A 60,948-nucleotide genomic window follows, 5' to 3' on the forward strand; every position below is an offset into this window, starting at 1 on the left:
AATCATGGATTAGTATTTTATGGTTAGTATTTATATGGTAATATATATATATATGTGCATGGTGGTTTCATTCAAGTGTTTCGGTAATTATGTGGTTGAAGTAAGTAAGTTTGTTATATTCATTAAGATAAATAATGTTAAGTTAAGTGTCTAGGTTACGTATTATATATGAAATATATATGATTTGGTTGGATTTAGTAGTTAAGTGAATATAGGAGATGATTTATAAATTGAAGTATGCTTGTACATGTTGGTGATTAATTACGTTTGGCTTATTGATAGAGTAAACGAATGTATATATATTCAAATGTGTATTGATTAGGATTTATGGCTTAGTATATATATAATGGATTAATTTATTTATAAAAAAAATTGAGTCGGGTTTTGATCGGTAATGCCTCGTAACACTAATCCGGCGACGGACACGAGTCTGGGTGTTACATTTGATTGGTATCAGAGCTACGGTTTAGTCGGTTCTAGGACTAACGTAGTGTGTGTGAGTTTAGCTATACATGCCATATTTAACCTGCGATAGTGTGATATCTCCCGACTCTGACGAAAATTGTTTTGATGAGACAGATATGTTTTCCAACCGAGCTAATTTTGATAGTACAGAAGTAAATACTCAAATGTTTGAGTGAAAATGTGTTGATGATGAGTTGAGACTCATGAAGGTATGAATAAGGATATAAGATATTTTGTTGTTGATAAATGTTGTAATGATATGAGTATATGAGTTGTGATATGTGGCCTACGATTGCTATATGAATGCTTTGATTGTGAATTTGTGATTTGAGTTGGCATATGGACTATGTGTTGAGGAAAAATGTGATTATAAGCAAATGTTTATTAAATGTTTCGAGAATGTGAAATTATTAATAAATTGGCTATTTGTAATAGTATGTGTTATGTGCATTTATGTCCGAGTTAAATTTGAGGTTTTACTACCCTCACCCCTTATCAGTAAAATGTTACAATGAAATCTGTAAGATTTGGATCGAATAAGCTCACAAGTGTGGAGTTACAGAGGTTTGTGTTTGAAAGATTACTAATGTGGTCGAATAAAAGAATGGGTCAGCAAATTGAGATAGTGCTATAAGAGATATTGAATCGTTTTAATGGCCATTCGTATTATGCAAAGTCACTGTTAACTAAGAAGTTGAATTTGATGAAATAAAAGTATTCAGGTATGATATATATAGAAAGGTATTAATTGAAAGTTCTTTTGAATTGATTTTTGTTATTGATGGGATAATATGGACTTAATGATGATAGAATTAAACAGTTGAATAATGTTTGAATTGTATTGATGGCTGAGCGCAGTGGTTATAGTCGGACAGTTACTATGATTTCTTCTTAGCATTCTATGTGTACATTTATCCCCAGAAGTATATGTTACTGTTTAATTTAAGAAGGAATTCTTATCGTATAAGAACATTAGTTAAACATACTAATAGACGAAAGTATCGTAGGTCTGTTTGGGTTATGTTCGACATTGCTCTGTCTTTCTCTGGTATTTATTCCATTGTGTGGATATGAAAGTCGACGATAAAATCTGTATGAGGCTAATATTCTGTTTCTACTAGATAATGTTCTGTTGAATATACGTGAAGATTATATTGCTTCTGATACTGTAGATCTCAGTACTTATGTGTGACGTTGTTCTTTCTGGAAATTTTCTAGGATATCATCGGAATTGTTATCATTTTATATGGGTTGTAATTTTCAGATATCATGTGTAGCTTCATATGTTGAAATTCCGCTATCCCAGTTTTTTTTTATGAATCTATGTAATTATCTGTAAGAGATATCCATTTGATGAAAATGGTTATATCTATTATAATTATAATTTCTGTTTTGAAATATGGGAGTACTGCAGTACCATTATCAGAGTGATAGAAGTTGGGTTTCTGCATTGGTTACTGTTTAAACCATATTTGATTTTCTTCTGTGTTCAAATGCTTTATTAACAGCCGGGATAATATCTACTTATAGGGTTGAGACATCGTTTTCATTAAGGCCCAATGATTTCTATTTGATAAAGGTGACTTTTGTATAATTCAGAACTTCGATGATTAATATATGAGACAGCTTAAACTCTTTTCAAGTTCTCGTGAAAGGTTTGACATCGGCAAAAGTGAAAATGATAGAAGATCAAGATCAAATCTGTAAAATGATATGTTTGGGGCTATCATTTTAACGAGAAGAAAAGATTTCTTTGAAAAATTTGATTCAGCGGTTTAGTCTGATTTGAATTATTTGATTGAAAAGATAATTGGGTTATATGTGTTTGAATCTATCCACCGGACTAGAAATAAACTTTGAACGTATATATGTGAATTTAGGGATAGTCTGAAAGAAGAATTTGTATTCTTGAAGATTTGATACAAAATTATATCTATCGGAATGATTCTATCTGGGAAAATATTGTGGTAAATTAAAGTTAGTTCGATTGTTGAAGTTTTCCTTTTGCACAAAGATATTGTCAACCGAAACATCAATATTGGTTTAGCCTAGGTTGAATAAAAAGTTTACGATTCTCAGTCATATGTCAATGAATGGTTTGAAGTGTGTTCTAATAAAAGATTGTACAGAGATATCTTATGATTCCATATAGTTAAAGCTTCATGAAAAGAGTTATGTGACATATTTGATGACTTAGAAAGATCTGAATTTGAGACAACGTCGATGGTTAGAGTTGTTAAAAGACTACGACCTTGTAATTGACTATTATCCAGGAAAGGCTAATGTTGTTGCTGATGCTTTAAGTCAAAAATCGTTGTTTGCTTTGCGAGAAATGAATGTGCCTATGACTATGTCCAATGATGGTTTAATAATAGCTGAATTAAAAGCTAGACCGTTATTTGTTCAACAAATTTGTGATGCTCAGAAAGTTGATAATGATTTGTTAGCAAAACGAGCTCAATATGAATTGAATGGTGTAACAGAGTTTCGAGTTGATACCAATGATTGTTTGAGGTTCAAAAACCGAATATGTGTTCCGAGGAATTCAGAGTTGATTCAGATGATTTTGAACGAAGCTCATAACAGTCGATTATCTGTTCACCCGGGTAGTACAAAAAAATGTATAATGATCTGAAACAGCTTTATTTGTGGCATGGTATGAAACAAGACATTTCTGACTTTGTTTTGAAATGTTTAGTTTGTCAGCAAGTAAAAGCCGAGCATCAGGTACCTTCTGGATTACTTCAGCCGATCATGATATTGGAATGGAAATGAGACGGAGTCACGATGGATTTTGTATTAGGTTTACCATTGACACCGAGCAAGAAAGATGCAATCTGGGTTATTGTGGATAGATTGACCAAATCGGCACACTTTATTCCAGTCTGTACTGATTATTCACTTGATAAACTTGCTAAATTGTATATTTCTCAGATTGTGAGATTGCACGGGGTACCTATTTCTATTGTTTCTGATAGAGATCCAAGGTTTACATCGCGATTTTGGAAGAAACTGCAAGATGCGCTAGGTATTAAATTGTATTTTAGCATAGCTTTCCATCCGCAAACAGATGGTTAATCTGAACGAATCATTCAGATACTTGAGGACATGTTGATATGTTGCATTCTCGAGTTTGAAGGTACGTGGGAATGATACTTACCTTTGATTGAATTTGTATATAATAATAGCTTCCAATCTAGTATCAAAACGGCACCTTACGAGGCTTTGTACGGTCGTAAATGTTGTACACCATTTTATTGGATTGAACTCAGTAAAAATAAGATACATGGGGTCGATTTGATTAAAGAAACTGAACAGAAAGTGAAAGTGATTCGGAATAGTCTGAAATCAGCATCAGACCGTCAGAAATCTTATGCGGACTTGAAAAGAAAGGATATAGAATTTCAGATCGGGGACAAAGTGTTTCTGAAAGTTTCACCGTGGAAGAAAATATTCAGATTCGGTCGTAAAGGCAAATTGAGTCCGAGATTCATTAGACCGTATGAGATTATAGAGCGTGTCGGACCAGTTACTTATAGATTGATGTTATCACCTGAGCTAGAAAAGATTTACAATGTATTTCATGTTTCGATGCTTCCTAGATACTGATCTGATCCTACACATGTAATTAGTCCGTCAGAGATTGAGATTAGATCTGATATGTCATATAAAGAAGAACCGATTTACATTCTAGCTCGTGAGGTTAAAGAGTTACGAAATAAGAAAATTCCATTAGTCAAAGTACTGTGGCATAAACACGGAATTGAGGAAGCAACCTGGGAGCAAGAGGATACAATGAAAGAACGTTACCCATACCTATTCACCGGTAAGATTTTCGGGGACGAAAATCCCTAAAGGAGGGAGAGTTGTAACAACCCAATTTTGACCCTAATCGGACAGAGTGGTTTCGGGACCACAAATCTGAGTCAAAAAAATATTTTAATAGTATTTAGAGAGTTTATTATGTGTGAATTTGATTGTGTGAAATTTCCATGTTTAAATTTTATCGTTTGAATGACCGATTAAAGAAAATGACTTAATCGTGTAAAATTAAAAATTTAAGGGGGTCAATTTTAAAAGCACCTAATTGTTTTTGTCTTTTAAAAATGGGGGATTTAAATGACAATTGGGCCATTTAGATGATAGTGGGTGGCAATGGTCAATATTGCCCTTGTATTATATGTTTTATAATTAAATTAAATAAGGTTAAAATAGTAAACCAAAAATATATGTTATTATATGTTAAATAAAACAAAAAGAAAATAAATTCATCATCATCTTCCTACTGCCGAATTTGAAACAAGAGAAAAAAAAACTAGCTAGGTTCGGCCATTAATGAGCTCAAATTAAGGTTAGTTCTTTGTTCGGTTTTTGATAATTTTTACGTTTTTGAGATCGTTGCTTTGAATACTACCCGACCCATGCTTGAATTTCTGATTTTGATGAATATTTTAAGTTATGCCATTGATGAATATTTGTGTTTTGTGATGTTTGATGATGAATAATGAAGGATATGTTTTAGATTAACACGTTTTGTCTTGGAATTTTTGATGAATTTGAGTATTTAAGGCTAAATTGTGAAAATAAATTTTTGAGGGACTAAAATACGAAATAAATGAAATGCATGGACTTGTATGAGTATAATAAAGATTAGGCCTAAGCATGGTATAGTCAAATTTTGAATGTTTTGTGTAATTTGTGTTTTATCCAATAGGGATTAAATTGTAAAAAGTGTAAATGTTAGGGGCAAAATGGTAATTTACCCATTTATGTGTTTTTGGATTAAATTGAATATAATTATATTTAAACTACCTTATTTTGAATATAATTAGATCAAGAACCGAAGAAATCAGAGTTGGATTGGGGAAAAACTAAAGTTGTCGAGTAATCGTTTGGTTTCGACTTTTCACCGTACGAGGTAAGTCTAATAGCAATTTAAATGTTATTAAATTGGAATTTATATAAATATATCTATCATACATTTAGTAAGCTGGAACTAAAAGTATATAAATTGAATAAAACTTGGTGATTTTTCTATGTGATAGCCGAACATAGAAATTGATTTTGGGAGGTTGATATTAATGGTATAAATTACATGTATATTAGCTAAAGTATGCTTTAAGTTCAATGATATGAAACTAATAGTAGAATTTACATGGATATGTAGTTCGAATGTAAGATTTAATTTCTTGAGTTGAATTTAAAGTTATGAATTATATATATAAAGTTTGAATGTATGATACAAGTTCTTTGATTCTTTGAGTTGAACTTAATATTATGAATTATATATATATGCACATATGGTTCGAATATATATATTTAAAGTTCTTGAGCTGTATTTAATGTATGAATTTTATATACATATGTGGTTCAAATATAGGTTACAAAGTTCTTGAGCTGAATTTAATGTATGAATTTTACTTACATATGTGGTTCGAATATAGGTTACAAATTCTTTGAGCTGAATTTTAATGTTGTAAATTATACATATGTGGTTCGAATGTTTGTTTGCTATGAAGAATTGAATATAATTCAATTCTTACGGAGATACGGTTATTGAGTAAGACTTATGTAAACATAAAGAATTATACGAAAGATCATCTTTGTATATGAGATTTTCAGGCTTAATGCCTAGCAGGCTTGATGCCGGTGAATTATTTTAGACTTTATGTCTAGCAGGCTTGATGCCGGTGAATTAATTCAGACTTTATGTCTAGCAGGCTTTGTGCCGGTGAAATGAATCGGGCTTTGTGCCTAGCAGGCTTTATGCCGGTGTTTTATATAGGGCTCTATGTTTTATAAATTTTATATGAGCAATAATAAAAGCAAATAAATGTGTTAAGAAAGTTAAATTATTCAGGTATGTGTTAGCCATTTGCTTAATTGCTGATAAGGTAAGTTGATTATTTTAATTTGATAATAGTTTCAAATGAAATATAGAGTATGAGTTAACCATTTGAGTATAAGCATGTTTTAGCATAATGATTTATTGAATATTCGGCTTTGCTAAATATTTATGTGTATTTGGCCATATGGTTTGTTTATATGAAAATACAATGTGATTTTTATTAAAGTGTTATATGGTACAAAATATTATGATATTTGGTTTATTTTAACTTAATGATGGAATAAGTATTAATATATATAAATGAATTTTTGCTTATGACTTACTAAGCTTTAAATAGCTTACTGTGTGTATGTTGTTCTTCGTTTTATAGATTTTGGAAGTTGGTTACGAGCTCGGGGATCGTCAGAGAAGATTATCACACTATCGACTCCTCTCGGTATTTTGTAAATTTTGAATTCGATCTTATGACATGTATAGCGTAGATGAAATACTTGAATTTAGATTATGTAATATTAAGCCATGCGAAAATGGCTTAATTTTCTTGTTTGTGTTCGGTTTTGGGCTGAATTATGGTTTAAGCATACTTTAATCATGGATTAGTATTTTATGGTTAGTATTTATTTGGTAATATATATATATATATATGTGCATGGTGGTTTCATTCAAGTGTTTCGGTAATTATGTGGTTGAAGTAAGTAAGTTTGTTATATTCATTAAGATAAATAATGTTAAGTTAAGTGTCTAGGTTACGTATTATATATGAAATATATATGATTTGGTTGGATTTAGTAGTTAAGTGAATATAGGAGATGATTTATAAATTGAAGTATGCTTGTACATGTTGGTGATTAATTACGTTTGGCTTATTGATAGAGTAAACGAATGTATATATATTCAAATGTGTATTGATTAGGATTTATGGCTTAGTATATATATAATGGATTAATTTATTTATAAAAAAAATTGAGTCGGGTTTTGATCGGTAATGCCTCGTAACACTAATCCGGCGACGGACACGAGTCTGGGTGTTACAATGTCTATTTATAGGCTTGTAAAACCATATTCTAATAGGAGTGTAGTAAGATTGAAACACCTTAATCTAATCAATATCAAATAGATGAAGCTTAATAAGGTTTAAAAAACCTTATTCTAATATAAAATAAAAGAAGTGTAGTTCTATATGGATTTTACTTTTATTTTATTTTACCAATATATTTTATTTAAATAAGAGTCCCTTCAACCAAATGGCTTCTTTACAAGCCTCAGTAATCGCCATGTACTCAGCTTCAGTGGTAGACAAAGCAATTCTAGTTTGCAAAGTGGCTTTCCAACTGATTGCACAACCTCCGATTGTAAAGACATAACCTGTGAGAGATCTTCTTCTATCAAGGTCTTCAGTAGAATCAGCATCAACATACCCAATGACTCCATCTCTAGTTCTTCCAAACTGTAAGCAAACATTAGTAGTACCTCGTAAGTATCTTAAAATCCGCTGAATTGCTTTTCAATGTTCTTTACTGGGATTCACCATGTATCTGCTAACTGCGCTGACTGCATATGATAAATCTAGACATGAAAAAACCATAGCATACATGAGACATCCTGCTGCACTAGAGTATGGAACATGTGACATGTACTCAATCTCATTATCTTATTGTAGAGACAAAACCGATGAAAGTCTGAAATTGGCTGCTAAAGGAGTACTAACAGGTTTAGCATTCTGCATATTGAATCTGCAAAGAACTTTCTCAATGTACCCCTTCTTACTTAGGTACAATTTACTTGTTTTTCTATTTATGAGAATCTCCATACCAAGTATCTTCTTTGTTGGTCCCAAATCTTTTATCTCAAATTTTTCACTTAGTTAGGCTTTGACCTTTCTTATCTCTCATTTAACTTTTGCTGCTATCAACATGTCATCAACATAAAGGAGTAGATACACAAAAGAACCATCACTGTTTTTCTTAAAGTAAACACAACTGTCAAAGCTGCTTCTTTTGAAATCATGAGAAGTCATAAAGGAATCAAACCTCTTGTACCACTGTCTTGGTGACTGTTTCAAATCGTAAATGGACTTTTTCAGCAAGCAAACATAGTCCTCTTTTTCTGAGACTGTAAAACCCTCTAGTTGTTGTATGTAAATATCCTCATCAAGTTCTCCATTCAAAAATACAGTTTTTACATTTAACTGCTCAAGCTTCAAATCATGCATGTCCACAATACCAAGTAAAGCTTGAATCGAACTATGCTTCACAACTGGGGAGAACACATCTGTAAAGTCCACTCCTGGAATTTGACTGTAACCCATTACAACAAGCCTTGCTTTATATCTGGGTTCTTCAACTCCTAAAGTCATTTCTTTCTTTTTAAACACCCATTTACAACGAATAACCTTTTTTACCTTTAAGAAGTTTCACAAGATGCCATGTTCTATTTTTGTGGAGTGGTTCCATCTATTATTGCATAACAAATATCCACTTTTCTTAGTCTTGACAGCTAACCGCCTTAGAATAATTAGATGGCTTTTAGTTTGCATCTATATCTTCAGCCACATTTAAAGCATAAGTAACTAGATCAGCCTCGGCATACTTCTTTGGATGTTTAATTTCTCTTCTAGTTCTATTTTTGGTAATAGAGTATTGTGGTGAAGAAGCAACACTATTTTGAATTTTTGTACTAACTTGAGGAGTCGACTCTATTATAGATTCTGGATTAATCTGATGCTCCACCTACTTTTGATTTTCTTTATTGGAAGAGTCTTTAAGAGATAAGTTAGGTAGCATAGCAGTTTCATCAAAAACAACATCTCTGCTAATCACAACTTTTCTATTTTTAGGACACCATAACTTATACCCTTTTACACTAGCTTTATAACCAAGAAGAACACATTTAATGGATCTCGGTTCTAATTTTCCATTATTAACATGAGCATACGTAAGACATCTAAGGATCTTTAAATCAAAATAGTCAGCAGGATTACTAGACCATACCTCTTGTGAATTCTTTTTCTCAATGGCAACGGATGGAGATTGATTGATCAAAAAACATGCAGTAAAGGTTGCTTCAGCCCAAAACGACTTTGGTAAGCTAGCATTCGACAACATACGTCGAACTTTCTCCATAATCATTCTATTCATTCGTTCTACAACACCGTTTTGTTGTGGAGTATAACGAACTGTCAAGTGTCTCACGATCCCTTCTAATTTGTATAGTTCATTAAACTCATCAAAACAGAAATCTAAGCCATTGTTTGTCCGGAGGTGTTTTATTTTTTTTCCCTTCTATTTTTCAATCATAGTTTTCCAAGACTTAAATGCAGAAAACATATCACTTTTCTGCTTCAGAAAGAATGCCCAAACTTTTCTAGAAAAATCATCAATAAAAGTTAGCATATAATTAGTTCCACCTCTTGAAGGCACTCTGGATGGCCCCCACAGATCAGAATGAATATACTCCAATGTTTCTTTCATGTTGTGGATTCTTCTGGTGAATCAAACTCTCTTTTGCTTCCCAAAAATGCAGTGCTCACAGAACTTTAGTTTGCAAATTCCTCACCCATCAAGAAGTCCTCTTTTGCTCAATTCTGTCATGCCATTCTCACTCATATACCCTAGGTGCATATGTCAAAGTTTAGTAATATCATCATCTGACAAGGTAAAGGAAGCGACAGTTGCATTGCCAGTAACAATATAACCCTGCAGAATATATAACTTGGCAATCTTTCTCTGCCCTTTCATCACAACGAGGGAACCTTTGAAAATCTTCAAAACCCCACTTTCAGCTGTGTATTTGTACCATTTTGAATCAATAGTACTCAACGAAATTAAATTTCTCTTCAATTCTGGAACATGTCGTACGTCATTAAGTGTTCTGACAACTCCATGAAACATCTTAACTTTAATTGTTCCAAAACCTGTAATTCTACATGAAGTATTATTTCCCATAAAAACAACACCTTCAGACACTGTTTCGTAAGTTGTAAACCAATATCGATTGGGACTCATGTGGAAGGTGCAACCCGAATCAACGATCCACTCCTCGCTCACTTTAGAATTGTTGACAGAAGTGACTAGAAGTTCACCATCGTTTTAGTCTTCTACAACATCAGTTTTACCAAAATTTTCTGGTTGTTTTCTATTTTGATTCGCAGCCTTCTTTTTGATCTTGTTCTGTAGCTTATAGCACCCAGATTTAATGTGCCCTTTCTTCTTGCAGAAGTTACAAGTTTTACCTTTGTTTGAAGACTTCAATCTACCCTTAAATTTACCGAAAGGATTTCGTTCCTGTGTCATTCCACGATCATCATCAGCATTCCGATCTTGTCTTCCACGAACAATGAGACATTCTCCCTGAGAGTCGGTTTTAACAACAAGATGCTTCATCTTATCATACGAGGTTAAAGAATCATAAACCTCATCAACTGTGAGAGAATCGCGGCTACATAAAATCGTATCTCTAATGGTTGAATAAGACGGGGGCAACAAACAAAGTAGAATCAGCCCTAGATCTTCCTTATCATACTGAACCTCCATGGCCTCCAAGTTTGAGAGAATTTCTTTAAACACTGTTAAGTGTTCGTGCACAGACGTACCTTCCTCCAAACGATGAACATAAAGACGCTGCTTCATATGCAGCTTGCTAGTTAGAGTTTTCGACATACATATTTGTTCCAATCTCTTTCATAATCCAGCGGCGGTCTTCTCCTTCATCACATCCTGTAAAATTTCGTTAGACAAATGCAGATGTAACTGTGTTAACGCCTTTCGATCCTTGCGCTTCTTTTCTTCCTCCGTTAATGTTGAAGGCATCTTATCTACCCCTAACTGGGCTTCCTCTAAGTCTATCTGTGCAAAAACTGCTTGCATCTTTATCTGCCACAACGCGAATCTGGTGTTGCCATCCAACAGCAGAATTTCATACTTTAAAGACGCCATTATCATGATTGAGATGAACAACCCAGAAGCTCAGATACCAATTTTTAAAAAATAAAACGTCGGTAATGACAATTTATCGCAAAGAAAAAGAGAGAGAAAAATAAAGAACACACAAATTTTACGTGGAAACCCTTTCGAGAAAAAAACCGTGGGCAGAGGAGAAGATAATTCACTATGTCGAATTCGAATAATTACAAGAGGGGTAGACTATGTCTATTTATAGGCTTGTAAAACTATATTCTACTAGAGTGTAGTAAGATTGAAACACATTATTCTAATCAATATCAAATAGATGGAGCTTAATAAGATTTAAAAAATTTTATTCTAAAATAAATTAAAAGAAGTATAGTTCTATATGAATTTTACTTTTATTTTATTTTACCAATGTATTTTATTTAAATAATGATTCGAATCACTTCATTCTAACAAAATTAAATTTGATATTATGGAAAAAAATATATACGAGCATGACTCGAACCGATCATCATATAATACGTAAATCGATAGGAGGCAACACGTACCCATTGTTTTTGCATTGCCAAATGCCTAAATATGGCCAAAGCTTTAATGCTCTTCTCTACACGTTGTTGCCAAAATTTTTAGCCTTTGCTAACGTGTAAGTTTCGTACTTAAGTAAATGCTAAATATTGCAATACTTGCTATTAGGATTAAAAGAAGGGTATGAAATAGAGATATTATTTTTTTAATAGTTTAATATTATATTAATAGTTTTATTTTAAATTTTAGGATTTTTATTTAGATTTAATTTTTTTAGGATGAAAGTGTTAAAAATTAATATAAAAATATTAATGTGATATTAAACTATTGAAAAAAGAATACAGATGACGTGGCATCACTTTTTCATACTATCTATAACTTTAAATGACATAAGTGACTAAAAGCACTACTACTTTAACTAGTCAAATATTTAAAAATATTTCCTTGATAGATCAAGTGCTCTCACAAATCCAGTTAAAACTCAGTTTAAAGTAGAAAGATAAAATCCAAAAATAATTGAATATAGATACTCCAAATATAGTACTTCCATTGTTTGAGTGTTTGATACACTGCTCGCCCTCAACATAAACAGAACACTCACCAAACCTAATTGGTTTTGTTATTTCAAATCTCTGAAACTATTTATAATGGCTTGACAATGTCATTAAAACATATATAATTCGTGTCGGATGAGAAAGTGTCTAAAAATCCTTCACCTTTATCCACAGTTCGACGATTGTTAGTTCCTCACCAGGACCGATGATGTTTTTCCATAAAAACTGGCTATGAAAATTAAATACCAACCAAATCACCACCAACATGACCGAACATGCATGCATGTTCCATATGTTGTTTTAAACCTCAAACGACACCTGGTCCACAAAATAGTCCATGTGTTTGCTTCTTCACCGAACTATATATATTTATATAATATCAAAAACAAAACAAAACCCGACACCACGAAATCCATGCATGTCATTCACTAGTGTACCAAATATGTCTACAAGCGTTACTACCGGTACCACCTTTCTTCTTCTTTTTCTCTTAGTCATGGCTACTGCCACCACTGGCTCACATTTAGAACAAGTTACGGAGGTGGTTCAAATGGCTAGGACCATGGTGGTGCAGTCTAGGAACTTGGCTAAGGCTTCGATGAGCTTATATGGGTTGCACAATACTATGCATTATCATGGTATGGGTTTGGCTGATTGTATTAAGTTGTATGATGAAAGTGAGTCTAGGCTCTCGGTTTTGCTATCCTCTCGAGGGTATACTGTCGATGATGCTCGGACGTGGTTGAGCGGCGTGCTTGCGAACCATCGGAGTTGTTCGGAAGGGTTGGGACAGAAGGATTTTGGGATTCAAGAACATGGACAGGGTCGAAATTTGACGAGTTTGGTTAGTGCAGCTTTGGCATTGTATACAATGCATGGGAAGGAAGCTGTTGTTGAGCAAGGTAATTTCTTTTAACTAATTAAATATTTGATAAATAATAATCTTAATAATATTTATAAAATATACCTTAAGATTTTTGCCCTTTAGATAAAACTTTGATTCGATGAAAGATAATATTAATAATTCGAAAATTTCTTTAGGTATAATCCATCTCCCTCAAGAAACTCTCACTAACTTTTAAGTGGGTTGAAATAAATTCATTGGTAATAAAATAAAATGTAGATAAAGTTATGTACTTTGGGTTTCGTGATTCATGCATCATTATGGTGTTCATTTTTTTTGGTTAAATTGTGGTTTTAATCCCTTCACTATACTTAAAATTAAATTAATCAATAAACTAATACCGTTAATTACTCTAATTAAATAAAATACCAGCGTGGGTTTTTTTTCCTTAAAACACCCCTTTCAAAATACTAGCATTAGCTGGAAGGTATTTCTCGAATTAAATTATCTTTTCAAAAATAATTTAACATTTAACATTTAAATTTTCAATGAAAAGATTAATTTATTTTCATTGTTTCCTGTACTTTGGCATGAAGTATTAGTCTTTAAATCTGGTTAACTATTTGGATTAACTGAAGTTTAAATTTAAAAAATTTAAATTTAAGCAGAGTAGAAGGACTCGAAGAAGAATTTGACCTTTCTCTTTTATTGGACTGGTCCTTTTGCATAGAAACCTGCTACTTACTAAATTACCTATTTGTTTTGTTCTCGACAGAGCTAATGCATAGACCACGACTCGGTGGGAAACTTTTAACATCATGGAACCCAACAACTTCAAAGGCTGATTTTGTCGTGTCAAAAGATGGCTCCGGCACTCACAAAACGATCAATGATGCGGTGGCCGCGGTTGCTAGGATAGGTAACAACCGTCGTCCAAGGGTAATCATTTATGTGAAAGCAGGGGTGTATAATGAGAAAGTAGACATAGACAAGAACCTTAAAAACATAATGTTGGTCGGCGATGGAATGGACAAAACAATCGTAACTGGTAACCGAAATGTACCGGATGGTTCCACTACTTATGGCTCCGCAACATTCGGTAAGAAACTCGGGTTCAAATTTTAGATTTGATGATATTGATGGGTTTAATTCAGTTTTTTGTTTTTGTAGGTGTTTCCGGGGATGGTTTTTGGGCACGGGACGTGACATTTGTGAACACTGCCGGTCCGCATAAACATCAAGCTGTGGCATTAAGGGTAAGTTCGGACCATTCTGTGTTCTACCGCTGTAGCATCAAGGGTTACCAAGACAGTCTCTTCCTCCACTCGCTGCGACAATTTTACCGAGACTGTCACATACACGGCACAATCGATTACATATTTGGTGACGCCTCGGCCGTGTTGCAAAACTGCGACATCTTTGTCAAAAGACCGATGGACCATCAATCCAACATGGTAACGGCACAAGGGAGAGACGATCCCAACGAGAACACAGGGATTTCAATTATGGAATCCCGAGTGAGACCAGCACCCGATTTCGATTCGGTCAAGCATTTGTTCAAGAGTTACTTAGGTAGGCCATGGAAGAAGTATTCAAGGACGGTGTTCATGAAGACGGACCTTGACGGTTTGATCGACCCCAAGGGATGGAATGAATGGAGCGGCAGCTTTGCGTTGTCAACGTTGTATTATGCGGAGTATAGGAACACAGGGAATGGTGCTTCGATCGGGAATCGAGTGAAGTGGCCCGGTTTTCATGTCTTCAACCGGGCCGAAGAGGCTAACCCTTTTACGGTGAATAGGTTCATACAAGGAGAGTTATGGATTCCGGAGACTGGTGTGCCTTTTAATTCAAGGCTTTAATTTAATGGTTTCTTATTGTAATTGTTAATGTTTTTGTGATGTGATAATAATGGCTTTAATAGTTTTAATCTAAAAATTATAGCTAAAATATTTTATGGGTTAATTTGTATGTTATTTTAGTATTATTAATAAAAGTTTAAGAGATAATTGTGATTAATTAAGAGTTGAAGTTTAAATTAATTTTTATATATTTTATATAAAGTTAAAATATGTCGTAAATATGTGATATTAATTTAATCAATAATTTAAATATAGTATAAATATAAATAGATAGCAAGACCCAATAGCCTTGCCAGCAACCGTCAAAGTATAAATTTATGTAATTTTTTAAAATTTGAAGAATTTACAAGATAATTTTATTATTTTGGGGACAAGATTACCCCCTACCCCATGTTGCAGGATCAATATACTAGTCACCATACAGACCAATATGGATCAATATACTAGTCACTATACAGACCAATATAATTAGATGAGCAACCCTCTGAGTAAACTCTAATGCTCCTAAAATTTATTATATATCTTGTAGAATCGTCTAACCTCTAAACCCAATCTATCTTCCTATATAAGCCATCTTCAAATCCAATTCATCAAACACAATCAACACGTTGATTTTTTCTACAAAATAATTGAATGTAACTAAATTACTAGTAAGTTTACGTTTTAGTTATTTTAACTTTAAAAAATTACAAAATGGTCACTGAATCACTCAAAAGTTTTCATTAAGTCACTGTGCTGTTAAGTGTGTTTTTTTTTAAGTCTAACTTGTGAGTTTCAAGCGACGATTCAACGATCAATACGATGGATCAATGCTCATCGATGAATAGAAGAATATGGTTTAAATCCATGTCAATCTGATGATCAGAGAAAAAAGTTATTTGGATTTTGGTTTGCAAATTCGTGACGGTCAAAGTTGTTTCATGAAAAATAGTTGAACTATATAAAAGGAGAATAAGAGCTTTCTATTGTTGCAGACGGTGCAAATAGATAAGGTCATACAACAACAATTTTAACAATCCAATTACTTATATGAAAACTTTTAAATAATTTAGTGACTATTTTGTAACATTTTAAATTATGTGGCCAAAACATTAATGTACCCAAAAATAAAAGAGAAAGCAAAAATAGAAAAGCCGAAGATAAAAGATAAGCCCAAAAGCTATGAATTTTGAAAGCCCCAATTCCAAAAGCCCTAAAAGTCTAGAGCTTTATCTTCCTTGCGCCGGCAAGTAGGTATTTTTCAGACAAGATTGTACATTTTGGGCTGAAATTTCAATTTTTAAGTTAAACTCGATCGCTGGCAGATAAATAGATTGGGGAGAAATTTTATTAAGTTTTTAGGGATTTGTTTGTGGAACCCAGATTATTTATTACTATAAAAGTTTAACCCTAATTTTCTCAACAAAAAAATTTCCCCAATTTATTTTTTCAATCACAAACAATTCAGTAATAGTTTATTGGTTCTTTCCTTTTAATTTATTTTTGAATTGAACCGGGTGGTTCAATCTTATACATAAGGTCCAATGGCTGGTGGCTCTGATGCGGCGGAGACGCTTTCATGTGCTCGTTGTAGCAATCCTGCTAGCCTTCAGTATGTTATTGTTTTCGCTTTAAAATATTATCATTTTTAGAATATCAATTTTTTTGCTGTAATTAACATTGGGTAGTTTTCAAATTTGTGAGATATTTTGAATTAGCTTGTAATTGGTTTATAGTGATTTTTAAAAAAATATATTTTGAGCATAAAAAAATGTGAATTGAGCTGTGTTTGGTTAATAGTGATGAACTTTACAATTAAGCTGAATCCTTTTGTTAATGATATAGCTTATTATCTGTAGGTGTCCTAAGTGTGTGGAGTTAAAGCTTCCTCGTGAAGGTGCTGCCTTCTGGTATGTAAATCCTTTTCTTGTAGATTTTTAATTAGTCCCTGTACTTTTCAAAAATTAAAATTTCTGTCTGATAACTGTTAAATTTATTAAGTTATGCTATTTTCAAAAATTGATGCGGCAAACATATTATGGTATATTAAATATTGTGTTAGCTTACTATTTCCACATAGTACTCTTTAAAAATTCAGTTAATGAATTAACGATTATCATTTATGTTAGTATTACAATATCAAAATTCAAAATGTATAGGGACTTAAATGATCCAATTGGAGAATATGAACTAAATCTACAACCCTATGCATAGTACAGCACTAGCAATTGAATTTATCCAAATAGATTTAATTGTTACTGTTTGGGTAAGGACTAGACTAAAATTGACTAATTTGAACATCAAATTAAAGTAGGGACTAAATCCACAAATTTCACAAAGTATAGGGACTAATAGAAGAATGTAGCCCTTTTCTTCTTTAATGGTGTTGTTTTTATTGACAGCACTCAGGATTGTTTCAAGGCTTCTTGGAGCTCACACAAGTCAGTTCATTTGAAGGCAAAGCTGTCTTCACTTGGTACGGATGGTGCTGGTGGACAAAACTCTGATTTAGCTAGTGAGGGTTGGCTATATTGCTCGAGGAAAGGACAAAGTCGGACTCCGAAACTTCCTCCTTTTAATTGGACTGGGTACTTGTCTAAGATTGTAGTCCCTCTTTTACACTTTCTTTTTAAGCTTGGGTCCTTGTTATTTCTGATTTTTATTATTATCTTCGTTGTTCAGGTCACTTAGACCATATCCCATATCTGTCAAGCGTAATGTACCTGCTCACATTGATAAGCCTGATTGGGCTAATGATGTGAGTATTTCGAAATCAGTTCGTGTATATGGAATACTTATTAGCAATTGAGTGGGAAATTTGTTGATGAGCGACCTATTCATGAACAATTAACCTTATTTTCTCTCTTCTTTCGTGTTGGTTTTGCATTTCTAAGATATTTCTGTTCTCCTTTCAATGCAGGGAGTTCCAAAGGTTGAGCTGAACAGTGATTGGCAACATCGTGTTGAGGTAAGTTTATGCGAGTGAAATCTCTTCTTAAGCGTTAGAGAACTAATAATAAATACTTTATATGCTCCTTATGATTTTAGCTTCTTCTTTTTTTCTTATTAACTTTTGGTGTGTCTGTATGAAGATCAAGACTCCTGATCAAATTGAGAGAATGCGAGAAACATGTCGTGTAAGTTCCATCTTCCACTTGATTTTGTTTTTTGATTCACAGCCCTTTGTTCAATTTTTAGTTATATCCAGTTTTCTTTGGAATTGATTTTTAATTTTTCTCGAGTTATTTCAAGATCTCTTGGTGTTTAAATCTCTATTGCTAGATTGCAAGGGAGGTTTTGGATGCAGCTGCTCGAATGATCCGTCCTGGTGTAACAACAGATGAAATTGATCGAGTGGTTCATGAGGCTACTGTTGCTGCAGGTTTGAATGAACTTTCATTTTGCTGCATGTATTTGTGATTGTGCATCTACCTGGTTTCACCTACTTGGTTTCACTTTATATGTAATCTCTCATGCAGGAGCTTATCCATCACCTCTCAATTATCATTTTTTCCCAAAGTCTTGTTGCACGTAAGTACTTCTATACATATTTGTTGAGTTTCTAGAGATTATTCTATTGATGGTAGAAATACCATGGAGGCCCCTGTACTAGGAGTCGGATTGTATTGTGCCCCCTTTACTCAAAAAATGGGCAAATTAGTCTCTGTACTTTAGATCAAAAAGTAAATTGGTCCTTTTTATTAAAAATTTCATCCATTTGTACGGTTAAAAACTGGCTTGATTGACAGAATAACCAATCAGTGACATGTGGCATGCCACGTCTACCTCATGCTGACGTATAGGGACCAATTTTTAACAAAAAGACTTTAATCTAACGTACATGGACTAATATGCTCATTTTTTGAGTAGAGGGGGCAAAATGCAATCCAACTCCTAGTATAGGGGCCTGCATGGTACTTTTACCTTGTTGATTAATTAAAACATATTTCGTTTTCTTTTCCAGGTCAGTTAATGAAGTTATATGCCATGGGATTCCTGATGCAAGGTATTAGCTTTGTTCTAATTCTAGAAACTTTTACAGTGGTTACATTCATCGGTGGTATTTATCATTTACTAAGATGTGCTTGAACTGAAATCGTGTTGCCTTAGGAAACTGGAAGACGGTGATATTATAAATGTTGATGTGACTGTTTACTATAAAGGTGTTCATGGTAAGAATCTTCTCGTTTATATAATTCCAATGCCACATAGTGAAGCTCTGTACTTGATGAAGGATTGACTCATCGTGCAGGCGATTTAAACGAAACATATTTTGTGGGAAACGTAGATGAAGCATCTCGTAAGCTGGTACAGTGTACATACGAGTGCTTAGATAAAGCAATATCTATTGGTATGTGATTCATAGTCTTTTTTGTCGATGAGTTTTACATATTGTAATCTTTGCAATGGGATAGAGACTTGATTTCTGATAAATCTATTTTGGCACTCGAATTCCAGTTAAGCCTGGAGTGAGGTTTCGTGATGTTGGAGAAGTTATTAATCGCCATGCTTCAATGTCAGGGTTATCTGTGGTAATGTGTAAATTTGGTATATGCATATATATTCCGGTTCACATATCATCTCGATTACAGTTTTTGTTTACGTCGTGCTCTATCATCTTTTGTTACTATAGGTGAAATCATATTGTGGCCATGGTATTGGAGAGTTGTTCCACTGTGCCCCAAATATTCCCCATTATGGAAGTATCCTTATTAGATCAAGCTTCGCAGACCTGTTACATTTTATTTTTATGTTTAACTGTCCTAAATGCTTCATGGAAAAATCATGGTAAAAGTACCATGAGGGTCCTTGTACTAGGAGTTTTGCCCCCATTCACTTAAGCAAATTAGTCCTTGTACATTAGACCAATGAGCAAACTAATCTTACGTATAAGGACTAATTTGCCCATTTTTTGAGTAGAGGGGGTAAAATGCAATCCAGCTTCTAGTATAGGGGTTTCCATGGTACTTTTATCGAAAATTGTCAAGACATTTAATGATTCAACTGCTTATGTAAACTGTTTCTTTTATCTGTTGCTACTCTTAACCCGATCAGGAAATAAAGCCGTTGGGGTAATGAAAGCTGGACAGACTTTTACAATTGAACCAATGATTAATGCAGGTGACTCCCGAAGTTTAATACTTATTGACCACTTATAAATTCTTTTGTTTTACTCACTATGTCGATGGATTTTTGTCTATAGGCGTTTGGCGTGATCAAATGTGGCCTGATGGGTGGACTGCTGTTACAGCAGACGGCAAACGCAGCGCTCAGTTTGAGCATACTCTTTTGGTAACCTTCCATTTTTATTTCCATTTTGTTTGCTTAATGCAAGTAAAAGTACCTTAGAGGTCTCTATACTAGGAGTTAGATTGCATTTTGACCTTTCTACTAAAAAAAGGTAAATTAGTCTCTATATGCTAGATCAAAGAGCAAATTAGTTTTTTTTTGTTAAAAGTTCTATCCATTTGTATTGTTAAAAATTAGCATGGTTAACAGAGTAATTAGACAGTGACACGCATGTGTTGACATATAGAGACCGGTTTTTAACAACAAAAATGGATGAAATTTTTATCAGAAGGATCAGTTTGCTGTTTGATTTAATGTATAGGGATTAATTTACCCATTATTTTAGTAGAGGGGGGCAAAATGCAATCTATTCCTAGCACAGGGTCTCCATTGTACTAGGTAGAGCTGCTATTTTCAATAAACATTCGGATTATGATCGTGTTCCTAGGGAACATTCTTGGTTGTTTTGCAATAATCTAATGATCCATGATTCCATTGGTGCAATCTTCTTCAATGCAGGTAACAGAAACTGGGGTCGAAGTTCTTACGGCTCGGCTACCATCATCGCCGGACGTGTTTCCTTGGTTAAACAAGTAATCTAATCTCAATTGTCCCATAAAATAATAGAACCCCAAGTTAAGTTAAAATCTATACATTATACTTATGGGCAAGAGATTATGCAGTGTACCCAATTTGGGGTACTCTTCGACCCTTTTTTGTTGAATGAGAGAAGAACCATACCATTTTCAATTTAAGCTTTTAATGGCAAGTTTTTAGTGTGTGATCATGTGTAAAATGGATTCATTCCCCCCCCCCCCTAGTTTTCTGTTTGTAATAGAGGATGATCATAATTTGGATGATGATGATTTGACGTTTGTAGACCATTATAAATTTTTCAGTTCTTTTCTACATTAATCAAGTTAGTTCACCTCACATACATATATCTCTATATAGATATATACTTTTAAAATAAGTTTTTGATTGATGACATTAATTTAATTGAGTAATTACTAAAATATTTATTTATATACAAAATAAGTTACTTTATTATAAAGGTGTTTTTGTCTTTTTTATGTTCTTTCTATATAAAGTCAATAATAATTCAATTACTTTAAACATTTAATTTTATCATTTCAACTAAATATTTATTTGACTTTTTCATTAATTTTAATAAATATATTTACTATATAATTTTTTTTACTGTCCCATAATCTAGATTTCACTGCATATAAAATATATTCTTGAATTTAATAATTTTTTTCAAATTTTTTATCCATATCAGTGTTGAAATTTTGCAACTTTTTGGAATTTGGCTACTTTTTTAACTTAATCTTTGAATATTTTTTCCATTTCAGTTATTTTTCTCAATTTAGTTCTTTAATTTGAATTTAATAATATGATACTTTAGATTGTGTTTTATTATCATTAAAATGTTTAAAATTTTTATATAAACTTTAAAAATACAAAAAAAAATTTAAATTATTATAATAAAACTTAAAAACTAAAAAAAAAAATTGACGGTATAATATAACCTTAAATGTCTTGTAATAAAATTTAAATTTAAGGATCAAATTAGAAAAATTTATAAAGTTCCAAGCTAACATGGACACAAAATCTTTTATTTGGCATTGTAATGTTGGTCCAATTAAATTTAAATTATATACTTTATAATAGCATAATTTTTCTTGAGGCGGCTAAGGTTTAAATAATTTTGTACAATATATTGGTTGGAAAATCGAGTTTAGATAATAGAATGAAAAATAAATTTAGGGAAAAATTAAAGTTTTAAAATGAAATTTTAAAAAAAAAATTAGTTGTGATATCTAAAGTAATATATACTTAATCAAAATTGTACCTTCTCGATTTACCTAAGATGAACACTTCAACTGAGTAGTCTTCTTCGTTATCCCCAAGCTCACGTCTACCGACTAGTAGGGTAATTTTGTAATTTCTCTAAACTTTTGGACCAAGTTATAAATAAGAAAAATATCTCTTTATATTGACTCAAGGCTTTCTTTATAATGAGAGAGTTTAGATAATTCAACTATAATTAAACTTAATCAATTTAATATTAAATTTTATTAAATTAATAGAATATTTATCTATAAGATAAACATTAAATTTAACTTAATATTAAGATAATCACTTTAATATTAAATTAATAAAATTCTATTAAGATAAGTATTAAATTTAATTTAATATTAAATTTAATAAAATAATAATATTTCTTGAATAGTTAATCTGAAATCAAATTCTCTGGTTGAGTCCTAATAGGAGTGTAATTCTTTCACTGCTCAATCACCGACGACCCACACCGCCGCTGACCATTTTCTGGCCACAGGAATGCCACCTTCGTAGTCGCCGGCACCCCGAGCTAGTTCGGTTTCTACCAGTTCGATCTGGGCTAGTGACGACCCGACCAGTTCAATCTAGCCACCGGTTGGACCATCGACCTGGTTTCACATAACAAGCCCAGTTTGATCGATTTTTGGATCTTGGTCTCGATTTTGGGCTCCCGAACTCAATTTACGATCTCAAGTCCAATTTTCAAGTTCAATTACCTATTAAACCAATTGTCTGACTTAAAAAGTTAATTTTTAAAAATATTATATTAATTTTAATTATTTTGATTAATTTAATTGTACTTTATCAAAATTAATTTTCCCAAAAATCACTTAGATTTTTCAAATTAACTTTTCAAGAAATTTTTTTAATCAATTTCTCTAGTTGAACAATTCTTACGACTACCCAAGTTAATTCCACATCGAATAAATTGACTCAATTAAATTATTTCCAAAGTCGTAAAATTTACTTCTAATTCAAATGTAGTCTAGTCGAGCTTTTGTTGAACTAGCGGAGGAACCAATCGGACATATAACATTAGGCTCTAGTAATTACAATTATGTCCAGAAGCATCGTTTCGATTATTCGCAATTACTTAATCATGAAGTCAATTCACAAGAAGTAACATGATTGAAAATTCCTTAATGTATACTATAAACAAAAGCAATTCATCCAATTGCTTTGTCCAATTACCTCGTCATGTGTGTGTCACCCTTATATTTCCTTTGAGTTAAACACATTTACTAAATACAATTCTATTTTATCTCATTGTCACCATTGTGTCTTCTTAATAATTAATATGATCACTATCAATAAATGAATGTGATAATTTACTCGTTCAAGAACTAGCAACCCGTGACCAGGTTCCATATTTATCAATCCACACAATGCCAATGAGAGAATATTGTCAACTCTTTAATGAGAGGATATCGTTATTTTACACAAGTCATGTACCCAACATTCTGACTATCGGCTCGACCATCTTTAGAGCATAAGCCTCCACTTATATCAAAGCACATGAGTTATATACACATGTTCAACGACTAACTCAAAATTTAGGTAAATCACATCATGACTGTCACAAGTGAATTAATCCACAAACGAATTCAGAATTAATTAATTTTGGATTCAATTCAATGTATCATTTTGCCAATGAATACATCTATGTCTCTACCCGTAGAGTCAACTGCTCAGATATCCAAGACTAGCCATCTCTTAAATTGAAATTGTAGACGACATAATAATCCTTCTCAAATCAAATACTCACTTTGATTCTTTTACAAGATTACGAACTCGTATAAATTATCTATTAAAATAAGTTATCTTTCTTGTAATGTAAACATTCTTATAATGTCTTTTATCATCAGCTTGAACTTAGACAATCAATAAACTAACATATACTTGTTACAATTTTGCTATGCATGCAAAATATGAAAAAAAGAAGTATAAAAGACATAACATTAAAATGTAAAATTTATTCATCGTTTAAGTACATAAAAAAATTAATTACATGTTTATTATAATATAGACACGTTTCCCAACATATATATTAATAACGAATTTAGATGGATGCTTCAAAAATTATATCGTTGACTTTTAAATTGAGGGGTTTTGATTTGGTAATCTTTTCATAAACATAATTGCAAATTTTAGGGACTAAAAGTTATATTAACCCAAAAAAAGTTGGCGCCCATGTACTTTGCCTACTCTTCCTCGAATATATCAACTGAACTCATTTCGATCTCCCTTTCACCAAGCTCACTCAACTGAGTCGACTCGATCAAAAAACAACAATGGCCTCTACTTCATCTCTCACTCTGTCTCAAGCTCTCCTAGCTCGAACCATCTTTCCGATGGGTTCACCCAATCCTCCGACTACCGTGTTTCACTTCCCACCACCACTTTCTCCGGTCTCAAGCTCACTACCCCACGCTCCCGTCGAGTCCTCCCCACGCGCTTAAACCGGAGTCTCCGAGTCCGTTCCGCTGCCGTGGAGACAATCGGCACTCCCACCGAGACTTCCTTATTGGAAAAATCAGTCAACACGATCAGATTCTTAGCTATTGATGCTGTCGAAAAGGCTAATTCCGGTCACCCTGGGTTACCCATGGGTTGTGCTCCGATGGGTCACATTTTATACGATGAAATCATGAGGTATAATCCTAAGAACCCTTATTGGTTCAACCGTGATTGTTTCGTCTTGTCTGCTGGTCATGGTTGTATGTTGCAATATGCTCTGCTTCACCTTGCTGGTTATGATAGTGTTCAGGTAAAGCTTTTAAACTTTGTATCCATGTCCGATTCGGTGAAAAATTGGATTTGGGTTTATTTCCTTTCAATTCTTTTTAATGTTTTGCATTTAGTACATAAACTTTTATTTGTTACAATTATACATATCAAACTTGAATTAAATTATGTTTCATATATATAAAAATTTATTTATTTTCATATCGTATTAATAAAAAAATTATATAATATATCAATATAATTTCCTACTTCGATAATATTATTAGTAATTTGTGAAAATAGGATAAAATAAAAATTTTATTTATAAAATTGTTCCAAACTATAATTCATATATACATTAGTTTTGATGTTTATCTCTAAAAAAATTGAAAAAAAGAGTTGATTATTAGATTAAAGAACTAAACTTTACAGTTATTGGATTATGTTATAGGAAGATGATTTGAAGAATTTAGAACACCAAGACATCCTGAGAATTTTGAAACACCTGGAGTTGAAGTTACAACTGGTATGTTAGAGGTCAAATTATGTTTTGGTCTCTCTACTATTAAGAAGTTTGTGATTTAGTCCTTGGAATTTGGTTTTCTGCCTTTATAATATCATTTTGTTGGAAGTGGTGATTGTGTTTTTAAGAAAAATTCATATCAGTATTTTGTATAATTAATGATATTATAAACATAGAGGGACAAAATAGTACATGATTAAAATATAGGGGCTAATCACAAATTTGAGCATAGTAAAGAGATCAAAACCACAATTTGATACTATGTATCATATTGACATGGCATATATATATTGTTGGAAGTGTTGATTAGGTTTTTAAGAACAATTCATATGGTTAAAATGTATTTAACTATTTGGATTAACTAACGATATTATAAATATAGAGGGACAAAATTATACCAGATTAAAATATAGGGACTAAAGACTAAATATTAAATTTGAGCATAATAGAGGGATCAAAACCATAATTTGATAGTAGGTTATACTTAAAAGTTATTATATATATAGAATTTTGTCAAGAAACATGTCATTGTCATAGACTCATACTATAAATAAAGCAAATGCATGTACCTATGTCACGGGGTTAGAATTTTAGTCTCACAAACCGCGTGAGTTTAGGTGATTTCTTTATTTCGAATCTACCTAAGTCAGTGCAAATCTCACAAAAGTGAGAATTCTTGCAGAAGTTCTTTAAGACATCGAAATATAACGGAAGCAAACTCGAATCGAAAGAGCAACGAAGAACAAAAAAGTCAAAGGAAAATGATGCACACAAGATGTTTGAGTAGATGCTCTCAATATATTCTTTAACTTAAAAAGAATTAAGTAATTACAAATTAAGGGAGATGCCTTTATTTATAGTTGAGCTCCATTAGATCCAACGGTACAGATTAAATTACATTAATTGTTGAGATTAGTTCTCATCTACAATAAGAGAGTCCTAAGGGATTTAAATTCTATGCATGTTCATTTTTTAGGATTTAAAATAATTATCTTGGTAAAATACAATTTACTAGAGTGGTTCAATTCAATTAGGATTCAAGTAGATGAGTCTTGAGTCTTTTCCACGTGATGGGTTAGTCCTGACGAGCCGAATGACCCTAATGGAACATGAAGTGTCTAAAATATGCGCATTAGTTATGAGATCCTTTGCGCGACCCATGACATTCTCCCCTACCTGTTCTCGCAACTCCCTCATTGCATCATCGGAATGGAACTGACCCATCTTCTCTTGGAATTATCATAGAACCTCAACAGGTTCCCAACTAGCCTAACTGTCGGGAAGTCCCTTCCATTGTACGAGGTACTCATACCTCGACTTGTAGTACTTCCGTCAGATTACTCGGTCTGCCATGATGCACCCAACATCACAATTGTAGGAGATCTTTACTCCTATTGGTGCTCGTTCGGACTTGCTTTGATTTAGATCTTCTTGATCTTCATGGAAAGACTCAAGCATATTGACATGGAACACCGGATGGAACTTGAGTTTTGCTGGCAACTCTAGTTTTTAGGCTACCTTGCTTGCACTTTCAAAATTCTGAAAGGTCCCTCATACCGTCACACAAGCCCCTTGTGCAAGCTAATGTGGCACAAAATTAAGTGTTGTTTAGTAAGAACTGAGTTACCAACGTGATATTGATATTTCTGTGATTCTGATAAATCCATTTCTTGTTGTGCTTACTTGCCTTATGTAGGCAAGCTCAGGCTAAGTCATTATGCTTTTGCCAGTCTTTAGCAAATCAATAAGCTACTAGATTTGGTCATTCATAACGAGTCGCAACAACATTCTCCCCTACCTGTTCTCGCAACTCCCTCATTGCATCATCGGAATGAAACTGACCCATCTTCTCTTGGAATTATCATAGAACCTCAACAGGTTCCCAACTAGCCTAACTGTCGGGAAGTCCCTTCCATTGTACGAGGTACTCATGCCTCGACTTGTAGTACTTCCGTCAGATTACTCGGTCTGCCATGATGCACCCAACATCACAATTGTAGGAGATCTTTACTCCTATTGGTGCTCGTTCGGACTTGCTTTGATTTAGAGCTTCTTGATCCTCATGGAAAGGCTTAAGCATATTGACATGGAACACTGGATGGAATTTGAGTTTTGCTGGCAACTCTAGTTTTTAGGCTACCTTGCTTGCACTTTCAAAATTCTGAAAGGTCCCTCATACCGTAACACAAGCCCCTTGTGCAAGCTAATGTGGCACAAAATTAAGTGTTGTTTAGTAAGAACTGAGTTACCAACGTGATATTGTACATTTCTGTGATTCTGATAAATCCATTTCTTGTTGTGCTTACTTGCCTTATGTAGGCAAGCTCAGGCTAAGTCATTATGCTTTTGCCAGTCTTTAGCAAATCAATAAGCTACTAGATTTGGTCATTCGTAACGAGTCGCAACAACATTGGGTGTGAGTGGTTGTTGCCCCATCACTATCTCGAAAGGACTCTAATTCGTGGCCTTATTCTGCTGCAAGTTATAAAAAAAATTTGGGCCACATCAAACAACTTTGACTAGTCCTTCTATGTGGAATTCACATAGTACCGAAGATAAGTCTGCAATAAAGCATTTACTCTCTTAGTTTGCCCATCAGTTTGCAGATGCATGATAGTAGAAAAGTTCAAGTCTGACCCCATCAACTTGTACAACTCTATTTAGAATCGATCACTGACAATAGGCTGTGGCACCCTCAATATTTCACCACATATCTAAGGAACAAATGAGCTACCTCCTCAGTAGGGCACTCATTGGTTGCTAGAATGAAAGTTTCATACTTGGAAAATCTGTTAAACATAACAATACTTGCAAACCATCAGATTTAGGCAAACTAATAATAAAAACCATGGATACACTCTCTCATGGACGTTCCGGAATGGGCAAAGGCTGTAATAAATCGACTGACGTTTTTAACTCTATCTTGTCTTATTAGCACACTAGACAAGTTTTATATAAGTCTTAACATCATCACCCATATGAGGCCAATAATAACGGTCCTCAAAAGAGCTAGAGTGCAGTGTCTACTTAGATGGCTAGCTCGAGTCATAACACTACTTTATAACTTTCTTGTATAGTTTCCCATATTGAAGCACATAAAGATGATACCCCTGAGTGTACAACAAATCTCCCTTGAGCCAAAATCGTATTGTTTTCCCTTTTTTGGCAAGTTCTATCAATGTTTTGGCTGTGGGATCATTGAACAATCCCTCTTTAATGCGCTCTAATAAAAAGTTATCTGGTTGGTTGATTGCTGCAAACTCCATTTTTTAGCTTAATGCATTAGCCATTACATTGGATTTCCCCAGCTTATATTCTATGCCAAAATCAAATTCTGTCAAGAAAACCTGCCAACGAGTTTGTTTGGAGGATACCTTTTTCTAAGAAGAAAATAACTATTTTCCACATTGTTTGTAAAGACCATGAATTTGAAACCTAGCAAATAGTGTCTCCATGTGTGCAAACAATGCACCATTGTGGTCATCTCTTTCTCTTGAATCGTGTACCACCATTCAGTATCATTAATACTCCTCTAATAGAATAGTTTAATGCATCCGTATGCACCTTATACGATTTGGTATAATTCGACAATGCAAGCACAAGCTTTTTTATCATCACATTTTTCACTTGATCAAAGGTTTTACGAAATTGTTTGTTCCAATCCCATATCTTATTGTTCTTCAATAGGTCTGTCAAGGATGCGGTGATTTTGGAGTAGCCTTGGATGGAGCGTCAATAATAGTTTACCAACCAAGAAAAGATCACAACTCAGTTTCCTTGGTTGGTGGTTCACAACCAGCAATTGCCTGAATTTTCTCATTATCCATCCAGACTTTTCCACATTCCACAATGTGGCCTAAGAATGGCACCTCGCGCTGAGCGAACGAGCATTTATCCTCTTTGAAAAAAAGCTCATTCTCTCGCAAGGCTTGGAACACTTCCCTTAAATGCTCCACATGTTGCTTAAGTAACTTGATGTATACCACAATATTGTCAAGGTAAATAACCACAAAACAATCTAGAAAAGGTCGAAGTACCTTATTCATCAGGGTACAAAATTTTGTTAGAGCATTGGTTATTTTGAAGGGCATAACCAAGAACTCATACGAGCCATAACACATCACGCAAGCTATCTTTAGCTCGTCCCCTTCGGCTACCCTGACTTGGTGCTACCCAGATCTCAAATCTAACTTGGTAAACCATATTGCACTTCCCAATTGATCAAAGAAATCTATAATGAGATGAACCGGGTACCTATTTTTCATAATAATCTTGTTTAATGCTCATAAATCAATGCACAATCTTAATGACTCATCGAGCTTTTTCTGAAACAAAATCGGTGTACCAAACGGGGCTTTAAATGGTCTAATGAACCCACAATATTTTCGTAAATTTTCTAACTTTAGTGGAGAAATACAGTATGGGACCTTAGCTGACGAGCTCAGATTGGGCATCAACTCAATCTTGTGACCCACCTCCCTCTTAGGTGATACTGTTTTGGGCAACTCGGCAGTTAATACATCCTAAAAAAACTATATAATTGTACTATTTCCTTCGAAATTTCATTAATAGACTCGATAAAATCGTCGACTTTCAAGGTTTCTAAGTATGAAACTTCATCTCTGCATACCTATTTTACAAACTAGATTATCGATAATACATTGACTTCCACACCCTTCTCTCGTTTAATTGACACTACACATCAGTTGCATGGATCCAGAATGCACATGCAATCAACAAAAGGGACAAGAAGTGCATTAACTCGATCAAGGAATTTTAATCCAACCATAAAGTCATTATCATCAAGTGGTATTACCTTAATAGTTTCCTTTTCGGTCCAACTGCCAAGTTAAAGTTCAACTCATTTTGCAACATCCATTATTGGGACCCTTTTGGAACTCATTGTCTCAATCTACCTCAGTTTTCCCTCAAGCTTGGGGCCAAGATTCTAAGTAGACTCTTCAGACATGAATAGATATAAAGCGTTTGTGTCCACCAGTGCATTCAATCTTCTACCTGCCACCATGATATCTATAAACATCAGTTCCTTTTGTTTATAACCCTTCTTGCCTTCAACAAACTCAAGATTGAGTTAAACTTCAACTGTGTTTTTTTTTTACTCATTACCTTCTTTGATGGCAGAAACATAGATCGTTTCAGATAATCCCTTACCATATGTGAACCTTTATAAATGAAGCATTTCAATAGCCTATTCTTCTTTTCCCATTGCTTATCAAGTTTAGCTTTTTGAACCGTTTGGTTCTTACCGTCGTCATTCCTTGTTAGTCTATCTTTTTCTCCCTCACCATTGCTTTTTGGTTTGAATTTGGGCTTGGAAGACTCAAATCTTTCTGACTTCTTAGTACCTAGCTTAAGAAGCGACTCTGCAACGATCATGGTTTTGGTAAGTTCCTCGACTCCATGTCTTTTCAATTTCTGTTTAACCCACGGCTTTAACCCATCCATGAAAAAGAAGAATGTCTTCTCACTCAAATCTGTAATTTGAAGCATCAATTCACTAAACTTCATATATTCCCAAATTGTGCCATGTTACAAAAATCAACGCAACTTAACCTAAACCTCATTCTCGACATATTAGGGGGTAAAACTGCTTCTTGAACTCTTTTTGGAACTCCTCTCAAGCCTCAATTTCGGTCTCAACTTGCTTTTCGTCTGTTGACCTATGACACCACCGTAGAAGAGCGACATCAGTAAAATATATGAAAGTAGTATTTACCTTAGCATCATCTTTCTTGATACCCATGACACATAAGTATTACTACATTTCTCATAAGAAGTAGTCCACTTCCCTTGCGAACATTATCCTCTTAAACTTTTTCGATTTGGGGACATTAATCTTTTGGCTTAGTGTCGCATTCAACACCATTTTTCTTATAGCAACTCTTCACACTGTGAGCTCTCCCTTGAGCTCCTCGATCTTTGGGTTCAAAGTTGTCACTATGGCTTCAAGAGCATTATTCTTTTCAATCAGCTTATCCACAATAGTGTTAAAAAGTGCTTGCAATGTGTCAACATTGAAACTAATGCCCTCTGTAAATATTCATTGAACTACTATTTTATCGAGTCTAACTCCTCAGTGTGTGTCTCCATTACCTCGAAAGTTTCCTTCACTTCCTATGGATTCCTCGAGATGGACCACATGACTTTCCAAAGTCGACAGTATATCCCTTGATTTGCTTCGTTTCTTTCCCCTCTCATGGGTTTTTATTGGGACATTTTACTTATCTGCTCCTTTTGACATTTTAACGTTGCCTTCGTAACCTTAATTCGGATACCAACTATCATAGGACTAGAAACTTAATCTTGCAAATCATACAACCTTAGGCGATTTCTTTACTCTAAATTTGCCTACGTTAGCCTAGTTGTCAAAAAACTGAAAATTCTCATAAAAGTTCTTTAAGGCACTAAAATATAGCAAAAGCGAACACAAACCGAAAGAGCAACGAAAAATAAAAAAGCCAAAGGAAAGCGATGCACACAAGATGTTTGAATAAATGCTCTCAATATATTCTTTAGCTCAGAAAGAATGAAGTGATTACAAATGAATGTGAGACTCCAGATTTAATGGTACAGGCTAAATTACATCAATTGCTGATATTAGTTCTCATCTACAATAAGAGTCTTAAGGGATTCAAATTGTTTACGTGTTTATCATTTAGGATTTGCAATAATTATCCTGATAAAATACAATTTACTGGAGTGTTCCAATTCAACCAGGATTCAGTAGATGAGCTTTGAGTATCTTTCAAGTGATGGGCCAATCCTGACGGGCCGAATGACCCTAAGGAAACATGAAAGGTCTGAAATATGCGCATCAGTTATGGACTTTTTTGCGCGGCCCGTGACACTTATATGTGGCATCTTTTCTTTTACATACAGGTCTTCTTGGTCAATGTATTGTAAACGTTGTCGGGTTGGCTCTAGCCGAGAAGCACCTAGTTGCTAGGTTCAACAAGTCTAACAATGAGATTGTTGACCACTACATGTATGATTACTTCTCGAGTTCTTACTGTTCATTGTGTTATGATATCTTCTATGGATAATAAATTGATATTTGTTTTTGTAGGTATGCTATTTTAGGTGATGGTTGTCAAATGGAGGGTATTGCGAACGAAGCTTGTTCGTTTGCCAGACATTGTGGACTTGGAATGCTTATAGCTTTCTACGATGACAATCACATTTCGCTCGATCGTGACACTAAAATTACCTTTATCGAAAATGTCGATGAATGTTTTAAGGGGCTTGGGTGGCATGTTATTTGGGTCAAGAATGGGAATACTGGTTACGATAATATTCGTGCTGCTATTAAGGAAGCAAAGGCTGTCAAAGACAAGCCCACTTTGATCAAGGTTAGATATTATCTAGACGCTTGTTGAGTTTATAGTTGGAATTAGGCTCGTAAAAACTATCTTCCTCTTGTTCTTTGCAGGTGACAACCACCGTTGGTTATGGATCTCCGAACAAGGCAAACTCATACAACATTCACGGCAGTGCATTGGGTGCCATGGAAGTGGATGCTACTAGGAAAAACCTTACGTGGCCACACGAGCCATTCCATGTACCCGAAGATGTTAAAAGGTAAAGAGATTTGTAGAGGTTTTAATATATGCATTTGATTATGTTTTCTTGTTTGGTGTTCGAAACTTTTTCCCGTATTTATAGGCATTGGAGTCGCCATGTCCAACAGGGAGCTGCCCTTGAAGTCGAATAGAATGAAAAGTTTGCTGAATATGAGAAGAAATACAAAGATGAAGCTACAGAGCTCAAATTAATAATCACTGGTGAACTACCAGCCAGATGGGATAAGCACTTCCAGTGAGTAATCCTCTTATTGTCTTGATTCCTGAGTCTCAACTAAATTTAGTCAAACACTTAAATTCTTAGACAAATCTTGTTTCGTATGTAAAATGAGCCTTTTTTGTTTACAAATTTTCAAATATATACTCTGGAGAGCCCGGCTAATGCTACGAGAAACCTCCCTCAACAAAATCCCAATGCTTTTGTAAAAGTACTCCCGGGTTTTCTCGGTGGAAGTGCAGACCTTGCTTCTTCCAACATGACCTTGCTCAAAATGTATGGTAATTTTCAAAAAGACACCCCCGAGGAACGTAATATTAGGTTTGGTGTTAGAGAACACGGAATTGGAGTCATTTGCAACAGCATTACATATCATAGCCCCGACCTTATTCCGTATTGTGCTACTTTTTTCGTTTTCACCGATTACATGATAGCTGCTATTAGGATGTCTGCATTGAGTCAAGCCAGAGTTATTTACATTATGACACACGATTCCATTGGTAGCAGGGAAAATGGACCAACCCATTAACCAATCGAACACTTAGCTAGCTTTCATGCAATGCCTAATGTTTTCATGCTTCGTCCAGCTAATGGAAACGAAACTGCCGGTGCATACAAAATTACTATCCTCTATAGAAACACACATTCCATTATCACACTCTTTCAATGAGAACTACCCCAACTATTTAGAACTTCCATCGAGGGGGTCGAAAAAGGTGGCTACATTATATCAGACAATTTTTCAGGAAACAACCTCGACATAGTCCTAATCGGAACTGGTTCTGAATTGGAAATTACTGTTAAAGCTGCCAACGAACTAAGGAAGGGCAGAAAAGCTGTTCGGGTCGTCTCCCTTATTTCTTGGGAACTATTCGATAATCAATGAAACGCCTACAAAGAAAGTGTTTTACCATCTAGTGTATCATCTAGGCTAAATATTGAAGCTGAATCAACTTTCGGGTGGAATAAGATTGTTGGATTGAAAGGGAAGGCAATTGGAATTGATTGGTTTGGGACAAGTGCACCGACAGGTAGATTATACAAAGAATTCAATTTAACACCAGAGGTTGTTGTTGCAGCAGCAAAGGAACTTTGCTAGGCATTATTAGGTGCTTTTTGTGGCTGTTTTTGTTTTTAATAATAAAAGGAACCATCCAAATTTCTTATGTTGCTTTTGTGATTTTATATGTTTATGAATTTGTAATTCCTCTTTGAACTATTTTCAATTTGTTGGTGTCATGAGTTAATTAGATACTAACTTAATTGATAAATTATTAAATGAGTTATTTTATAATAAAGATATTTTTGTCTTTTCATATTCTTTTTATATAAAATCAATAATAATCCAATTATAATGAGATTTAACTCTAAACGTAATATGTTTTAAACATTTAATTTTAACATTTCAATTAAATATTCATTTGATTTTTATATTAACTTTTTTTTTGAAATTTTCAGATTGGGCTTTTTATTAATAAAATAATAAACAACATCTGTTCAAACAAATTATACCTAAACTTAAGAAAACGACCCAAAAATATTAATCCAAAAAAATTGATACCTAAACCTAAGCAAACGACCCATTACAGATGGCCATAGTCAAACAAATATCTAGATATTATTATGGAAAACTCTAGAAACGACACTAAATGCACCGATCCGTTGCCCAATCAGAATTTACTGAAATCTATTTTTTCCTCTTTATGTCATTTCAATTTCCTTTTGACGATTTCAATTTTCAAAACTTTCCTTGTAGATTGCTTCATTTCCTTTTTTGTTTTGAAACTTTCTCTCTTCCATTCTTCATCTCCTGAAGCTTTCCTAATCTGGTTCGTACACCCCATCATACCTTGTTTGATCTTCAGCATACGCAGGGACCTCCATTTCCAGGTATATTTCCTCTCTTCTTCTTAGCGTTTCTTTTGCAAGAATATGTGCAAGATTGTTCGCAGATCTTGGTGTATGTTGAAATCTGATATTATTTAAGCCTTTTATTTTCTGTTGGATATCATAAATATATGCCCCTACTAGTGATCGATCTTGACCCTTTGTGTTGCATTTCTTTATTATTACGAGGGAATCTCTTTCAAAGATGATTGACTGCCATCCCTTTTTCGACTCCTATTTGGACTGCTTTTCAACAGGCTATTGATTCAGCAGCAAGAGCAGAGGATATGTCTTTGTGGATTTCTGAACAAGATAAAAGAACTTTTCCTTCCGCATCTCTGGCCAAAATACCTGAAGCTGACCGGTTCTGGCTCTCATTGTATGCACCGTCAAAGTTAATCTTGATGAAATCCCACTGTGGGTACCTCCATCTTTTGTTTTTTGTTATTATTACCGGGTCTCTTTTTTCAAAACCAGTTAGCTCAGTAATGTAATTTTTTATAAAATTTGCAATTTACTTTCCATTTCTGACTTTTTCTTCGTGTACTCTTCTGTTTCGATCTCATCATATGGCCCAAAGTACGCAGTAGAAAAGGCGACCTTGACAAGGGTTGAGCTGCTCAAACACCTAGATAAGCCACTGTACAAAGTCCGTGTTTTGATTCATCATAATATTCTGAAATGATAGTGTTATCCATACTTCTACTGTAACAGGGCATTCTCGAAATAAATGGTTCATTGTTTCAGCTATTTCTCCACATCGGGGACAATTTGTGTTGACTGCTAGCTTCCTGTGCTGCATATTTACCTTTGTAGGCAGATAATTCCATGAAAGCCTCCATATTGTAAGCTTTATTTTTGTTGGTAGATTCAGGCTCTAAAGTTTTTTGTAGAATTTTCTGTAGATGGTTTGTAAAGCATAAGCTCTAGGATTTTCATCCGAACTCTGTAATAGTTTATAGGCACTTCGGACCGTGAATTCACCCGACATTTCACCTCCCCAAATGAGAAAATCTTTATGAGGTGTTCGTGCCAGAGGGATTCGAAGGATTCTTACAGCGTCTTCTTCTGTGAAGGTACTATTTATCAGCTCCTTTTTCCGAAGTCTATTATTACTGTCGATCAACTCATTAACTTTGGACTCGTGCATAGAATTGATCACTGTTGATAATTTAAAATTAACTGAATCTGGAATCCAAGCATCATTAATAGATATACTAGTACCCGTACCCACCCTCCAACATTGTCCTTTTGTCAATAAGGCTTTAGCTGCCCAAATACTTTTCCACACGTAGGAACAAGAATTTCCTAAATGGAAATTTAAAAAATGGTCATTTGGGAAATATTTGGCTTTAAATACTTGCGTAACAAGAGCATCCTGATTATTAATAATCCTCCATCCTTGTTTAGCTAGTAATGATATATTAAATTGAGCCATATTCGAAAGCCCATACCTCCCTCCTCTTTAGGACTACACATTGTTTCCCATTGGCACCAATGAATTCCTTTCTTACCTTTACCTTTTTGCCACTAGAATCTAGCAAACATATTTTCAAACTCCCTACATAGCGATTTTGGTAGCAGAAAACATGTCATAGCATAAGTTGGTATTGCTTGAAATACTAATTTTATGAAAACCTCTTTTCCCCCATGAGATAGAAATCGTGTACTCCAATTTTCAATCCTCTGCTTAATCCTGTCCTTGAGGTTCTGAAAAGATTCATTCTTTTGCCTTCCTACCATATTTGGGAGTCCTAAATATTTCTCTATATTTGTCGAACGCCTTATTCCCATTTCGATCGAGATGTCCTCTTTATCTATTTCCACTGTATTAGAGCTAAAGAAGATCGTGGACTTATTATAATTCACACATTGACCGGAACAAGTCTCATACTCCTTCAAAATATCTTTTAAAATCCTTGTTCTGTTCTTTGTAGCTTCGCCAAACAAAATGCAATGATCTGCAAATAGTAAGTGTGAAATTGTCGAGCTCATTCTACTAGCCTTAACTCCTTTTATCAAACCCTCTCTTGTTGCAATCCTATGTAAGGAAGAAAGTCCTTTACTACAAATCAAAAAAAGAAAAGGACTAAGTGGGTCACCTTGTCGAAGTCCTCTAGTAGGTTTGAAAACACTGCATCTCATCCAATTGGTGGTTACTGCATAAGAGACTGTAGAAATACATCTCATAATTAGTGACATCCATTCCTCTGTAAAACCCATATGAATCATTACCTCCTTTTAGAATGCCCATTCAACTCTATCGTAAGCTTTACTCATGTCTAACTTTATTGCCACAAATCCTTTTTTTCCCGTTCTCTTTTGACGTAGTGTATGTAGAATTTCATAGGCTATCAACACATTGTCTGATATTAGCCTTCCTGGAACGAATGCACTTTGAGCATTATCTATACATCTTCCAATAAATTTCTGAAGACGATTGGCAATAATTTTGGCTAATATTTTATATATAACTGTACATAGACTAATGGGTCTGAAATTAACAAGATTTATGAGATTAGAGGTCTTCGGAATAAGTATAATCTCAGTTAGGTTTAAACCTTCGAAATCCTTTCCGTTATTCAAAACTTCCAAGCAAAAGTTTTCAATATCTTTACCCACAATATGCCAATATTTTTAAAAAAATAGTGCCGGAAATCCATCATAGCCTGGTGCTTTGGTGGGTTCTATTCCTTTTACTGCAATAAAGATCTCTTCTGCAGTATATTTTGCCAAAAGGGTTGTGTTGATGTTCGAAGAAATGCTATTATTAATGCATGTTAAAAGGTGGGATAGATTTCCTACTCCGTTAGTCGAAAATAGATTCTGAAAATACTTCGTTGCAGTCTCATTTATTTCTGATTCCTCAAAAATTTCATTTCTATCATCTGTATCCAACCTGTTTATTGTGTTGGTTCGTTTCCGCATTGATGCATGTTTATGGAAAAATGTCTTATCCTTATCCCCCAGCTTAAGCCAATTGGCCATTGCTCTTTGTTCGTATCAATTATCTGCACCATTATATTATCATCTCGTTCTTTCTCCATTAAATCTCCTAACTCCTTTGTGAGTTTTTCTGTCAACCCCTTTCGTATCTTCTTTATTGATTTTTCCCATTTTGACAGGTGGATCTGTAATTTTTCAATCTTTTCAAAAATAGATCCATTTGAGGACTCTCATGATTTCTTGATTTCCTCTTCAATCGATTCCTCTGTGGTCCACCATGCTTCAAATTTAACACTTGGGATTCCTTTGAATCTACTTTCATTAGTTGTGCTGATTAAAATGGGACAATGATCTGAAAGTAAAGACGTTAAATGATGTATCTTACCTCTTGGAAAAATTTCCATCCATTTTTCATTCGCAATACCCCTATCCAGTCTTTCTTTAATATTCGTTTCTGGTTGATTCCCTCTCTCCATGTATTCCATGCTCCCGAGTAGCCCACGTCTATAAGTTGGCAATCTTTCAAGACTTCACGGAATTCTGCCATCTTTTTCTCCTCCATCGGCTGGCCTCCCTTTTTCTCAAATGAGTACATTATTTCATTAAAATCTCCACTCACTAGCCAAGGGTGATCTTGTTCCTGACCCAAAACTCTTAGTAAATTCCATGAGGCATTTTTATTTTGAGTAAGGTGACCCATAAAAGCATGTGAATCTCCATTCATTATTAACACCTTCTTCTTTGATCAACACATCAATATGACTTGTTGAGAAAGTTTTAAGATTAACCTGAACCTCCTCTCTCCATGCTAGGCAAATCCCTCATCGCGTACCTACTGTTCCTACATCAAACCCATTTATAAAACCACACCTCCTCCTTATTTTCTCCATAATTTTTTCATTAACTTTAGTCTCCATGAAGAAGACTAGTTGGGGATTATTTTGCTTCAGTAAAAATCGAAGTCTTCGTACTGCCCGTGGACTCCCCAATCCACGGATGTTCCAGCATATAATTTTCATTGCGTCCGGTCGGCTTACCTTTTGGCAGCCGCCGATCTATTTTGATTGGGATTTTCTACCAACGAAATGGTTTCAACCTCCCTTATAAAACCCTGTCCACCATATCTTATCCTTTTAGTTGTATCTTCCCGAGTCTCTTTTAAACAGTAATCATCATATACAATCTCTGCCAGTTTCCTTTTTTGCGATTTACTTTCTGCTTCATAATATTTCGTCATTCCCATTGATTCAATTCTTTTCCAACTTGCTTTCCTGATTGGTTTCAGTATATCTTCATCTATTTTGCTTTTCTCTATTTTTTCCTCATTGCTTTCAACCTCATTTTGTATCTTTATCCCTGTTCCTGTTGTGTCAACCAAGAATCTTCTTTTACTCATTGTATCTTATTACTTCTTTTTTCACTATATGTCTGCGCTTCTTGATTCTCCTCAATATTTCCTATATACGAACATTGTGGTTGTAGTTTTTTTGATAGAGCATTAAACTTTAAACTCTCCCTTCCAACCAAATTTAATTCTGCTTTTAATGCCAAAGAGAAAGGTGGATCTTCTCTAATTTTGTTTTTTTCTGCAGGAATTATTTCTATGTATTCATGGAGACCATGCCCCAATCTACCACACCCAAAACAGAATGTCGGTAGCTTTTCATACTTGAATGGATCCAAAATTTATTCCCATTACCTATTGAAACAAATATACCCCTACGAAGGGGTTTCTGCACATTTAATTTAATTCTAAGGCGACAGAACTCACCATTGATTTCAGATCTGAGAACGCCTCCAAAAGTGACTCCTTTAGCATGCAAAAGATTTTTTTTATCAAATTCTGGTAGGCATGGCCCAATTTTGATCCAAAAAGAGGATGAAACAAGCCAGATTTGATCTCTCTCCATTGGTTTAGTCAATCGATCAAAGATAATTAAGTTTTTCCTAAACAACCAGGGTTGACCTTCCATAATAGTTTCTAAGTCTTACTCCAATTCAAACTATCAAAAAAAGATTTTGCCCTACCAATTGAATCTCAAACTTTTTCTTTGTTTTCCAGATACTTTTCATTTGCGCCTTGAAGCTATCCTAATTGTAGGATTTCTTTGTCTAGACAGTAAAGATCAAAGTAGGTTTTCCGTTTGGTTCCACCATCGAGCTTTTAACCGATAATTGAATAAGTTCCTTTGCTAATAGGGAGATCTCGTCTCCCCCAAACCCGTCGTTGCCACCACTTTCCGTCATCCCAAGCCACAACAACTACTGTTTTCGCTAGGATATCAGGGATAACACTCTTGGCTACTAGGGTTTATTTTTATATTAACTTTTAATAAATATATTCACTATATAATTCTTTTTACTGTTTCATAATCTAGATTCCAATACATTAATATATAATTTTAAATCTTGAAGCTGATAATTTTTTTCAATTTGATTTTTCAATTTTTTTATTCATATCAGCCTCAAAATTTGGAAATTTTTTGGAATTTGGTAACTTATATTAACTTGGTCTTTAAATTTTTTATTCATATTAATCTTGGAATTTAATTACTTTTTCTTTTCAATTTAATTACTAAAAATAATAAAAGAAAACATGGCCACAAAAATTAAGAATTAAGCTGAAATAAATTATCAAATTTTAAGGTTAAATATCACTTTATATAATATTTAAAAAATTTGCAGCAAAATTTGAAGAAATTATGTAAAATTATGCAGTTTTGGAAGAAATATTGAGAAAGAGAAAATGTTGGTCATCTTCTTTGACCAACACCACCGAACAACCAAATTGAAATTTCAACAACCTTTTCTATGATGCCATTATAATGTTGGTCGAATTAAATTATAATTATTTACTTTATAATGAGGCGGCTAAGCTTTAAATAATTTTGGTATTACTAACCAATCTAGATGCTGCTTTGACCCTTAGATTGGGGGGTTTTGATTTGGTAGAAACAGATTGCTTTAGTAAAGGGGAAGTTAGAATATTGTTTAGGGACCAAATTTGAATAATAAATTTTTAGAGAGAGTGAAAGAATAATTTTATTATTTCATAAATTTGTAAAGGTTTAAAAGGGTAAATATATTAAAAGGCAAGGCTTTACTTCGGACGTAAACTCATCTGTGCTTAATTATATATATCATCTTTAAATTCTTATTATTTTTCGATTTAAGGATTTAATGTATAAATAATAATAGGAATTAGGTTTTAAATTACTTTTAAACTTACAATTATTTTAATTGAGTTTTTAGTATATTTATCTATTGTTTTTTAATACGTAAGAATTAAAATTGCTTATGTAAATATATTCGTATTTAAAATTTAATTTATGTGTTTAATTTGATAAATTAAATTAATGAAAAAGTTAACCACTAGCGTTAAAGTGAGATGATAAGGGTCTCTCCTACCTTAACTAGTGGTCGAGGGTTGGATCCTTGTCCTGGGTACGGAGCAGCTTTAAAACTCGTTGCCAACATTTATCCCTTTAAAACTCGTTGCTCCAGTAGAATAAAAAATTTAATGAAAAAATTCCATCGATGTAATATTAATATTTCAAATATTAAATTAAAATGTTTTTAAATTTAATAATTTGGTGTGATTAATTAAATAAAATGAATATAATTTACATTTCGAAAGAATTAATTAGGCTTGAAAGATAGCTTAGTGATAAAAATGGGTTAATATAACTTTCATCCCCTAAACTTGGCAATTAGGTTCATTTTAGTATTTGTACTTATTTTTTTTTGGTTCACTTAGATATCCAAACTTTACAATTAAATCCATTTTGGTAAGTACAAAAGTTTGATGAGGCAGCACAATCTCAAATGGCCACATCATCAATGATGGAATCCAAGTTCAGATCAAAATGGACTTAGCTGTCAAGTTTAGGCACTAAAGTGAACCTAATTGCTAATTTTAGGGACTAAAAGTTATGTTAACCCAAAAAAAGTTGGTGCCTATGTACTTTGCCTCCTCTTCCTCGAATATATCAATTGAACTCATTTCGATCTCCCTTTCACCAACCTCTCTCAGCTGAGTCGACTCGATCAAAAAACAACAATGGCCTCTACTTCAACTCTCACTCTGTCTCAAGCTCTCCTAGCTCGAACCATCTTTTCCGATGGGTCCATCCAATCCTCCGACTACTGTGTTTCACTTCCCACCACCACTTTCTCCGGTCTCAAGCTCACTACCGCACGCTCCCGTCGAGTCCTTCCCACGCGCTTAAACCGGAGTCTCCGAGTCCGTTCCGCTGCCGTGGAGACAATCGGCACTCCCGCCGAGACTTCCTTATTGGAAAAATCAGTCAACACGATCAGATTCTTAGCTATTGATGCTGTCGAAAAGGCTAATTCCGGTCACCCTGGGTTACCCATGGGTTGTGCTCCGATGGGTCACATTTTATACGATGAAATCATGAGGTATAATCCTAAGAACCCTTATTGGTTCAACCGTGATCGTTTCGTCTTGTCTGCTGGTCATGGTTGTATGTTGCAATATGCTCTGCTTCACCTTGCTGGTTATGATAGTGTTCAGGTAAAGCTTTTAAACCTTTTATCCATGTCCGATTTGGTGAAAAATTGGATTTGGGTTTATTTCTTTTCAGTCCTTTTTAATGTTTTGCATGAACTGTGGTGCAATGTGTAACTAGTACATAAACTTAACTTTAACTTGAATTGAATTGTGGTTCGTATATATACATAAATACATTCATTTATTTTCATATTGGATTAATATAATTGTTTATGTATATAATATATAAACATAAAATGCTGCTAATTCGATAGTGTTGTTAGTGATTTGTGAAAATAAGATCAAATCACAATTTCATGTGTAAAATTGCCCCAAATCATAGTTCTTATATGACATTACACATTATAGTTTTGATATTTATCTCTAAAAGAATTGAAAAAAGGTTGATTATTGGATAAAGAACTAAACTTTACAGTTATTGGATTATGTTATAGGAAGATGATTTGAAGAATTTTCGTCAATGGCAAAGCAGAACACCAGGACATCCTGAGAATTTTGAAACTCCTGGAGTTGAAGTTACAACTGGTATGTGAGAGGTCAAATTATGTTTTGGTCCCTCTGCTATTAAGAAACTTGTGATTTAGTCCTTGGAATTTGGTTTTCTGCCTTTATAATATCATTTTGTTGGAAGTGGTGATTGTGTTTTTAAGAAAAATTCATATCAGTATTTTGTATAATTAATGATATTATAAACATAGAGGGACAAAATAGTACATGATTAAAATATAGGGACTAAATCACAAATTGATGCATGGAAAAGAGATGAAAACCATAATTTAATACTATGTCATCATACTGACATGGCATATATATATTGTTGGAAGTTTTGATTGTGTTTTTAAGAAAAATTCATATGGTTAAAAGTTATTTAACTATTTAGATTAATTAATGATATTATAAACATAGAGGGACAAAATTATGCCAGATTAAAATATAGGGACTAGAGACTAAATACTAAATTTGAGCATAATTGAGGGATCAAAACCATAATTTGATATTATGTTATACTTCTGCAAAAGTTATTATATATATAGAATTTTGTCAAGAAACATGTCATTGTCATAGACTCGTACTATAAATAAAGCAAACATATGTACTTATATGTGGTATATTTTATTTTACATACAGGTCCTCTTGGTCAAGGTATTGCAAACGCTGTCGGGTTGGCTCTAGCCGAGAAGCACCTAGGTGCTAGGTTCAACAAGCCTGACAATGAGATTGTTGACCACTACACGTATGATTACTTCTCAAGTTTTTACGGTTCCTTGTGTTACGATATCTTGTATGGACAATAAATTGATCTTTGTTTTTGTAGGTATGCTATTTTAGGTGATGGTTGTCAAATGGAGGGTGTTGCGAACGAAGCTTGTTCGCTTGCCGGACACTGGGGACTTGGAAAGCTTATAGCTTTCTACGATGATAATCACATTTCGATCGATGGTGACACTGAAATTGCCTTTACCGAGAATGTCGAGGAACGTTTTAAGGGGCTTGGGTGGCATGTTATTTGGGTCAAGAATGGGAATACTGGTTATGATGAGATTCGTGCTGCTATTAAGGAAGCAAAGGCTGTCAAAGACAAGCCCACTTTGATCAAGGTCAGATATTATCTAGATGCTTGTTGAGTTTATAGTTGGAATTAGGGTCGTAAAAACTGTCTTCCTCTTGTTCTTTGCAGGTGACAACCACCATTGGTTATGGATCTCCAAACAAGGCAAACTCGTACAGTGTTCACGGTAGTGCATTGGGTGCCAAGGAAGTGGATGCTACTAGGAAAAACCTGGCGTGGCCACACGAGCCATTCCATGTACCCGAAGATGTTAAAGGGTAAGGAGATTTGTAGAGGTTTCAATATATGTATTTGATTATATTTTCTTGTTTGGAGTTCGAAACTTTCTTCCCGTATTTGCAGGCATTGGAGTCACCATGTCCAACAGGGAGCTGCCCTTGAAGCCGAATGGAATGCTAAGTTTGCTGAATACGAGAAGAAATACAAAAATGAAGCTGCAGAGCTCAAATTAATCATCACCGGTGAACCACCGGCCGGATGGGAGAAGGCACTTCCAGTGAGTACCCCTCTTATTGTCCCGAGTCCTGAGTCCTGACTAAATTTAGTCAAACACTTGAATTCTTAGACAAATCTTGCTTCGTATGTAAAATGAGCCTTTTTCTGTTTGCAAATTTCCAGACATATACTCCAGAGAGCCCCGCTGATGCTACCAGAAACCTCTCTCAACAAAATCTCAATGCTCTCGTTAAAGTACTCCCTGGTTTTCTTGGTGGAAGTGCAGACCTTGCTTCTTCCAACATGACCTTGCTCAAAATGTATGGTAATTTCCAGAAAGACACCCCCGAGGAACGTAATCTTAGGTTTGGTGTTAGAGAACACGGAATGGGAGCCATCTGCAATGGCATTGCACATCACAGCCCCGGACTTTTTCCATACTGTGCTACTTTCTTCGTTTTCACCGACTACATGAGAGCTGCTATTAGAATGTCTGCATTGAGTCAAGCTGGAGTTATTTACGTTATGACCCATGATTCCATCGGTCTCGGGGAAGACGGACCAACCCACCAACCAATTGAGCACTTAGCTAGCCTCCGTGCAATGCCTAATGTTTTCATGCTTCGTCCAGCTGATGGAAACGAAACTGCCGGTGCATACAAAGTTGCTATCCTCAACAGAAACACACCCTCCATTATCGCACTCTCTCGACAAAAACTACCCCAACTACCCGGAACTTCCATCGAGGGGGTTGAAAAAGGTGGCTACATTATATCAGACAATTCTTCAGGAAACAACCCCGACATAATTCTGATTGGAACTGGTTCTGAGCTGGAAATTGCCGCTAAAGCCGCCGATGAACTAAGGAAGGGCGGAAAAGCTGTTCGGGTCGTCTCCCTTGTTTCTTGGGAACTCTTCGATAATCAATCAGACGCCTACAAAGAAAGTGTTTTACCATCTGGTGTATCTGCTAGGGTAAGTATTGAGGCAGGATCAACTTTCGGGTGGGAAAAGATTGTGGGATCGAAAGGGAAGGCAATCGGAATCGATCGGTTCGGGGCAAGTGCACCGGCAGGTAGATTATACAAAGAATTCGGTTTAACACCAGAGGCTGTTGTTGCAGCAGCAAAGGAACTTTGCTAGGCATTATTAGGTGCCTTTGGTGACTGTTTTTGTTTTTAATAATAAAAGGAATCATCCAATTTTCTTATGTTGCTTTGTGATTCTATGTGTATGAATTTGTAATTCCTCTTTGAACTATTTTCCCATAGTTTTTGCATCACTTGTTGCTGCTTTAAATGCTTCTATGTGGGAAGGAGTTGTTAATTTTGCTTTTAAAAAAAGGGTTAATATTACTTTTAGCCCCTGAGTTTCACAATTGGTTCCACTTTAATATTTAGGAACTTGCCAACTAAGTTTTGACGTTGTAGCACTCTAGTTTTTATATTTGTCATGTTAAAATGGACTTAAGTATCAAGTTCAAGTATCAAAATTGATAAAAAATAATAGATACTAAAGTTGACTTAATTATCAAGTTCGTGACTAACAATATTTTTTCCAAAGTTCAAATTTACATTATATCAAGTAATTACATTGATTATGTGACTGTAAAAGTATTAAGGAGGTCTTTGTATTAAAATTTAGATTGCATTTTGCTCCATCTACATAAAAAAAAATGGGCAAATTAGTCTTTGTACGTTAGATCAAAGAGCAAATTGGTCTTTCTATTAAAAAATTCATCCAATTTTATTGTTATAAATTAGTCTTTGTACATCAAAATAGGGTACATGTGATATGTCAAATGCAACCGTCTGATTATTTTATCAGTCATATCAATTTTTAATCGAAAAATAATTTTTTAAACAAAATATCAATTTATATAAAGGCCAACTTACCTAATTTTTTGAGTTAAAGGAAATAAAATAAAAAGTATATCCTAATATAAAGTCACGATACTTTTACCACTACCAGCATAATGAAGCAAACTTTGGTTATTTGCACGCTTTAAAAATTAAACAATTCCTATATCTACCTACCCACCCACCCAAATCTCAATCTATAAAAATGTCGAAAAATTAAAATTAAAATAAATCATAAAAAAACTGGGATCTAAAATGAATCCAAATTAAAATTGGGGTTATATCAATAGTACCTGTAGTGTGGACCCATTAAGACAACAATTAAAATTGAGGGGGTTTGGTGAAGCTAATTCCCACACCAACCCCATTTTCTCTTAGCCTTCAGATTTTGGTTGTTGGTGAAAAAACCCTTCTTCCACTCAATTCAATCCAACAACCACCATCACCAAAAAAGCTTCCTTTTTTAATCCCAAAAACTCCATCAAATCTCAATTTAAAGAAATAAAGTTACAAACTTTGTTTCTAAGAGAAAAGTGAGTGTTTGAGACAGAGATGGCAACGCAGTTTGGCAAAATCTACAATGGAACACAAAAAACATGTGTTCTTCCCAATGTTTCAAAAACCCAGAATCCCAAACATGTTCCTTTTGTTTCATTCAAATCAAATCTCAATGGAAAGACAAGTTCTTGGGGTTTGGTTGTGAAGAACAATGGGAAATTTGGTTCAATAAAGGTTCGGTCTTTGAAGGTTTCTGCTTCAACAGCAACAGCTGAGAAACCATCTAGAGCTTCAGAGATTGTGCTTCAACCAATTAATGAAATTTCGGGTACTGTTAAGTTACCTGGGTCTAAATCATTGTCTAATCGGATCCTGCTCTTAGCTGCTTTATCTGAGGTATGTTGATTTTCATTGGCTAAATTTTGGTATTAGTCCTTCTACTTTGCGAAAGTTATGGATTTAGCCCTTTAATTTCATTCGAATTTGTCAATTTTAGTTTATATAATTTAAATCCTTTTGGTTATATTCAATTACTAGCGCATATTCTCTAAGGGAGGGGGCAAAATGAAAATTTCCCATATAGCTCCTTTTTAAGTTAGTATAATGGTAAAATTTTACTTTGGTCCTCAAATTTTTTTATTCATTTCTGGTCCCCTAAAACAATTTTCTAGCATTGGATCATTATAACTCCTTATGCTTTTGAATTTTGAAGTTTCCACATTGGTTAATACTTGGATTTTTAGCCAGTAATATGTAAAATAACAAATTGATATAGCATTACACGAATGATAATATGTTCGTCGCTTTAGATTTTGAAAATAACTTAATAAATTTAGCAGTTATCGAAATTTAAAATTTAAAAAGAGTAAGGCTAAAAATGACCAAATTAAAGTACATGGATTAAATTCACAACTTTCGTAAAAGAGAGGGATTAAATTCAAAACTTGGTAATGCTATATCCTTATATGTTTTTAATGTTTTGTTTGATATGTAGGGAACTACTGTGGTTGAAAATTTGTTGAACAGTGATGATGTTCATCACATGCTTGTTGCTTTGGGTAAACTTGGTCTGTATGTGAAACATGACAGTGAAAAGAAACAAGCCATTGTTGAAGGTTGTGGTGGTCAGTTTCCAGTCGGAAAAGGTGAAGGTCAAGAAATCGAGCTTTTCCTTGGGAATGCTGGAACCGCAATGCGACCACTTACTGCCGCTATTACAGCCGCCGGTGGCAATTCGAGGTCTGTCCCTATAAGAAAATCATGTTTTATAGTCAATGATTCCTTATGAATGACAGTAGCTTTTGATAGGGTAAAAGTATAAGGAAGGCCCTGTACTAAAAGTTAGATTGCATATTTTTCGGCAAATTAGTCCCTATATATTAGATCAAAGAGCAAATTGGTTCTTTTTGTTAAAATTTTTATCCGTTTTTACTGTTAAAACCGGCGTGGCAGGGACTAATATTCTAGAAGGCAAAATGGATGAAATTATTTAACAGAAGGACTGTTTTGCTCTTTGATCTAGCGTACAGGGATTAATTTTCTCATCTTTTGAGTAGAGGAGGCAAAATGCAATCCTACTCCTAGTACAGGACCTCCATGGTACTCTTACCATTTTCATAGTCATGGAACTATATATGCTTATATGTTGATGCTCTTTGTTTTGTGTATCGGTTGAGTTAATGGATATATGTTACATGTCTCTCTTTAGCTACGTACTTGATGGCGTACCCCGAATGAGAGAGAGGCCGATCGGGGACTTAGTTACCGGTCTTAAGCAGCTCGGTGCTGATGTTGATTGTACTCTTGGCACGAATTGTCCCCCTGTTCGTATAGAAGGAAAGGGTGGTCTTCCCGGTGGAAAGGTACGGTTTAAATCATTTTTGTTATGTTCAAGTGCTTCTAGTGTTGTTGCCGATATTCACGATATTTTTTTGTTTTGGGTCATTTTGCAGGTGAAACTCTCTGGGTCTATTAGTAGTCAATACTTGACAGCTTTACTCATGGCGGCTCCGTTGGCTCTTGGGGATGTGGAAATTGAGATAATTGATAAACTTATTTCCATCCCATATGTTGAAATGACAATAAAGTTGATGGAAAGGTTTGGGGTCACTGTGGAGCACACGGATAGCTGGGATCGATTCTTTATCCGAGGAGGTCAAAAGTATATGTAAGTTTCTAAATGTGCACTCACTTGCATGGCTGGAATGGTCTCGGACGAGTAGTAAAATTTATAAATCTTTCAGGTCTCCCGGAAATGCTTACGTTGAAGGTGATGCTTCGAGTGCCAGTTACTTCCTTGCGGGTGCAGCAGTCACGGGTGGGACTGTCACGGTAGAAGGATGCGGAACAAGTAGTTTACAGGTACTTAGTGAAGTATTGTTCCCATTGTTATGGCCGTCTTTAAGGCCTACCTCGAATTCCATCACTATATAACTTGTGCTTGTTCTTTTGTTTCGATTTAAGGGTGATGTAAAATTTGCCGAGGTTCTTGAGATGATGGGTGCTAAAGTCACCTGGACCAAGAATAGTGTAACTGTCACCGGACCCCCAAGAAATCCCTCAGGGAGGAAACACTTGCGTGCTATTGATGTCAACATGAACAAAATGCCAGACGTTGCTATGACTCTCGCTGTTGTTGCCCTTTACGCCGATGGTCCAACTGCCATAAGAGATGGTATAATCTTGCTTTTCAAATCGAACCCGAAAATGTCTTCGGATTAAATTTAATATTTACCTTTCTTAAATAACATCGTCTTTGGTTCTCTTCAGTGGCAAGTTGGAGAGTGAAGGAGACCGAAAGGATGATTGCTATATGCACAGAACTCCGGAAGGTAGTTTTGATCTAGTTTTATGCTTAAAACAATCCCACTACGTGATACTAATCCGGGTTTCTTCCCTTAACTATATCGGTGCAGCTTGGAGCAACAGTCGAAGAAGGGCCGGATTTTTGCGTGATCACACCACCAGAGAAATTAAACGTGACAGCAATCGATACTTACGATGATCACCGAATGGCCATGGCATTCTCTCTAGCCGCATGTGCTGAGGTTCCAGTTACCATCAAGGATCCTGGTTGTACCCGGAAAACCTTCCCTGATTACTTTGAAGTTCTCGCTAGAGTTACGAAGCATTGAATGACTTACTTTAGAGAAAGCAAGAAAAGCACGAGAGAGAGAGGTTTGTACCACCGTCCTTAAAAATCATAGGACGAAAGGCAATCAAACCTCGTCTTCGATGTTCCATCTCGTAATCTAATAATTCCGCAATCGGCAGCTCGGGTTTATTACCGTTTCTTCCTAGATAATTTATTTTTCTACTTGTAATGAGTGAGTAGTTGGTCTTTGGTCGCTGTCATGAAGACTGTTATGTTAAACAATATTTGCTCAATTAAGGTTTGATTCTTTTTTGCTACTAGTAGTACTATAGTTATTTCATCAGCCATGCAAGTAAAAATGAATAAAATTTTTAATAGAAGGAATCGATTTACTCTTTGACCTAATGTACATAGATTAATTTAGTATCTTTTAGTAAAAAGAGTAAAATGCAACCTGACTCTTGGTTCAAGCGTACTTTTACAAAATGGAGTTAACTGGTTTTGGTTTAGTTTACTAATATATTTTTCATCAAAGTAATATATGCAGTTGTTAATTTTACCAAAAATGACACAGGTTTATTTCTAATTTGATTTACCTGATTAATTAGAGCAGTATATTTTCACTGATTAATTTAAGTTAAATCAGTTTCTGAGGCATGAACTTAATAACTTTTTTCACAGAGTGACAAACACTAATCACTTCTTATCAACAACAACAAAAGAACATATCCACAACCCAACCACCATCACATAAAAATGCTTTTTTCTTATAATCCGACAACTCTTTCCAATTTCCTGTCATTTTTGATTCAAAAACAGTTGGTGTCTTTGACACAGAAATCGCACAGGGTAGCAAAATCTACAATTCAACCCAGAAAACATGTGTTCTTCCCGAACGTGTTCCTTCAGTAACAGCTTCAGAAATATTGATACAACCAATTAATGAGCCCCGGGTCAAAGTCTCTCTCCCATAGGATTCTGCTTTTAGCTGCTTTATCCGAGATATGTCGACTTTCATTTAAGTTATTAGGCTATTAGTAATGTTGACACCATTTTTTTTTTGCTAAAACGGGGTCGACTTGGATTTTGAAAATAAAAACGAAAACGGGAGTCGCCACCAATCTTTTTTTGATGAGGTGTGATCGGGTCACCTCGTAAAATGGTTGTTTTTAATAAACGATTTAGATTTTATTAAAACAACGATTTTGGTCCACGAAATTCAGAAAAACAGGTTCGGAAGTTGATTACGCACGAGGAAGGGTTAGCACCCTCGATACGCCCAAAATTGGTACCTAGTTGATTGCTTAATATCTTGGTGTCGAAAACTAAAAACTCGAAAAGAATTTAAAAATACGATCCCTCTTTATATTGTTTTATTTTAAAAATTACTTCGAATAAATCAAAATGAAAAATGCCTTCTTATCTCGAATTAACAAGATGTCACATCTAGTAGGTTAGGACACGGCACCTCGTATTTTGAGAGTAAGCTTGCCTTTTATTTTTTTATTTAAACCTCATTTATTTCAATTTTCAAAGGATATTCGGTCATTTAGGTTTAATGCGAAAAAGATCGAAACTCAGTAAGTTAGGGCACGACTTCTCGAATTTTCAAATACGGAATATTGCCTTTATTATTGAAATTTTAAAAGGATATTTGGCTACTTGGTCGAACGAGAAATCAAAACCCAGCGCGTTAGGGCACGTTTCCTCGAACTTCCAAACGCAAAATATTGCCTTACTCAGAAAAATTTCTTTTTTATGTATGGTGTTAATATGCATAACAAAACGATAATGAATACGACAAGTTAAGCATAAATAATACAAACAATCAACAAAAATGAAATAAATAAATATAAGAGACGAATCAATCACATAACAACAAGTAAATAAACGAATAGAATTAAAATATCCTTTTGAAATGATAATAAACACGTAAATAAGTAAATAAATAATAACAATAAAGAAGATGAATAGAATTAAAAGATGTGAAAAGACATGTATATTTATGTGGACAATTTTTATAAAATAAAAAAAATGTGTATATATGTATATCATAAAATATGTCAATATTACATAAAAATATATGTATGTATGTACATATTTTAAAACGATAAAACATAAAAAATGTATATTTAAGAATTATAAAATATACGTATACGTTATAAGAACGTATATATGCATATATATTTTTTAAAATTATAAAGTATAAAAGACGTATGTATATACATATATATATAAATGCATATAGATTATAGAATATAAACATGTATAAGTATGTGTATTGATTAAAAATGTATGTGTATTATAAAATGTATGCATGTATATGTACATGACAAAATCTGAAGTTAAAAAATATATATATATATAAATAAATAAGTAAGAAAATAACATTAAATAAAATATTAAATAAAACTGATTTTTAAATATGTATATTTATAAAAAAATAAAAAAAACTTGAAGTTTAAAAGGCCGAGGATCGAATTGAAATCAGACAAATAATTTAGGGCCAAATTCGCAAATAAAATGTCCAGGGGGCTGAAATGAAGCATGGGCAAAGTTCGAAGGACTGATAGGCCAATATGCCAAGTCCTGAAGCGCAGCATTTATGCGCGGACTACATTGGAACATGCAGCAAATTTGCGGGGCCAAATTTAAAAAAATAAAGAAACAAGCAGAAGGATTAAATTAAAACAAAATAATAATGTGGAGGGATCAAGGGCGCAAATTATCCATCCAAGCGCAACACGCGGATCCCAACTATGTAGCGGGTCTGGTCGCGGGTCAGAGCCAATGAAACGACGTCGTTTCGACGTCAATGCACTTTGTGCAAAACGGCGCCGTTTAATAATATTATAAAGGCCAATTTCTTTTTCCAACCCCATTTTAGCCATTCTGTTTTTAAAAAAAAGGAAAAAAAATCTTTCATTCTCTCAACTCTTCCACTTCTCCGGTCCAAGGCTCCGGCGAGCATTCGTGGTGGCTCCGCCATAGCGCCACCGCGCCGGAAGGCGGAAATCGTTCGGAATCCTTTTTGTTTTTTCAAAAAAAATCGTTCCTTTTACACACAAACCCGACTTGGGTATTTTTTGAACTAAAATGAGAGGAAAAGGAAAGAAAATGGCCTTTCGGCCTCGCCGTTTCTCCTCTTAACAAACCCCGAACGAAACCTTAGTGGCTCCGGCGACTCGTCGAACGGAGGAGGCCTCCAACAGCGGCGCACCGCGAGGAGCAGGTATTTCAAAGCCCTTTTCTTATTTCTAGTTTCTTATTCAAAATAGATTTGTAAAAAGACAAAATAAAAAGAAAGAAAAACAAATAGGAAACAATAAATGATTTTAATTAACCTTTCCGAATTTCTGATCTGTTTTTTTGATTTCTTTGTGTGCGTTCGTAAAAAAAGTTACAACGAGAACACTTTGGCTTTTATAGCCATATTACAACCGTTTGATTTCTATTTTCTTTGTTGTTTTGTTGTTTGGCTATTTTATTCTGTTGTGTGAGGCTCATTTTGCAGGTGGTGTCAGAGGGCGTCAGACGCATGGGTGGCCAGTGATAGGCGAGCAGTGGCGGCAGTGGGCATGCGTAGAGGCTGGCGGCTGAAAAGAGTTAGGGAGGCTAGGGTTTTTTTGTTTTGGCTGAAAAATTTTAAAGTTTGTGGGCCAGGGTTATGTTTAGTTTGGGCTTGTAAAAGTTTTGGGCTTGTTGGGTTTTTATTTATGTTAGCCTGGCCCGGGCGAAAATTGGGTCTTACAAGTAAGTTTATGTTTTGTTCATTCAATTTTAAAAGTTATAAAATGATCACTGAACAAATCGAAAGTTTTTATTTAACTCATTCGTTGTTAAAATCGTTATTGTATGATATTGTCTATTCATAATGCCTGTATTAATTGTAGACTCTCATTCTCCGGTTTAATTTTTTTTCATGAAATATCTTTGAATGTCCAAACAACTTTCTTCTCCTATTTCTAGCACTAACCGTCAGATCAACTTGGATCTAATGTATGTTATTTTACTCATTGATCGGTATTGATCCACTATCACTTAAACTCGCTAATTGGACTTTTTAGAAAAAGGGGAATTTAATAACTCAATATCTTAAATAAATTTTTTTGAATAATTCAATTATCATTTTATAACTTTCTGAAGTTGAGTAATCAAAACATAAATTTATTAGTAGTTTAGTGACATTTTTTTCCAATAAAATTTGATAATGCTATGATTTTTAATGTTTTGTTTGATATGTAGGGAACTACTGTGGTAGACAATTTGTTGAACGGTGATGATGTTCATTACATGCTTGTCGCTTTGAAAAAACTTGGGGTGAATGTGGAGCATGACAATGACGAGAAACGAGCCGTCGTCAAAGGTTGCAGAGGTCGGTTTCCGGTAGAGGATATGGAAGGTCAAGAAATCTGGTTTTTTCTTGGGAATGCTGGAACCGCAATACGGCTTCTTACCGCTGTTATTGCTTCCGCCGGTGGTAGTTCGAGGTTTGTCCTATAATTTTAATAATGTGGAACTATATGCTTTATATGCTGATGTTCTTTCAAATGCATATACGTTACATGTTTATTTAGCTACATTCTTGATGGCATACCCCGAATGAGAGAAAGGTCGATCGGGGACTTAGTTACTGGTCTTAAACAGCTTGGTGTTGATATTGATTGTACTCTCGGCACGAATTGTCCCCCTGTCTATATAAACGGAAAGGGTGGTCTTCCCGGGGGAAAGGTACGTATGGTTTAAATCGTTTTCGTTATATGGTGTTGTTACCATTTATGATGTTCCATTCTGGGTCCTTTCGTAGATGAAACTCTCCGGATCTATTAGTAGTCTATACTTGAGTGCGTCACTCATGGCAGCTCATTTAGCTCATCGGGATGTGGAAATCGAGATCATCGATAGATTGATTTCGAGTCCATATGTTGAAATGACCATAAAAGTGATGGAAAGGTTTGGAGTCACCGTGGAGCACACAAATAACTTGGACCGATTCTTTATCCGAGGAGGTCAAAAGTATAAGTAAGTTACGTAGCTGCAAAATCCCGTACTCAGTTTCAATAAATGTTGCGAAATCAATAAATCTTTCAGGTCTCCTGGACATGCTTATGTCGAAGGTGATGCTTCTAGTGCAAGTTACTTCCTTGCTGGTGCAGCAGTCAGGGGTGGGACTGTCACGGTAGAAGGATGCGGAACAAGTAGTTTACAGGTACTTAGTAAAGTATTGTTCCCGTTGTTATGGCCGTCTTTAAGGCATATCTCGAATTCCATCACTATATAACTTCATCTTTTTTCCTTTCGATTTAAGGGCAGGGGTGGAGCCAGACCTAGGGGGGTCATGCCCCCAAAGTTTATTTTTTTTTTCAATTTAGTCTTTTATAAATATAGTATGGTTCTCCCAAAAATATAAATAGGCCTTCTAAAGTTTAAGATTTTTGTAATTTTTTCCTTTGTATATATGTTATAGCCCTCCTAAAAATATAAGTAGGCTCTACCAATATTTTTATAGTATTAAAAATAATATTAAAAATTTATTCTTGATAAAAACAAAGGTAGAATTTTATTAAAGAAACTAAATTACTCAATGATGACTGTTGAAGGATATTTTTGTTGAAGGATATTTTTGTTAAATAATAATTTAATATTTTACTTAAAATAATAATAGTTTATAAGTGATATAATAATATATATAAAAAGAAAAGAAAAGATGAGATTTTTATCATTTTTCTCCTTCATATTGGTGCCTAGCAAGAAAAGAAAAACAATTTCTTCATCATTTTTCCTCCAAATTTTGAATCTTTGAAGCTTGTTTTATATATATGTACCAATAGTTTTTATTTTATTTTATTAAGTGTATTAAAAGTTGTCATTAAAGGATATTGATAGAAGCTTATAAAATTAAGTGAAACGTATATGTTTTTGGATGGAAAATAATTAAGAGACGGTTTCTAACTTGCTAGAAATGTAAAAATGAAACAAAAATAGCTAGATAATGTTATAGTAAGCTTCGGCCAAAGTAAAGGGGAGGAAGAAAACATTTGTTGTTTTGTTTAAAATTATGTCAAATGATAGCTTGTGAAGCAGTGAGCATTCTGGTGAAAACAAAATAAAAAATGGTTAGCCGAGCCGAAAGTTATGTGAATTTCGGATTAGGAAACTTAAGTTGTCAACTTGATAAACCATGTATATACAAGCTTGTCATTAGTAGTTGATTTACTTAGTATTTAAAATATTATGTTTCGAATTGAAAACTATGGTTTCAATTACAAAGTTAGTAAATTCTTGATTTTAAGTTGAATTTGAATATTATGATTTCGAATGGTTGAACAAGCGTATGTTTGATTAAAAGTAAAAAAATTTATATTATGCTATTTATGATTTGAATATGAAATGATAGAACGTCGTGCACAATTTTAAGTAATGATATGTTATTTCTTCTTAATTGTTGGAATACTGCTTCTTTTGAATTGATTTTTTATATGTTTAAATCGATTGTCATGTTGGAATACTGCTTCTTTTAAATCGATTATTTATATGTTTAAATCGATTATTATGTTGGAATACTGCTTCTTTTGAATCGATTATTTTTACATAGCACGTCTAATTTTAACTTGTACTCCCCTAGATTAACATCCTCGCTCCGTCACTGTATTAAGGGTGATGTAAAATTTGCTGAGATGATGGGTGCCAAAGTCACCTGGACCGAGACTAGCGTAACTGTCACCGGACCCCCCAAGAAATTCATCGAGGAGGAAACACTTGCGTGCTATTGATGTAAACATTAACAAAATGCCAGATGTTGCTATTACTCTCGCCGTTGTTGCCCTTTACGCCGATGGTCCTACTGCCATAAGAGATGATATAATCTTGAACATGTTATAGTATAGGGTAAACTACACTAATAATCACCCAACTATTAGTGAATTTCTTTTTTGTCATCTAACTATTCAATTTTGTTTTTTAATCATAAGCAGGCTAATGATGGTAACTTTTAAAATTGGCATAATAACAATTTTAACCCTCAATATTTATAAATTATGTCAAATTAGTCTTGATTCTAAAAAAATTAACCCTCAACATTTACACATTGTGTAATTTTTTTTTCTTTTTGCAGTTTTGATTTTTTTGTGACATTGAGGATTAATTTTAAAAGAATGAAAAAAATAAAAATTATTATCTTAAATTTTTTAGTATTTCTATTTTTTTTATATTTTCAATCAAATTTAATTGATAATTTTTTTTTTTAGCTTTTTAGATGAAAATGTCGCAAAGAAAGCAAAACTGCAAACAAAGATCAAATTATACAATGTATAAATGTTGAGGGTTAAATTTTTTAGAATCAAGACTAAATTAACACAATGTATAAATGCTGAAGGTTAAAATTACTATTATGCTACTTTTAAAAGTTGTCACCGTTAGTGCGCTAATGAATAAAAAAACAAAATTAAATAATTGAGTAACCATTTTATAATTTTTCATATTTGAGTCGCCAAAATGTAAATTTACTACCACTATATATGAATAGCATAAATTGGATACCTTTTGTAATAACATCTTCTTTGGGTTCCTTCAGTGGCAAGTTGGAGGGTGAAAGAGACCGAAATGATGATTGCTATATGCACGGAACTGCGGAAGGTAGTTCCGATCTAGTTTTATGCTTAAAACAATCCCAGCAAGTGATACTAATTTGGGGTTCTTCCCTTAATTACATCGGTTTCATATTGCAGCTCGGAGCAATGGTTGAAGAAGGGCCGGATTATTGCGTGATTACTCCACCAGAGAAATTAAACGTGACAGTAATCGATACTGGTTATGGCATTCTCTCTAGCCGCATGCGCGGAGGTTCTAGTTACCAGCAAAGATCCTGGTTGCACTCGGAAAACCTTCCCCGAATACTTCAAAATTCTCAAGAGGGTTACGAAGCATTGAATGACTCTTTTACTAGTACTAGAGGAAAAAAAACATGAGACATAGGTTCGTCCCGCCGCGATTGAACCATGCCTTTGATGTTTGTTATATAATTATAATAAAAATAACCCAACTCAGGGTCCAACCTGATTAATTCCCCTATATAATAAAATTCTAAAGAACTTCTTTGGGGGACGACACTGAGACATTCCATTTTTATTATCTCTATTTCTTCACTAGAACTCTCTCCCCTCCATCGGTTGATACTTTGTATCAACAATTAGTGTGGTGGACGTGGATCGAACACGTCAAATAATTTCAAAACCCATACCCTTCGACGCCACTGACGGCCATGGATCAACAGCTTTCTTACCATTGAACCCGTTATTGTTGGAACAATGGCAGCAGCAAAACAAACAAATGAAAACACCAAGAGCATAAGCTCTCGAACAGCAAGCAGAAACAGAACAGAAAACTCAAAAGCAAAAAATGTAACTGAATGGAATGCTATTACTTTTCATTTCATTTGAAAATATAAGAGTTACAAAATTAGAATGTCAGTTACCTAAACTTGTAACTGCTCCCACCTATTTTGGCAAGTTGCCAACTAAAGTAATACAAAAGAAAGCTGAACAATTTTTAGCCATTACATCCATCAATTCAAATCTTAACAACTCTAAAAGTCTAATTATATTTAGCTTGGATGGCATTACAAAATGAACAAAAAGTAAACAAAATAATTAAGCTACTTCTGGTCCTGCTTGAATGCTGGTCTGCTGCAGCTGCTGGTCTGCATCATAGCCTTCTGTTGCATTGCAGTCCATGCTCAACACTCCTCCTTGGACTGTAGGCAACAAACACCAACCAAGTCTCTAAGAAATTCAAACCTCATAGTACCAAGAGGCTTTGTTAAAATGTCAGCCAATTGATCTTGTGAACTACAATATGTAAGATTCACATCCTTTGATTGTACTGCCTCTCGAACAAAATAAAATTTGAGCTTAAAGTGCTTTGTTTTGCCATGAAAAATAGCATTCTTGGAGATAGCTATTGCTGATTGATTATCAACCATAATCTCAGTAGGCTCAAATTGTTCCTCATTCAAATCACACAACAATTTTCTAAGCCAAATAGCTTGGCTTACTGCTCCAGCTGCTGCTATGTACTCTGCCTCAGCAGTTGATTGAGCAATTGTTTGTTGCTTTCTAGATCTCCAACAGAAAGCTCCTGAACCAAGAGAAAAGATGTAGCCTGAAGTACTCCTCATATCATCAATCGAACCTCCCCAGTCACTGTCTGAGTAGCCAGATAACTTCAGCTGACCTCCTGTCTTGAACATCACTCTAAACTTCAAGGATCCTTTCACATACCTGAGGATTCTCTTTGTAGCCTTTAAATGTGATGTGTTGCAGCTATGCATAAAACGAGATAGCAAACTGACCGAATGCATAAGGTCAGGTCTAGTTGCTGTCAAGTATAGCAAACATCCAATTAGACTTCTATACTCTCTTTCATCCACCTTTTCTTCATCTCCATAGCTGCTCAACTTCTGTCCCATGACTAGAGGTGTACTCACTGGCTTGAAATTTTCCATATGAAACTTAGTGAGAATTTTCAAGGCAAATGCATGCTGGCTGATAAAAATGCCTTGATCAGACTGGTCTACTTCCATACCAAGGAAGTAAGTCATGATTCCCAAGTCTGTCATGTCAAACATGTCTTGCATATTCTTCTTGAACTCCTGAATCAAATCGACCCTGCTTCCAGTCACTAATAGATCATCCACATATATTGAGACAATCAGCAAAGTCTCATCTTTAGACTTCTTTATAAACAAAGTTGGCTCACTCAAACTTTTCTCGAAATTGAGCCTAAACAGGTAAGCATCTATCCTGTCATACCAGGCTCGAGGAGCCTGTTTTAGTCCATAGAGTGCCTTCTTCAGCTTGTAAACCTTGTCCTCCTTTCCTCGGACTTTAAATCCATCAGGCTGTTCAACATAAATTTCCTCTTTAAGGAAGCCATTCAGGAAAGCTGACTTGACATCAAGCTGATGGACCTTCCACTGTTTCTGTGCAGCGAAAGCAAATAGAAGCTTTATGGTATCCAGCCTTGCCACTGGAGCAAATGTCTCCTCAAAATCAATGCCAAACTGTTGATTGTACCCTTTCACCACAAGCCTTGCCTTGTGCTTGTTCAGAGAGCCATCTGCATTGAATTTGGTCCTGAAAACCCACTTGACACTTATGACCTTCTTCTGATCAGGTCTGTCTACCAGATCTCAAGTGTCATTCTTATGGATCATGTCGATTTTAGCCTCCATAGCCTTCTTCCAGCTCTTACTTCTTGCAGCTTCTTCATAGCTTGAAGGCTCAACAATGGCCACATTGCATCTTTGGTAGATATCAGCAATAGACCTGGTCCCTCTCACAGGAGCATCATCTACATTGGCATTACTGACTTCATTTTCTGCCAATTCCGGATTGCTGTCAATCTGCTCTTCTTCAAACTGACTTGTGTTAGAGCCATCTAGACTCCAAAACCTTCCTTCATCGAATTTGACATCCCTGCTTACCAAAATCTTCTTGGTTGAAGGATCAAATACTCTGTAGCCCTTTTTGCAGCTACTGTAGCCAACAAATATACCAGGAACTGACCTCTTCTCGAGCTTGGTTCTTCTTTCTGCAGGGACAAGTACAAAACACTTGCAACCAAACACTTTTAAATGGGAAACAGTTGGTTTAAGATCATACCATGCTTCAAAATGAGTTTTATCATTCACAGCATGTGTTGGCAGCCTATTGAGCAGGTACACTGAGGTGTTGACACCTTCAGCCCAAAAAATGCTTGGAAGCTTGCTTTGAAACAACATACACCTGGTCATGTTCATCACTGTTCTGTTCTTCCTCTCACACACTCTATTTTGCTGAGGAGTGTACACTGTGGTTAACTGATGATGAATCCCAGCCTGCTCACATAGCTTCTGAAATCTTTCAGACAAGTATTCAGAACCATTGTCTGTCCTCAAGGCCTT

The 60,948-nt window shown here is 34.5% G+C and overlaps 4 protein-coding genes, 2 long non-coding RNA genes and 2 pseudogenes across 10 annotated transcripts in view; all 8 read left to right on the forward strand.

The window, feature by feature from the left end:
- LOC107945608 (uncharacterized) overlaps positions 1-18 on the forward strand; it is a 2,307-nt gene extending 2,289 nt beyond the window's left edge. The window contains exon 3 of the long non-coding RNA XR_001696637.2: positions 1-18. This exon is cut by the window's left edge and continues 217 nt beyond it. This is a non-coding gene — a long non-coding RNA (uncharacterized lncRNA).
- Positions 19-4,521: 4,503 nt separating this feature from the next.
- LOC121224103 (uncharacterized) lies at positions 4,522-6,918 on the forward strand. The gene is made up of 3 exons (XR_005921615.1): positions 4,522-4,816; positions 5,298-5,383; positions 6,684-6,918. It is a non-coding gene; the product is annotated as an uncharacterized lncRNA (long non-coding RNA).
- Positions 6,919-12,678: 5,760 nt separating this feature from the next.
- Positions 12,679-15,162, forward strand: LOC107945609 (probable pectinesterase/pectinesterase inhibitor 36). The gene is made up of 3 exons (XM_016879671.2): positions 12,679-13,201; positions 13,919-14,242; positions 14,314-15,162. The coding sequence occupies exons 1-3, from the start codon at positions 12,718-12,720 to the stop codon at positions 15,003-15,005; spliced, it is 1,500 nt and encodes a 499-aa protein (XP_016735160.2). The 5' UTR covers positions 12,679-12,717; the 3' UTR covers positions 15,006-15,162.
- A 1,005-nt stretch (positions 15,163-16,167) lies between these two features.
- On the forward strand, positions 16,168-21,182 carry LOC107945610 (methionine aminopeptidase 1A). 2 transcript variants are annotated; one of them, XM_041106652.1, is made up of 17 exons: positions 16,168-16,234; positions 16,524-16,596; positions 16,844-16,894; positions 17,387-17,572; positions 17,667-17,742; positions 17,905-17,952; positions 18,077-18,121; positions 18,267-18,366; positions 18,464-18,515; positions 18,949-18,990; positions 19,095-19,156; positions 19,237-19,335; positions 19,443-19,516; positions 19,618-19,687; positions 20,040-20,105; positions 20,188-20,276; positions 20,793-21,182. In XM_041106652.1, exons 2-17 carry the CDS (start codon positions 16,529-16,531, stop codon positions 20,868-20,870), a joined length of 1,206 nt encoding a protein of 401 aa, XP_040962586.1. In that variant the 5' UTR covers positions 16,168-16,234; positions 16,524-16,528; the 3' UTR covers positions 20,871-21,182. The 2 variants fall into 2 exon arrangements, with proteins under 2 accessions (XP_040962586.1, XP_016735161.1); XM_016879672.2 differs by having other exon boundaries at positions 16,181-16,596.
- Positions 21,183-24,394: 3,212 nt separating this feature from the next.
- Positions 24,395-34,349, forward strand: LOC107945611 (transketolase-1, chloroplastic-like; annotated as a pseudogene).
- Positions 34,350-34,823: 474 nt separating this feature from the next.
- Positions 34,824-45,933, forward strand: LOC107945612 (transketolase, chloroplastic). 4 transcript variants are annotated; one of them, XM_041106656.1, is made up of 12 exons: positions 34,824-35,073; positions 35,328-35,487; positions 35,651-35,719; positions 35,785-35,915; positions 36,026-36,146; positions 42,050-42,553; positions 42,985-43,075; positions 43,679-43,784; positions 43,866-44,148; positions 44,229-44,377; positions 44,463-44,616; positions 44,739-45,933. In XM_041106656.1, exons 6-12 carry the CDS (start codon positions 42,077-42,079, stop codon positions 45,696-45,698), a joined length of 2,220 nt encoding a protein of 739 aa, XP_040962590.1. In that variant the 5' UTR covers positions 34,824-35,073; positions 35,328-35,487; positions 35,651-35,719; positions 35,785-35,915; positions 36,026-36,146; positions 42,050-42,076; the 3' UTR covers positions 45,699-45,933. The 4 variants fall into 4 exon arrangements, with proteins under 4 accessions (XP_040962590.1, XP_040962588.1, XP_040962589.1 ...); XM_041106654.1 differs by having other exon boundaries at positions 35,651-35,712; positions 35,785-36,146; XM_041106655.1 differs by having other exon boundaries at positions 34,830-35,073; positions 35,276-35,487; positions 35,785-36,146.
- Positions 45,934-46,719: 786 nt separating this feature from the next.
- On the forward strand, positions 46,720-50,323 carry LOC121224104 (3-phosphoshikimate 1-carboxyvinyltransferase 2). The gene is made up of 8 exons (XM_041106657.1): positions 46,720-47,308; positions 47,907-48,151; positions 48,621-48,774; positions 48,865-49,079; positions 49,156-49,273; positions 49,376-49,586; positions 49,682-49,743; positions 49,828-50,323. Exons 1-8 carry the CDS (start codon positions 46,967-46,969, stop codon positions 50,044-50,046), a joined length of 1,566 nt encoding a protein of 521 aa, XP_040962591.1. The 5' UTR covers positions 46,720-46,966; the 3' UTR covers positions 50,047-50,323.
- Positions 50,324-54,261: 3,938 nt separating this feature from the next.
- Positions 54,262-57,935, forward strand: LOC107947489 (3-phosphoshikimate 1-carboxyvinyltransferase 2-like; annotated as a pseudogene).
- The last annotated feature ends 3,013 nt before the right edge of the window (positions 57,936-60,948 follow it).

This window comes from Gossypium hirsutum, chromosome D12 (genome assembly GCF_007990345.1).
Source record: "Gossypium hirsutum isolate 1008001.06 chromosome D12, Gossypium_hirsutum_v2.1, whole genome shotgun sequence".
In the NCBI taxonomy this organism is placed as follows: Eukaryota; Viridiplantae; Streptophyta; class Magnoliopsida; order Malvales; family Malvaceae; genus Gossypium; species Gossypium hirsutum.

Bases quoted from the DNA above. Each gene is read 5' to 3' on its own strand.
- LOC107945609 (XM_016879671.2), top strand. From the start codon at position 12,718: ATGTCATTCACTAGTGTACCAAATATGTCTACAAGCGTTACTACCGGT. The intron at 13,202-13,918 runs GTAATTTCTTTT...TGTTCTCGACAG, and splicing joins GGAAGCTGTTGTTGAGCAAG to AGCTAATGCATAGACCACGA. The intron at 14,243-14,313 runs GTAAGAAACTCG...TTGTTTTTGTAG, and splicing joins TTATGGCTCCGCAACATTCG to GTGTTTCCGGGGATGGTTTT.
- LOC107945610 (XM_041106652.1), top strand. From the start codon at position 16,529: ATGGCTGGTGGCTCTGATGCGGCGGAGACGCTTTCATGTGCTCGTTGT. The intron at 18,122-18,266 runs GTAAGTTCCATC...CTCTATTGCTAG, and splicing joins GAATGCGAGAAACATGTCGT to ATTGCAAGGGAGGTTTTGGA. The intron at 18,991-19,094 runs GTATTAGCTTTG...GTGTTGCCTTAG, and splicing joins CATGGGATTCCTGATGCAAG to GAAACTGGAAGACGGTGATA.
- LOC107945612 (XM_041106656.1), top strand. From the start codon at position 42,077: ATGGCCTCTACTTCAACTCTCACTCTGTCTCAAGCTCTCCTAGCTCGA. The intron at 44,149-44,228 runs GTCAGATATTAT...TGTTCTTTGCAG, and splicing joins ACAAGCCCACTTTGATCAAG to GTGACAACCACCATTGGTTA. The intron at 44,378-44,462 runs GTAAGGAGATTT...CCGTATTTGCAG, and splicing joins GTACCCGAAGATGTTAAAGG to GCATTGGAGTCACCATGTCC.
- LOC121224104 (XM_041106657.1), top strand. From the start codon at position 46,967: ATGGCAACGCAGTTTGGCAAAATCTACAATGGAACACAAAAAACATGT. The intron at 48,152-48,620 runs GTCTGTCCCTAT...GTCTCTCTTTAG, and splicing joins GCCGCCGGTGGCAATTCGAG to CTACGTACTTGATGGCGTAC. The intron at 49,080-49,155 runs GTAAGTTTCTAA...TAAATCTTTCAG, and splicing joins CGAGGAGGTCAAAAGTATAT to GTCTCCCGGAAATGCTTACG.